The sequence below is a fragment of the Nicotiana tabacum genome, chromosome 8 (genome assembly GCF_000715075.1).
Source record: "Nicotiana tabacum cultivar K326 chromosome 8, ASM71507v2, whole genome shotgun sequence".
NCBI classification, from domain to species: Eukaryota; Viridiplantae; Streptophyta; class Magnoliopsida; order Solanales; family Solanaceae; genus Nicotiana; species Nicotiana tabacum.
The window spans coordinates 190,779,840-190,851,928 of NC_134087.1; the positions used below are offsets into that span (position 1 = coordinate 190,779,840).

The following is a 72,089-nucleotide window of genomic DNA, read 5'->3' on the forward strand; positions in this document are numbered from 1 at the left end:
ATTCTTTACTTAACGGTTTTGGAAAATTCATTTGGTTGTGTATTGGGGCAACATGACCTCACTGGCAGAAAAGAACAGGCCATCTATTACCTTAGCAAGAAGTTCACAGCTTATGAGGTTAAGTATACTCATCTGGAAAAGACATGTTGCGCCCTAACATGGGTAGCTCAAAAATTGAAACACTATTTGTCATCCTACACTACTTACCTCATTTCTCGGTTGGATCCATTGAAATACATTTTTCAAAAGCCTATGCCAACAGGAAGACTGGCAAAGTGGCAGATATTACTCACAGAATTCGACATCATCTATGTGACTCGAACTGCAATAAAGGCTCAAGCACTGGCCGATCATTTAGCCGAAAACCCGGTCGATGAGGAATATGAGCCGTTGAAAACTTATTTTCCTAATGAAGAAACAATGCATATCGACGAGGTGAAGCAAATTGAAAAACCTGGCTGGAAACTTTTCTTTGATGGAGCCGCTAACATGAAAGGAGTCGGGATAGGAGCTGTAATCATTTCTGAAACAGGGCATCACTATCCTGTTACGGCTCAATTACGATTTTATTGCACCAATAATATGGCTGAATATGAAGCTTGTATTTTGGGGTTAAGGCTAGCCGCAGACATGGGTATCCGAGAAATCTTAGTCATGGGAGATTCGGATCTTTTGGTACATCAAATTCAAGGAGAATGGGAAACCCGAGACTTGAAGCTCATACCATACCGACAATGTCTGCATGATCTTTGTCAGCGGTTTCAATCAGTGGAATTCCAACATATTCCAAGAATCCATAATGAGGTTGCCGATGCATTGGCTACCTTGGCATCAATGTTGCACCATCCGGACAAAGCTTATGTAGATCCAATACATATTCAAGTCCACGATCAGCACGCTTATTGCAATATGGTTGAAGAAGAATTTGATGGTGAACCATGGTTCCACGACATCAAGGAGTATATCAGGATGGGGATATATCCCGCACCAGCCACAGGATATCAAAAGAGGACCATTAGGCGATTAGCAAATGGATTCTTCTTAAGCGGAGGAGTTTTGTATAAAAGAACACCAGATCTTGGATTGTTAAGATGCATAGATGCCACATAAGCTACAGCTGTCATGTCTGAAGTACATTCAGGAGTTTGCGGACCCCACATGAGTGGATATGTGTTGGCAAAGAAAATCCTCCGAGCTGGTTACTATTGGCTTACCATGGAGCGAGATTGTATCAGTTTTGTTCGCAAGTGTCATCAATGCCAAATACACGGTGATTTGATTCATTCTCCACCCTCTGAGTTGCACACAATGTCGGCACCATGGCCTTTCGTTGCCTGGGGCATGGATGTAATTGGACCAATTGAGCCGGCAGCATCCAATGGGCACAGGTTCATTCTGGTAGCTATTGATTATTTTACCAAATGGGTTGAGGCCAAGACATTCAAATCAGTGACCAAGAAAGCTGTGGTCGATTTTGTCCACTCAAATATCATATGTTGATTCGGAATCCCGAAGGTGATCATCACAGATAACGGTGCTAATCTTAACAGCAACCTAATGAAGGAAGTATGTCAACAGTTTAAGATTACACATCGCAACTCTACCCCATATCGGCCCAAGGCGAATGGAGCAGTAGAAGCAGCCAACAAAAACATAAAGAAGATACTTCGGAAAATGGTAGAAGATTCAAAACAATGGCATGAAAAATTACCATTTGCATTATTGGGATACCGCACTACTGTTCGCACTTCAGTAGGAGCCACTCCTTATTTGTTGGTATATGGCACTGAAGCAGTAATTCCTGCAGAAGTTGAGATTCCTTCCCTTCGGATCATCGCCGAAGCAAAGATTGATGATGATGAATGGGTCAAAACCCGTCTAGAACAGTTAAACTTGATTGATGAAAAACGATTGACTGCAGTATGCCATGGTCAATTATATCAAAGAAGAATAGAAAGAGCATACAACAAAAAGGTACGTCCCCGGAAGTTTGAAGTAGGTCAGCATGTGCTGAAACGTATTCTTCCACATCAGGTTGAAGCAAAAGGCAAATTTGCCCCGAATTGGCAAGGACCATTCATTGTGACTAGAATATTATCGAATGGTGCACTATGCTTAACAGACATTGAAGGCAAATGCATAGACATGGCGATCAATTCTGACGCGGTAAAGAGATATTATGCATAAAATTCTTGAATGTTTGTATTTAGCATTATTTCGAAGATTGGAATGACAAAGGCAATTTATTCTGCTATCCAAACACTATACCCTTTGTTTCCCCCCTTTGAGCCATACTTGTTTCTTTCTTACCCTCTCTTGGAATCAATGAAAAACAAATATGTAAAAAAAAAAATCAAAACACTATTATTGTAGTGAACTACGTTTGACCTGATTCCTCAAAGAAGGATACGTAGGCGCCTCACGGCTCGGTCATAGGGTGCACAATATACATAATGTGCACAAAAAGAAACATCAAGCGACCCCAATCAAGGAACTGGGGCAAGAATTGTATTGGAAATAAGAAAAAGATTCCAAGAGTTGTAATTTTAAACACATACCAAAACTGTTTAGCTTTTAATACATTTTCCATTTCTAACCCCATACCAGAAAGACCTTTCGACCAATCTTAGAAAAATGCTGAGTCAAGCAAATGAAGATGGTTCATAATACTCTGGTACAAACAAGAAAAGAAAGTAAAAATGAGAGAGTCTTATAGGTGAAAACCCACACGGGCACCATAAGGCGACGGAAGTTGAGAGAAAAGTAAAAGGAGAGAGTCTTATTGGTGAAAACCTTCATAGGCACCCTAAGGCGAAAAGGAAGTGAGAAATGATCAAATGAGGAAAGTTTATCGGTGAAAACTCTTTGAGACGTTGCAAGTCCAACAGGTCTGTGAAATGAAAAATGAAGTTGGGTTATGGAAATTTTGGCAAAAACAAAAATGAGACAATTGAAAGGAGATTGATTAAAAGACTGGGTTGATTAATCCGAAATGCATACCATGATCATTGGTGCCAGTAACTCCAATCAGATAAGTTTTTATTCTTTCTCCAACAGTCATCCAAAATTGGATTTTTCTTTTCATTCTATAATTGTCGAAATCAACGTGTTTCGTCACTAATAATCTTACTTTTCTAAAAGCTTTGAGATAAGTTTTATTCCAAACAAATAAGAAGGAATGTCAAGGTATACTACCAAGATTCAAGGTTACAAAATACGACCACGAAAGGTGGGAGATAAAAGATATGGGTATAAGAAAGGTGAAATCGAAAGTGGATCAGCAAAGTCAGAAGGGACATATGATTACAGTTAAAAGGGTTTGAAGGGAAACATACGGAGGGGAATCCTATAGTCAAGGATCAATTACAAGAACAAAACAGTCTTTTCAACCATTCCAAGGCAATAAAGAGAGATGAGGAGAAGCCTCACCATCGGCAAGAATGCCCCAGTTAACCACCCTGCTTTAAACTAACAAAGTTTTCTTTCATTTAAAACAGGGGCAAATACAATATTTGTGTCAGGAAATACCTGGTAGAGAATTGAAGAAGTCAGGCGTCCACCTGGATAATGAGGATGAGAAAAGAAGAAGTCAGGCGTCCACCTGGAGAATAAGGATAAGAAGAATTGAAGAAGTCAGGCGTCCACCTGGAGAATGAGGATGAAGAAATTGAAGAAGTCAGGCGTCCACCTGGAGAATGAGGATGAGAATTAAAGTAGTCAGGCGTCCACATGGAGAATGAGGATGAGAATTAAAGTAGTCAGGCGTCCACCTGGAGAATGAGGATGAAGAAATTGAAGAAGTCAGGCGTCCACCTAGAGAATGAGGATGAGAATTAAAGTAGTCAGGCGTCCACCTGGAGAATGAGGATGAGAATTAAAGTAGTCAGGCGTCCACCTGGAGAATGAGGATGAAGAATTAAAGAAGTCAGGCGTCCACCTGGAGAATGAGGATGAAGAATTGAAGAAGTCAGGCGTCCACCTGGAGAATGAGGATGAGAAAAGAAGAAGTTAGGCGTCCACCTGGAGAATGAGGATGAGAAAAGAAGAAGTCAGGCATCCACCTGGAGAATGAGGATGAAGAATCGAAGAAGTCAGGCGTCCACCTGGAGCATGAAGAATCGAAGAAGTCAGGCGTCCACCTGGAGAATGAGGATGAAGAAGTTAAAAAGAAGTCAGGCGTCTACCTGGAGAATGAGGATGAAGAAAAAAGGAAGTCAGGCGTCCACCTAGGGAACGAGGGAATACAATTGAAGTGTTGAAATCAAAAGCCCGCTCATATGATAAAGAAGCACACTTAGAACCCATAAAGCAGAGGAGTCCAACAAAATCCCCAGCAAGAAACAACAAGAGTTCCAAAAGGAATACGGAATAAGCCAAATGCCCAAGAGTCACCAAGATATCAAGACAACAAGAAACGCAAGGGCATGATCTAGATAAGATTTTTATAATTCATGTACCATAGTCTAGTTTAGTTTTTTGTATTACCTTTGAAGTAAGGTGTAATAAGGAGGTCAGCAAGCAGTAAAAACAGCACAAAGCAGCAGTAACATCACAGTCCCACGGTAGTCCCAGCTACCCAAAATTCCCGAACTACATTGACCTGATTCCTTTATAGCCAAGGATATGTAGGAAACCTTTGAAGCAGAGGTTCGGTCAAATATTTCTAAAAATGCTTCCCACGGAGTATTCGAACGGGCAAAAATCGCTCGTATCCGCTCACTTTATCTTTGCACGAAAACTCTTCGAGTTTCCGCACAAAGAGGGGCAGCTATGAGCACGTGATTTTTGCCTTACAAAAAACTACTCCAAAATAAATCAAAAAAATAAAATAAATTTCTTTTACTGTGTAATTTTTGAATTTGCGTGGTGTTAAATATTTGTGTTATGTTCATAAATGCTTACTTCGTCATAATGAAATGAAAATTAAAATAAAATACATGTTGCATGCATATAGGATTTAATTATGCATTTGAAAGATAATTTAAATAAAATCACAAAAAATATGCATTCGTTCTATTTTAAATGTGTCAATGTTTTATCTACGTGTTAATGGTTATTAAAAGATAATTAGTATTATTGTAATGATAATTTTGTTTTTATAATTTTTGATTAGGATTTTATTAATTAATAATAAAATAAAAATATAAGTTAGAATATGAAAATCGGACCTGGATTTAAATCCAGGCCCAAACGAAATGAATCCCACAGCCCAATCCAACATCCCCCTGTCCGGTCCAATTCGAACAAGACTAAACGACGTCGCATGAGGTACTTCAAATCTGAGCCGTTGATTCATTGCAATCAAACGGTCCAGTTCAGCCCTTGCATAAATAAAACGACGACGTTTAGGGCAACTAGATCTGAACCGTTCATCCATTTTGATCCCACGGTCTTAAAAAACTCACTCAAACCCGATCCATTTCAACCCCGGGTTGACCCTTTCCCCAACTTAAATCAAACGATGTCGTTTTGATAAGTGGATTGATCCTGGCCCTTCATCTTACTTGATCGGACGGACAATATCAATCCACTCCACCCCTATATAAGTCCCAAGCCCTACCCCGGCCTCAAACTAAGCACCCCCCCCCCCCTCCTACACTGTTCATCATCGTCCCCCAAACCCCCACTCCTAACCCTAGCCGCCCTTGGATCCCACCGCCTGAAACCCGGCAGCATCAACGCCGCCGGTCACCAAAATAACACCCTAGAACCCCCTGAACCTCCTCTATCCGAATATGTTAGCCGTTTGGCTCGAATCTTCCTGAAGGTTCTCGAATCTTCATTTGAAGATTCGAGCCAAACTTAGATCTAAACCAACCAGCCCCAAATTAACACCATGGCTTCCCCTAACTACCCTCGTTGTGGATTTGGTGTTGGTTTGGTTCGAATCGCCTCAGAACTCTTCGAATCTTCTTTTGAAGGTTCGAATCAAATCTGAACTCACTCAGATTCTTTCCAAACTAACACCAAACGACCCCTAGGCCTCCCTCACCCTTGTGTCATCTTTGGTTCCCTTCGAATCTGCCTAGAAGTGTTCAAATTTAGGATCCAAGAATCAGAAAACCCTAAAAATACCAAACTTTTGGATTCCGTTCAGGTTGAATAAAGATTGAGGTTTAATCGACCTTAGTCGAAGTATTTTCAGTGGAAAATACTTCGACTAAGGTCTGTTTGATTTCAAACAAAATCCAAATCCAAGTTGAGTTGAGTTCAGTTGAATTTAAAGGTTCAGAGGTAATTTCTGTTTCTTATGTGCATTCTATGTGTATTCTATGTTCGTTTCATTAGTTTGTTTGATTTTCTATATAATTTTCTAGTCAATTTTGTTATACTGTCCCCTACCCGTCTACTTGATTCCAAATGTGAATTATTTCTGTTGGTTATGATTGTTTACAATGTGTGTAATCGACTCGTTTAAGTTCGTCGATTAGTTATATTACGAATTTTCATTTCTGAAAATGCTGACTGAAACAGTCTGCTTCTATTGTTTTAGACTGATTATGGACAAATGTTGTAAATAGTCAACTGATTAATACTCGTCAATTAAATCATGTTTGTTTGTGAATCAGTGAATTCAAATGTATGCTGTATATGTTGTTTGCTGAACAGGGCATTGTCAGTATATTGACAATGCTCCTGTGTATGTTTGATCTTAGTTCAATTTGAAGATCAGTTTGAATTATTATGTTGAGCTCAGTGTAATATTGTTGTAATGTCAAGTTTGAATTCAAGTTTACAAATGTTGATTGGATATAATTGTGTTAGGGGGTTACATTCTTAGTCAGGATTCAGTCCAAACTTTAGGATTGGTTTGTAGCTGTTGTAAATCAGATTAATAATCAGGATTATACAGATTTTAAAATCTGTATTGTTAAGATGCTGAATTTAAGGCAGTAATACCAGTAGAAAACAGTAAATCTGGACATTTCTGGGATAAAACAATGAGGATAATATGTTAATAGCAATGTGCTGAAAGTGAAAAGTTAGTGGCTATTATTTAAAGTGATAATGGGAAACAAAGAGTAATGGGGCTGCTGAAAATCAGGATAAGGGCACTTAGATTTAAAGTATTCAAAAGTAGTTTTAATGGAACTTTTCTGATTTTTTAAAAAAAAAAAGAGAAAGGGTCCAGGCAGCACAAAAAGAAATGGGGCATACCTGTATAAATACAGGGACAGATTTAAAAGGAAGGGGAGGAGTTTTCAGAAAAAAGAGATTTTAAGAGATTTTGGAAGAAGAAAATCTGATTTAGGAGAAGAGGAGAAAAATCTGATTGAGAGTTTTCAGTTAGAAAGAGAAGAGAGTTTAGAGAGACTTCATAACAGATTTTGAAAGAGAATTTAAGAAAAATACACCTAGAATGAGATAAAAGAGAAAAACCCAGCAGAAAAATCAGATTCTTCTTGGAATCTGAAGAGGAAGAGGAAAAAGAAAAACAGAAACAGATATAGAAACAGAAAAGAAAATCAGAAACATACTTTTCTTTGGATCTGTCCGGGTCTATTTGTTTGATATTACTTGGATTAAATCTGAAAGTTTTTCCCAAAAATCCTGTTACTCTGCATCTGGGCTCCTCGGATCCTATTCTTGTTCAGACTTGTTGTGTTATCGGTACATTCTACTGATTTTGTTATTGCTGCTACTGTTGAAATTTACTCCTTCTACCTTCATTTTCAGGTACATGTCTTTTAAATTTTCAGTTGGAAAGAGATTCAACATGACTCATCAATGAAGCTTGAATTGAAATTCTGTTTCCATTTGTCCAAGTTCATCAGTTTAAATTTCATTTTTTGTTTCATGTTAGTTAATTAGTAGTGAATTCAATTTGATAGCTATGAGCTAATTGTCTTACTTTGAAAGTTCGTATAAAGCTTTGTAATAATGTTAGCCCTTCATCTCATTAGTTTAATCATATTTGAACTGTCAAGGTAGGAAACATGACATAAAGATTGGCCATTAACTAGGCCTTGTGGTGTTGTTAGAATAGAGTGAAAATATCAAAACCATATTGCTAGTTTATTCTTATACTTGATTTAGTTATGGATGGAATGATATAAGTTGTACGTTCTTATGTGGTATGATAACAGGTATTTATAGAACCATTAGTGGATGGTGAGTTGAGTTGTTATAGCTCATTATGATGTTAAAATGCTATGAATGTTTCAAGACATACAAATACGTTGCATGTAAGGCAATGTTGTCAATCAATTTGTATAATAATTCTTTTCTTATCAACTTGATGCCTATTCACCCTCATAAATAAATTAACCAAACAATTAGGCCAATTAGATCAAAAGCAAGTATATGAGAATAAAATGAGGTGTACAAGCATAAATTACAATACTTATATCGATGGTAAGTAGAAATAGAATTTGCACTAAATAAGAAATAAATATAAATTGTTCAAAAATACTTTTTCCCTTCATAAATCATTTTGTGAGTTTCATATGTCCCTCATTCTTTGGTATATGTATATATGTTGTATTTGTGAAGAATAGTATTAATCATGTTCTTATTCTTTATTTTGAATTTGAATAGTCTTGGATGAACATAAATTATACGCGGAAATTCTAAATCGACGGGCAACATTTAATAAATTGTGGATTCTTTTTCAAGAATTAAAAGGTATCTTAAATGGAGATTTCTCGTGATATAATAAACATTTTGTGGAAATTCCATAATACCATTACAGTAGTTTGCGCAATTAGGGATGCGTTCGCGTACCCTGATTATATATAAAAGCAAATTCGGATTATGCGTACGCGCAATTTCGAGCGAATATTTTAAAGTATTTCTCCGCGGATGTCAAAAAATAATTTCATATAACCCAAGATGTGTAGTTCATTGTCCAAATAAAAGGATGATGATGTGCGGGATTTCATTTTTAATTTTCGAATATATATTTTTTTTATATATATAACATGGACAATTTTATTGTGTACACGTACGCGTGGCACAATCCCTGGTACTTATAAAAAATATATAATACGAATATACGTACGCGTAATTCGTCCATATAATTGTAAACAATAAGTAAAAAGCGGTAGTAAAAATCATGCAATAAAAACGTATTTAATAAAAATCAAGATAATTAAGCCAATAATAAAAATAGTTAAGCGACCGTGCTAGAACCACGGAATTCGGAAATGCCTAACACCTTCTTCCGGATTAACAGAATTCCTTACTCAGGATTTCTGGTTCGCAGAATAATAAACAGAGTCATATTCTCCTCGATTCAGGGATTAAAATTGGTGACTTGGGCGCCTTAAAATTCCCAGGTGGCGACTCTGAAATAATTAAATAAATCCCGTTTCGACTGTCCTTTAATTGGAGAAAACTCCCCACGCGCCCCGCGGGCGCGGTAAAAAGGAGGTGCGACAGGCGTCAACTTGCAGACTATTTTCAAATCCCAGGTTTTTAATTTGTTGCTTTAGCTGGCCTATTTCTGCCCTATAACTCTCTTCTTTAGCAGGTAGAAGGAACTGCTTTGGCTGCGTGGATCCAGGGTCGCCCCAACAGAAGATTATACGACACCGCCACATCTATCACTTGAAATTCCATGGTGAACTCGACCAGACCAATTGTCAATTCCAGTATGATATCATCCACTGTGTCAGTACCACCCCCATCAAAACCTCGGACGCAAACGATGTTCTTGCGAATCCTATCATCATCAACTTTCAGTTTGTTCAGAGTGGCCAAAGGACAGATATTGGCACTAGGCCCATTATCAATTAGTACTCGAGTGACCACCGAGTCTTCGCATTTCGCAGTCAAATAGAGTGCTTTGTTGTGTTCTGTACCCTCTACTGGCAACTCATCGTCAGAAAATGTCACTCGGTTTACCTCGAATATTTTGTGCACTATTTTCTCCAAATGGTTCACTGAGAGCTTGTCCGGAACATGGGCTTCGTTCAGAATCTTCATTAATGCCCGACAATGATCGCTTGAATGGATCAACAAGGATAGCAGCGAAATCTGGGTCGGGGTCTTCCTCAACTGCTCTACAATGGAGTAGTCATGTGCCTTCATCTTCTTCAAAAACTCCTCTGCTTCTTCCTCCGTCACTGGCTTCTTTATTGTTATAGGATTGGCCCTTCTCAATTCTGCGGGAGCAAAACACCTTCCCGAATGAGTTAACCCCTGGGTCTCGCATACTTCTTCCACAACCTCCTTCCCCTTATGCATCACTGTCACTTGACTATAGCTCCAGGGCACAGCTTTCTCACTTGTTATCGACAACTGCATTACTGGCATGATAACAACTGGTTCTACGCGGGCCCCCTTCACAACCAACACTGGTGTGTCTGGTACTCCCTGCAGCACTACCTTGACCGGCTCTGGCTTCTTCGCAACAACAGACGAACCTTTCCCCATTACTACAACTGGCTTGTCATCTACCCTTCCCAACTGTACCATTGCCTTTCCACTGGTCGGCTTTTCGTTTGGACTGGCACGAATCATCATTACCATTTGTGAGGGTTTCTTGGGCTCCCTTCCTTCGTGCACTAGTTCGATCATGTGGGCCTCATAGTGCACCGGCAACGGGTTCTCATTGATGTTGGGTGTCTCTAGTGTCTGAACCTCGATCCTATTTGTTTCAATAAGATCTTGTACGGCAGTCTTCAACTTCCAGCACTTCTTATTATCATGCCCAGGAGCCCCCGAACAATATTCACAGCTTATCGAGTGGTCCAGATTTTTGGGGAGGGGATTTGGCAATTTGGGCTCAACAAGACTCAATAGGCCTAATTGCCTCAATTTGTGGAACAGAGTAGTATAGGTTTCTCCCCAGCGGAGTCGCCAGAGCTGTCACACCTCCTTTTTCAGCTACACCCCGCAAAGGGGCATAAAAGGGAGTTTTTCCCATTAAAGGACAATCGAAACGGGATTTATTATTTAATTCAGAGTCACCACTTAGGAGATTTATGGTGTCCCAAGTCACCGGTCGAATCCCGAATCGAGAAAAAGATTGACTCTGTATTATAGTCCGCGAACAAGAAATCCAAGTAAGGAATTTTATTAACCCGGGAGAAGGTGTTAGGCATTCTCGAGTTCCGTGGTTCTAGCACGGTCGCTCAACTGTCATATTCGGCTTATTTATCTGATTTTAATACATGTTGAACCTATGTGCAAATTTTAACTGTGTACCGCTTCTATTATTATTATTTTTACCGAGAATTGCAACATCATGAAAATACATCTCGAACCACGTCACATCAATGCACCCGTAGTTATTGACACATTTCAACTCTGTTGAGATTTGGATTTGGGTCACATAAATGTGCACCTGAGTTTAAGAAGATAACATTATTAAATACGCGCTTAAAGCGACTAGCGTGTCATTATTTTGGGTAGGGCCATGAAATTTTGCTAAACGGCCCATCCCGACGTCTAAGTAATTTTACCAACACATATAGAGGGCCCCGCAGCTTGTGTATTTTTGTTTGTCAAGGCTCGTCTCATTCATTATTTATTAAAAGGAATTTGCAACGTCGTGGAAATGCATCTCGAACCACGTCACAATCAATGTACCCGTGATTAGCGACACATTTCGACTTCGTTGAGATTTAGATTTGGGTCACATAAATGTGCACCCGAGTTTAAGAAAGTAAATTATTAAAAGTACGTGACTAACGCGTTATTACTTTGGGGAGGGCCATGAAATTCACTAAACGACCCATCCCGAATTCTAGATGTTCTATTCTTTAGCCAATTATTGAGAGCCTCGCTATTTACACGTTTTATCCGGCGAGGCTCGTCTCAGGTTTTATTTCAAGGTCTATGCTAAAATGAATACGATTGTCTATATATATTTTCTCTAAAAAATTATTGAAGAAGAAAATCCTAATTTTATTATTAATTCTACTACCACTTCTACATTTGGGGTTGTTCAAATCACTATTAGAAACATGATTTTTGCCAAAGACGCGAGGCGGCTGATTAAATCAATTGATTCAAGTTAGCCTTACTAGATCAATATTCAAAAACACCCAATATTTTGAAGCTATGATATTGAAATGTTATCAGCAAACAAATGCCAAAAGGATGTCTTTGGATTAATGCCTATGTCCTAAATGACAACCAGTTTCTACTTATCACTACACGCGAATGATGTAAATCTCACATTTTTTTTGTCTCATGCTTCAAACTATTCTGAATTTTTTTCAACATTTAAACCACATGGATAAATCCTATTACATCAAGATTGGTGATTAGCACCAATATGCAGGCTAATTAACATAAACATACACGTCCAACTTCAGCCCACTTTATACAATCATATACAAATCAAATCTAAACTATACTAAACCATTGCATCTACATTACTTGGGCATCAACATATAACAGTCCAACTATACAAAGCAGCAAAAATTTACATAGCAGTAGTGTACAAAATATTCTAACTATAATCAGTAAATAAAGAAAAAGCTGAATCAAACTTCAAACTTCTATTTTTATATGTATTCATGCTTCCACATATTTCAGCTTATAATAGCCAGTGTTATAGTCGTGTACCTGGTATTGGAAACAAAAGAAGAGGAAGATGAGAAACAACAGATGCAGTAGTACGAGCAACACAGCAATAGCAGTTCCACAACAGCAGTTGGGAATTCCAAACAGCTACCGACACAGCCCAGAAAGTTTGTAAAAGACCAAATAGCAACAACCAATAACACCACAAACAAATTCAACCAAACGTATATTAAACGAGAAACTGGACCAGTACACCACTGAACCACTTAAGCAATCAAAGGGAATCGGATTCAATGTTCAGAGTTCGAGTTCCTCCTACAGATGCAATGAAACGGGATCTTTCTTTTTTTGTTTTCTCTTTTTAAACTCTCTAGCCATCCATCCTCTTTTCAGTCCTAATCCCCCTCCCTTATATAGCCATCCAGACCTTCCCTCTCTCTCAAACTTAACTGCCCGACCCCCTTCCCCACTAAATATCTGCCTTTTTTCCACTTAAAACCCACTAAGGAAAGCTTTTCCTTATTTTCAGCCCTCATTCCCTCTTGTTCCCCATTACCTTATTAATTTAAGGACATTTAATACCCCACTAACAAGTCACTAATACTAAAATATTACCCTAACTATTCCATTCCCAAATCACCCCTGAAACCCCTTAATATTACTGCCCCTAATACAATCTATTCATCTGTATTAAAACCTTTTAACTCTAAAATCTGTTCAAGCTAACAATGATTTAAAACTAAATCTGACTAACAGTTATAACCAATCCTCCTAACAACTAAATGACTAAGGTTGAGTTCCAATTGAAACCAATGAACTGAATTTAAATCACAACACAGAACTCAATAGAATCATTAAAACTGAAACTGAAAATTGAATCAAAATGAACATGAACGCAGGATCATTGTCTGCCTATTGACAATGCCCTGAAGATAAGTGTCCACAGATCAAGCACACACAACAACCATTTGACGAACTTATTGGTTTACAAACAAGAACGAATTAATCGACGAAAACTAATTAACCGATTGCCTACAACAATTGACATCAATCAATCAGAAATAGATAATCAGGCAATTCAAGCAGCATTGACAAGAACAGGGATTTGCAATAAAACTTAACTAATCGACGAACTTATTCGAATCGATTGCACAGCCTATAATTATACACAACAACAAACAGAAACAAATTCGACCAAATAAAAAGGTTCGAGGGAGAAGAACAGAACAATCGACAAAAATTGAAAAATTAATATAACAATACTAAACAAATAAACAGACATTTAAAACATCAAAATAGAATAAAAGAAAAAAGGAAAAATACCTTGAATGGAACAGAGAACAGACGGACTTGAATCGAATCGAACTTGAATTTTTTGAGGTCAAACGGACCTTAATCGAGTGTTCTCAACTGATAACACTTCGACTAAGGTCAGTTAAACACCCAAATCCCCTTAAACCTCGGACAGAAACCAGTTTTGGTTTTCTAGGGTTCTTACGTTTCGATTTGGGGTTCGAGTGTTTCTAGCCAGATTCGAACCAAACCAACGGTGGTTTGGTCATGAGGTAGGTCAAGGGGTGCTAGGGTGTGAGTTCAGGGCGGATTGGGGTAGGTCCAAGTTTTGCTCGAATCTTCAAATGAAGATTCAAGAAGTTTGAGGATGATTCGAAGCAAACGGGTACTGGATTTGGATTAGGGGTGGTTAGGAGGTTCAGGGGTATTATTTTGGTGGTCGGCGGCGGCGTTGCCGCCGGGTTTCAAGCGAAGGAATGCCATGGCGGCTAGGGTTTGGGGAAGAGGCTTCGTCTCTGAGAGACGATGATGAACAGGGGTTTGGACTGGGGGGCTGGGTATGAGATTTCATTTATATAGTGGGGGTGTGGTTTGATCTTGGCCGTTCGATCAAGAAAGATTGAGGGTCCAGATCAGTTCACTTAACTCAAACGGTGTCGTTTGGTCTTATTAAGAGATCGGGTTGATTCGGGGCCATGGGTCGGGTATGGGGTTACGGGTGAGGGCAGAGTGATCTGGACCGTTGATCAAGTGAGATCAACGGCCCTAATCAGGGCTTCCCCAAAACGATGTCGTTTGGGTGTCTCCGAGATGGACTGGATTGGACTGGTAATGGGCTGGATCAGGTGTGGGTTTGGACGAGTTTGGTTTGGGCTTGGCTGCTTTTGGCCCAAGTTTGGTTCTTCTCTTTTATTGATTCTCTCTTTATTTCCTTCTTATTTCTTTTATTCTTTTCATTCATTTTGATTTCTAAATTATTTTCTAAAATCATAAACCAAGTTAACTTACGAAAAATACTAATTATCTCTTAATAACACTTATCATATACAATTAAATGCCAATTAACAATAAAATCACACAATTCAACATTAAATGCTAAAAATGCAAAGTATATTATTTTTTTATGATTTTCATTTTCCTAAAACAAATCAATGGTTAATTAATCCTAAATTGTAAATGTCAATGCAACACATATATTTTTGTATTTTTCAGTAGTAAAAATAGAATAAAACATACACAGACAAATACAAATAAATCACAAGCAACACACAACTATTTTATTTTGAATTTTTGTGGGAGTAGTTCTTGTAGGGAAAAAATCATGTGCTCACAATAACCATGGATCATCAGATATAGAAGTTAAACAAATACGACCATCTATCTTTTCAAAACCATCAAGGATATAAAAATTTCCATACCTTTTTCCAGGAAGGACTATTTTACATGATTCGTCTTCAATAGCACAACCTGTTTTCTTAAAATTTACCTCATATCTTGAGTCGCATAGTTGACTTATGCTCAGGAGGTTGTAGTTGAGTCCATCAAAGAGATAAACTTCAGTGATGTCACAGTTGTTATTGAAGGGAACTGTTCCAGTACCAATTATTTTACCTTTTGAGTCATCCCCAAACTTAACACTTCCTCCATCAATTTTTGTAATTTTTTGAACAGGTTTTTGTCACCTGTCATATGACTGGAACACGCACTATCTAGATACCATTTTCCTTTGCGGCTTATTCTATGGTGTTCCTGCAAACAAATGATTACTTTCTTTTAGGTACCCAATCTTGCTTGGGTCCTAGAGAGTTAGTATTACTAGATTCAGAATTGTTTTTTGGTTTCCAAACCTATCCTGAAACATTTGCTTTACAAAAAATGACAAAAAAAATATTTATGCCCACTTTTGTTATAGTAGTGACACGTAACTTCTGACCCACCTTTAGGTCTTTCATTAGTGTTAGTACTAGTGGACTTAGTTTTGGCTGGTCCTTTTTCAGTTGACTTGTAAGTCGTCTGGTTTGATCTGACAGAACTGTGACTGGTGGATTTGCGCATGCCATTGAGTTGCATTTGCAATTCCTCAAACTCTTCTTGAAGTACTTCTTTTTCGATTTCACATACTTCATGTTTGAGTTTCCAGTCTTTAACCTCTTTAGTTAGTCTCTTAATCTCATTCATCATTTTTTGAGACTCTTTCAAAGTTAAATCAAGAATATCCTGCAATTCATTGCACCTTTCATAGTTATAAGATCTTACCTCACTTGTTTCACCTCGTGCCATGAAACAGTTTTCATTTTCTTCATCTGAAGTGTCCTCATCTGTCTAGCATCCTAAGGATTTGTTCATTTTGTTTTCCAAAATCATCATGAAGCAAAGATTTGCTATCTCTTCGTGGTCTAAATTGTCTTTATCACTCCAGCTTCCAAAGGATTTGTTCTTGTTAAAGCCTCTAGAGATCTTCCTTTTTAGTTCTGGGCACTCAGCTTGAATGTGCCCAAATCTTCCACACTCATAGCACTTACCATCATTCTTGTCATGTTCGTTGTATTGCCTGGATCGTCTTGGTGGAATTCTTCCTTTCTTTGTATTTCTAAATCTTCTCATTAATCCATCCATGTTTCTTGATAGCATAGCAATCTCTTCTTGTAGGGCTTTAGGATCATCATCAATTTCGTTTTCAGCTATTTTAGTTGAAGTCTTGAATGCAACTATTTTCTTTTTTCTTCTTGACTAGTCTTCTTGAGATGCGTCTTTTCAAAAGCTATGAGTTCTCCTCGTAGTTCATCATAAGATAATTTGTTTAGATACTGAGATTCCAGTGTGACTACTTTGGTCTGCCAAGTGGTTGGCAGGCTTCTGAGAATTTTTCTACCTTGATCACCACTGATATAAGGCTTGCCAAATGCCTTTAGATCGCTAATTATTTTGCTAAACCTGGCAAACATCTCTTCAATAGATTCTCTTTCTTTCATTGAGAAGAGTTCGTAATTATGAACCAATATATTAATATGTGTTTCCTTTACTTTGTTGGTTCCTTCATATGTGACCTCAAGCTTGTCCCACATTTCTTTGGCTGTGTCACAGCTTAAAATTTTCTCATATTCTTCACCACTTATAGCATTATGAAGCAGATTTCTTGCTTTATTGTTAACTTGTACCACTTTCATTTGCTCTTTTGTATATGAATCTATATCTTCAGGATCAGCAAGTGGTGGAGTAGCAGCTGGTAAGGGATAGTTCCCATTTTTGATGACTCTCCAAACTTTGACGTAATAGGCCTTGGCAAAGATCTTCATCCGCACAAATGTTGTCCATTGAAGTATGGTGGTCTAACTTATGAAGTTCCTTCCTGAAAAAGAGCTCCTATGATAACTTGATTTGCCATGATCTTTTCTCACAAGCTGTTAAGCAAAACTAGAATGTGAGCCTTACTCTGATACCAATTGAAAGTACAAGAGGGGGTGAATTGTATATTTTTAAACTTAATCTCTTATTAGTCGACTAGTTTATCGATTAGTCGACTAGATGTAATGACCTAACAGTTATAATAACAGAAAGTAAAACACAGAAAGTAAGTACAGGGATTAAAGACACCGAAATTTTATACTGGTTCGGATTAAATGTGAATCCTAGTCCAGTCCTCTTGGATTGCAAGGGAGTTCTCTTTAGTAAATGCGTTTCTCTGAGTACAATAGAAATGACTTGATAACTCAGTTCCTACAACACTCGTCTCTTTTGATACAATGACTCACCAGTGTTGTACTCTCCTTTTTCTCTAACTTGTTACACAGTAGATCTTAGAGAACTACAATGTTTGTTTGCAGTAGAACAAAGGGAGGGTTTTTTGTTTGACAATGTATGTTTATCTAAGGCTTGAAGCTGGGTATAAATACTTTGGTGAAGATCGTTTGTTGAAGAGGCTTGACAACCCAAGAGATTTGATCCTTGGAAAGAGATTGATTCTTTCCAAGAATAAGATTGCTTGTCGTTGCTCTTCCCTGATAGCTTTCCTTTAACAGTTGTTTATGATGAAGGTTTACTCCTTGAATGTTGGTCCTTCCGAAATTAGCCGCGCAGCAACTCTTCACAGAATCTTCGATCTTCCGGATTTGAATGTGATGGCCTTGATTAACGCCTTAAGTTTAGGCTTGCTTGATTCTTTCGATCGCAACTGTCTGTAATCTTTGCTGATTGATTTTCTGATTAATTTCTTTCCTTAGGCATTCAGATTTGCTGATTGATTCGTAATCTTTGCTGATTGATTTCTTTTCATAAGCATCAAGATTTACTTCAGCGATCTTGTAGTAGCTCCTTGATTGCTTGTTCTTCTGTAATTGATTTCCTGTACAGATATATTATTTGCATCATTAAAACTAGATCTAATATGAAGTTTGCTAGGTACAAGCAGAGGTCTGAAGTTTGCACCGCTACAGGTGAACTTTAGACTCCAGGTCTGAAGTTTACACTTCAATAAGCCAACTCCAGCCAACTAAACAAAATATTCCTCAAAAAGGGGATATCATAACAAATTATTTGGAGTTTCAAAAATTAACATGCAATGTGAGATTTATTGGATAAAGTGGTGAAACTGAACATGAATACATATCTGATACATGACTACACACAACAAGAAGTCAAATTGATATCCTTAAAATCAAGCCAAAACAAAAAAGAAGAGCTACCAGTCAACTCCATATAAACCAACCTAAAATAAGATTTCAACAAAACCAAATTATTAAATAATACCCCTGAATTGTTAAAATGATGAATAATTTAAAGGAAAAGGGAAGGAAATAACCCCAGTTGCATAAAGTGTAGCTCAACCTCTACAATGTACAACTAAATTACTTATGATAACCGAATCTAAATCTGATGAAAAACAAAGTAAAAAATGACATACAACGAGGAGAAAAAAAGAATAAAAAGAAAAACTTCGGACATTTTTCTATAAACTTAGTCATTTGAGTATGCATGTTACACATTTATGATATAAACTTCATACACTAGGATATGAACTTCAGACATTTTGCTATGAACTTCAATCATTTGGGTATAAACTTTAGTCGTTTGGGTATAAATTTCAGACTTTTTGGTATAAAACTTCAGACATTTTGCTATAAACTTCAGTATTTGGGTATATACATCAGATATTTGGCTATGAACTTCAGATATTTGGCTATGAACTTCAGATAAATGGGTATATACTTCAGGTATTAGAGTATAAACTTCAGAAATTCGAGTCTGAAGTTAGACCCTGCTATTGCCGAACTTCAGGTCCCGAAGCATGAAGTTTTTCAATAGTTGAAAACAACAACCTCTCGAGCCCATATAGTGTGCGGGCATAAGAGAAACGTACCATTACCAATGGAATCGTGTATTACAACCAAAAACTTGAGTAAGCTAGACAGAAGATACGTACATGAAAGCCTAGTTCCAATAGTCAAATTCATGAAATATGAAAATAGCATTAAATAAAAGGAAGTATCACCGATTAAATTGGTGATACTTACTCTATAGAAAGAGAAAGAAAAAAGGGGAGAGAAAATAATGAACGTGGAAATTGAAGGATTTTGAAACTATCGTATAATCTCTCAAGAGTGTAGGGCAATGACACGGAAAAATAACAACAATAATACTATAATAATATTTGTGAGCGGAAATACACAAATTGACTTGAGTCGTGCTGGGCACTGTCCTAAGAAACTATTTCAGCAATGTGAAATGTTTCCCGGGATTAAACAAGTTTATATAATATACAGGAATATAATATACTAGCAAGTTGCTAGAAGAAACTAATAAAGTATCTATTGAAAATAGAAAAAGGTGGAGACATAAGAAGAACATCGGAATGAAAGAAAGAGAGCAAGTAGTGATTTGAAGCTAATGATTAGCTTTTCTTGATATTTCATCAGTAGAGATTGAAAGCCTATTTATAAGCTCAATAATGGCAATTGCTTGAGACAAGTGTTATGTCTCCTCTGCCACTTGATACTTGGCTTATACCACTTACCCAAAACCAAGAGAAAGGATGCCACATATATTGAAATAGACCAAAGACACTTGTGGAATTTCCCACATGCATAGTAGCCACTTAGAAATAGGTATGACATTTGTAATTTAGAAGGACACTTGGCTATTTAAATTTTTTAGAAAATACTGCCACAGAGAGTAGTAATTGGTGGTAAAATGGCTCAAATTCTTGAGGATGTTGACTATGTGACTGAAAGGATGGTGAAGCGGAATGAGCAGCGCAGATGACAATATTATTCTCTGTTGTCGGAAGTAGCGACATAGGATGATTGTTTATTAGATATGAGGAACAAAGGTAGGTGTTAGGGACGAAGGTAAGGGTAACGGAGGAGCGCTGCGCCAGATTAGAGCGACGGAGGTGGTGGAAGATTAGCAATAGAGATTGTGGAAATTCGTGATGGAGGAGCGTGCGGCTGCCCATGAGACCAGATCTTGATGGAGGGTAAAGTAGTACTTTTGAACTTACTTTAAGACAAAAATGGGTGCAGGTGCAAAATAATTTGAAAACTGGGTATGGCTTAAAGACCACTGCACAAAGTGGCTCTCACGTATAATTTTTACGAAAAAGTTTGAGCTAAACTACGGAACAAGGAAATTTAAAGAAAATAAAAGTTTAAAGTGAGAAAAAGTACTTTTCCACTATATTGGAGTATTAATTAAATGGGAGACTCCTAGAAAAAGAAAATAGAGAAGGTGAAAAGAAAAGAAAAACAAATATAAAAAAGAGGAGTAGGAGTGTAGGACATCTGAAGAGTGAAAGGAGGAGCAACCAAAAAATAACTCTTATTTTGGAAAGAAGTTTCTTGCACTACAATGATGAACCACAATTTTCATGACTTTGCTAAGTGTTTTTCTAATGTTTTCCCCCCCCCCCCCCCTTTCTTTCCCAAGATTGAAACAGTTTATAAATTTCAAAATAAAAAGTTGGATAGGTTTTTAAGTTTTGATATTAAGCAAACAAGAAATTACGATTATTAGGTGAATTTAGTATTTGCTACATCATGTGATAAACTATGTCAACTTATGAATAAACATAAATCAAATTAAAAATTAAAATGACCAAACCGCAAGCTAATATTTGAAAAAGTAAATTAAGTTTGGCAATGAGTGAACAACTTTTGAACTTATGCAAATGCAAGTATTTTTCTTTTTCAAAAAAGAAAACTGGAAACATAACAAAGTGGGCGTTAACTTGAGTTCCCTGATTATCATAATCAAAATAAAGATTAAATTTGTTAATTATATCTAAATTTGGAAAGAGAGAGTCAACTCATCCAAATTTGGAAAGACATAGAGTCGAGGCATTTGAGACTGGGCCCGTACGGCAGCACGGGCTAACCATCTCTCGTCTAATATAGGAGAAAGAACTATAATATATTTTCGGGATTTTTACCTAATTACACTATATTAGAAACTTAATTACGAGCCCATTTGAAATGGCTTAAAAAAGTAGCTTTTCAACATAAATAGCTTTTAAGCCAAAAAGCAATAAGTTGGGGTTGTCCAGCTTATTGCTTTTGGCTTGTTTTAAGTAGTTTTTTAGTTATTTTAAGCACTTTTTGACTTTGCCAAACACTGAAAAAAGCTAAAAAGAACTTAAAAGCTATTTTGACTAGCTTAAAAGCCAATCCAAACACCATCTACTTATCTTTTCTATGTTTTGTAGTTTTTAATAAGTATCCAAATTTTTCTTACAAATTTTGTAGATTGCTCCTTAAAAGGCTCTCACCCCCATTATTAGTGCCTTCAATTAAGGGATTCAATTACATCATTTCCTTCTTTTTTTTCCCTCTCCTCTCCTCTCTCCTTCCTTTTTTACATCAAAATCCCTTAATTTACGCCAGAATCTCCATCTTATCTCTTCCCACCATTGCCGACGGTTTTATATTATTAAAAATCGTCAATTGTATTGTTCTTTTGCTAGGAGATTGGACAACACTGAAAATGAAAAAATATTCAGGAATTGTATGATAATTGTATCGTAATTGTATTTGAATTATATCAGATACATCAATGCCTAATACATAATTGTATCATATTTGTATCACAATTGTGTCTAACTTGTATATGGTACATTAATACCCAAAATAATACCTGATACAATACTAATAAATTAATATATAATTATCATATATTTGTGATATAAATCGTGAAATTCTTCACAAACTCACAACTGCTCGTAACAATATACAATAAATATACAATTATCATACATTTATAATACAATCCCTTCAACAATTATGATACATATACAATTATAATACAATCGTGATTCATTTCCGAAAAATTGTGATACAATTATGATCTTTATCTTCTTCAAGTTTCAGTCACAACTTTACACTAAAAATCTAATATAATCGCACTATAATTGTATTAGTATTGTATCAAGTATTATTTTGGGTATTGATGTATCATATACAAGTGACATACAATAAAGATTTTAGAAAATAAGAAAACAACATTCAAAATAAGAGAGAAATCGGATATCAAAAGCTTTGGAAGAGGAAAAAAAATCTGCAATTTTGGGATTATACCAGTGGATGATTGAAAGAGAGAAATCGAATATTAAAAGTTTTGGAAGAGGAGTGAGTAAGCGAGATTTTTGGGTTAGAAAGATTCTGGGTATCGGTGGGAGAATTCTTATTGTGGGTAAGTACAAATATGGCTAATTGTTAAAGAAAGAGAGAAGAATCTTAAACGTAGGAGGACTATGTGTAACTGATACGCTATATTTAAGGTATGTTTCATTTCCTTCTTTTTATGATTTTGTATAAAACTAGTAAATATAGGTATATAAAATAATTATTATAGAACCTAAATAAAGACAGTAAATAGATTTCTATTATAGTATAGCTAGGTAAAAATCCCTATATTTTCAAAGAAACAGATGGCTTGTATTACACTTGGCCGAAATTAATTTTTAGTGCACGAAAAGACTCTTTCAAGAAAGTTTTCAAATAAGTTGTTTAACTAGTAGTACTTCATAAAATATCATGTGGAACAAAAAATAAAGTGTGAAAATACTAAATGACTAAAAATTAAAGTTTCAACACTTGACATGGTCCCCATTTGTTTATTAACTATATCTTTCGTAGTTCAATAATCATGTACAGTATTTGTGTGCTTATAGGTGTGTTTGGTATGAAAAATATCTTTTTCGGAAAACATGTTCTAGAAGAAACATTTTTTCCCTATCCGATACTCTTTAAACTTTAGAAACTATTTCTAATGGACTAATAGGAAAAAAAATAAGCGAAGTCATCCTTCCACTTTTTAATAAGACAAGAAAAATAATATTTGGCCGTCAGAAAATGATAATCTACGATAATGAGCAATTTGTATTCGATCAATCAAATTTAATCCAAATCCTTTTTTTTTTTTTCAATTTGAGTACATAATAATTCACACAATCTACGATGAATGATCGGTCCCTAAGGAATCTCCGAAAGAGCTGTCGTCTGATGGGTACATGAAAGTAACGAAGTTGATAAGTGGGGAGAAATTTAAAAATAGCCAGATTTACAATTGGTAATTAAAAAACAGCCACAATTTCAAAAGTTATCAAAATTTAGCCACTTTTCATATAAAGATAAATCTGAACGAAAATACTGTTCAAAATCCGAAAAATACTCCAGCATAACATACTGATATTCCAGTATAATATACTGAAACTCCAGTATATCCAACATAACTATACTGGAACTCCAGTATATTATACTAGAATTCCAGCATAATATACTGGAGCTCCAGTATAATATACCGGTCCAGCATAATATGCTGGAAGTTCATACACATGTGCTCCAGTCTCCAGTATATTATGGGGGGAAGTGCACGGTTAGCCACTAATAACATATGTATTTAATTTTAAGCCACTGTTTAACATGTCTTTAGTCTTTAGCCACTGCTTTAATAAACTTCACCTGCTCGGACGAAAACATCCTTCTGCTCATAAAAGTTCAGGACCAAGTGTCCTTAACTTTTGAACTTGCAACTTTAAGTTCAGGACTTCAGGACTACATGTCCTTAACTTTTGAACTTGCAACTCGAAGTTCAGGACTTCAGGACTACATGTCCTTAACTTTTGAACTTGGAACTCGAAGTTCAGGGCCACCTGTCCTTAAGTTCTGTGCTTGTAACTCTAAGTTAAGGACTACTTATCCTTAACTTTTGAACTTGTAAGTCTAAGTTTAGGACCTATTGTCCTTAACTTTTGAGCTTGTTAGTCTAAGTTTAGGACCAAGTGTCCTTAACTTTTGAACTTGTAATTTTAAGTTCAGGACCAAGTATCCTTAACTTTTGAACTTGGAATCGAAGTTCAGGACCAAGTGTCCTTAACTTTTAAACTGGTAACTGTAAATTTAGGATCCATAACGTAGCAGAAAACCAAACTTTCTATAGCATAAGTTTTAAGTCCATCAACGAATAATAAACATTTCATAAGAGAAATAATAAGTTTTTGCAAGAGATAACAAAATTGTGTATTTCAAGTAAAATATACATATGTAGCAAAATTTGTAGAGAAGTTTGCATGACCAGTTTGAGTACATTTTTTTGCCCAGACATGGAGTACACCTTAGGCAGGGGTGGCTCAACAAGATTGGAGTTCTAAAGCAAAAATTTAATTTGAGGCCTTTGTTGAAACAAAACCTTCGTATATATTTTTATTTGAAATCTATTTTTTCTAGCTTTTTGAGATGTAAAGTTATTAATAATTTCTTTTACAAACCATTTAATCACTCTTAGGATATTGTTGATCTTAGGAAATAAAACTAGATTCAAAATGTTGATAACTTGATATCGAAATAATTATTTGATTTTTTAATATACTTGTTGTAATGCTTGAAACCTGCAGAGGAGAAAAATTAAGAATGTGTAATAAAGCGTATTCAATAGTATTCTGCAGCTCTTATTTTTATTGGAAAAAAATAATCTTTTTTTACGAAACAATATAGCTTGTCGAAAACTTGAACTTTTGCAGAAACCAAGAAAGAAAATATAAGAGTGTAGTACACATTATCTGATGAGAAATATAAAAAATGAGATTTGGACAATTAGAGATACTAAAATAGAGACTCTAAAAGTTTATTACACGTTTTCTAGTGAGAAATATAAAAAAGAGAAAGATAATGTAGGTATTTCACTAATGATGTCGATTTTAAAATGTAAATAACATAATTTTATATTTCGGGTAAGGGTTTTAGGGAAAGTAATTCTCTTTCTTCAATTTTTGCTCAAACAATTATATCAATAACAAACTAAAAGTTGTCTTTACTTTTTATAAAAGATTTTACTTTTCTATTTTTAATACTCAATATTTTTTAAAAATATTAATTTATAAATTTATTATTGATAAAAGTTGGGCTCCACCTCCAAGGATTGTGGTGGGATGGATACGATTTAACCTACTTTAATAAGATATTTCAGGTTTGAGCCCTATGGACGATATCATGTTAGAGTGCTTTTCAATACAAATTTAAATTAGTCGGGGCTTCAATACAAATACCGAAAAAAGAATTTTGGGGCCCAAAATTTTTGGGACCCAAAGCAATTGCTTTAACTGCTTGACCCACTAGCCGCCTCTGACCTTAGGGACTGTACTTTCCTGAATTTCTATCATATACTATGCGCTTTACATTTGGGTGGAAAGCTGTAATGGTTTGAGTGTTTGACAGATTTTTGTGAGATTCGTTGCTGGTGAATACTGCATAGTGTAATATGCATTACATTTTGTCTGGAGAAAGGGTGCCGCTGTTCACAGTTCTTCTCCCTAACATGAAAGAGATAGAAGAAAGGGTAACAAAGTCTTTTCATATTAATTTTAATAGACTAATGGCTATTATTGCTAAACATTGAAAATGGTGGATAAAAAATAAATACCACTTTAAAAAGTGGCTACCCCACACAATTTTTACTATATTATGTTGGAACTTTCTAGCCCGTGCTATTTTGTCTGATAAGTGCGACGAGCACGGTCCAAACCCAATCATGTCCATTGTGAGTAGAAACGAGCAGGAGTAGCCCATGCTAAGAAGATCAGTTCGTTTCCTCGGCCCAATAGGCCCACATGATTTGCAAAACCATTTTGAGATCGAGTGCATGAAAACCTTCAAATGCTATTATCAGCTTTATTTTCAGACTATAGATATCCTCAATTTAGTTCATTTCTTTTCCAGACAATGAAAGGTAAGGTACTTTAGAAACTCAATCACCCAAAAATCTTACAGTAGCATTTTACTTCTCAATAAACAAACTTTGAGCTGAAGTAATACTCAATTTTTAGAGTTAGCTTTACTTTCCTTGAATACGTTTCTGCCATTTCATGGAGCTGAAAATAAGCATAGATTCAAAGATTCCCAGATAGTGTAACACAAATTAATGAGGAAAAAAAAGAGGATCTGATCTTGCACTATCAATTACTTTCATTTTCGTTTCGGGGTGATAAGACCAACCCTGCTCTCATAACCGGTTTTGAAGTGAAAAGCAAGAAAGTTTCTGATATTGTGAAAACTATACGAAATTCTAATTATGTTTAACACATGCACAAATTCAGGTTGCAGAGTTTGTATAATTGTTGGCACAGACTCAGAGCTCAGACAAATTAATCATAAGCCTTACTTGGTTATGCCATAATAATGTTTCACTCTCTGTATGTAATCATGATTATACACACACTGAAAAAATCTTGAACAAGTTCCAGTCAAGTCTGAGATTTTCTTAAATCATGAACTCAAGTTATTAGGCCTGCTGCTAATCAAAGAAAAGTATGACCATGTCTCGTAGTCCTCTAAATTATTTGCTTATATAAAGTATATATATATATATATAACAGACTAAACACGTACAATAACAATTCTGAAAACTAAGACTTATCTTCTGCAGCTAAATTTAGTCACAAGCAAAGAAATTAAACTTCTCTGATCTGAAAGCAAAGTAGCCTTCAAGAAATACAGAGGCAGTGTAAAACTTTCTTGTGCTCCAAACTTTCTTTAGGTCACCAATTTGCCATTGAAAAAAATCACAACTAAGTGGTTCCATCAGATACAAATTTCGCGGTGAGCGGAACTCCTTATGCCAATTGCAAAAAGAACCAATGGTGGCTGCAATGCTGAATGAGAGCACTACTTGTGCATGTAAATAAGTTCATCTTCTTTGCATTCTCTTATTTCCATTTCCATCACTTTACCAGATGTAGAAGGCAATACATCACAACAATGTCTTCTTGGTGCTAGCAACTGCATGAATCATTGAACAAAATGTTAAAATAATTTAAACATATAAGAGTCCTAATTATAGGAAAGGGGCCGAGCTTGTAACAGCCCAGCCCGATAGTGATATTGTCCTCTCTGGGCCTAGACCCTCACGGGTTTAAAACGCATCACTAGGGTCTAAGGCTTGTTAACTTATATACCCAGCATCCCTCTTGTGTTTTGCCGACGTGGGACTCTGTCTATAGTCTGGGGTGTTACATACACCCCCTCTTATGGACTCATCGTCCTCGCTGAGGTTTGCCCCACCGCATGAGATTTGCCTAGACTCAGCACTGAGGTTTGTCTCGCCTAACCGGGATTTACCTAAACTTAGTTGAACTTCGACCCACCATCGGCAAGGCTGACACAAATGTGGCTCTGATACCATATGTAACAGCCCAGCCCGCTAGTGATATTGTCCGTAGGCCCTCACGGGTTTAAAACGTGTCACTAGGGTCCAAGGCTTCTTAACTTATATATCCAACATCCCTCTTGTGTTTTGCCGATGTGGGACTCTGTCTATAGTCTGGGGTGTTACAGAGCTACATGATACGAAGGGGTTCAATTGAATCTACTTTGTCAAAAAAATTATTATACTCAAATAAGTTAAAAGCAAAAAAGAATTATGAGTGTGTGTATATATATGAATTGTTGAATACACTTGACGTAAAGGAAGCTTATAGTTTAGTGATAAAGCAGGCTCAAGAATTGCTCTAGATTGCAAATTTGAATTACATGTGCAATATTCTTGTATTTTTTTAATTTGCTTGTTAGAATTTCTGGCTCCACCATTGATTATAGGTTAAGAATATATCGGCCTGAATTGAATTCAAAAGCTAGAGAAAAAATATACCTGATTTGTGTCAAGATCCAACTTGTGCGAAAACACTCTGATTTCTTCTATTTCTCTAGGTGAATTCTTGCTGAATGTGCAATTATCAGATGTTTTCTTCTTGTAAATGGTCTTGATTTCATCCATGCCAGAAGAAACTTTGTTCAAGAAAAAAATAATCTGCTTTTTACATTGATCAGACTCAAATTTCCTTGTATTATATTCATAAAGTGTACCATATGCATTCTTTTTCCAGGGCAAGTAACTCTCTTGTACACGCTGAGCGTCTGTCAAAAACACATTATGTGCAAAAACTTGTACAGCATATCCCCAAGACACTGACACTGTCCAAGAAAATCGACGATCATAACATACTGCTTGCTGCAAAAGTCGTTGTGGATCGAAACTTGCAGCCTGGTACAAATGCTCCAGAGACTTCATTCTTGTCATATTAGGGAATATCGGTTCAATTATCTCCATATGATGCAGAGATACCAAAGGTCTAATGGAATGTGCAGCCAATAATCCAAATACATTTCCATGAAAATCCATCTAGTCATTCAATTTCACACAAACAGAACAAGAAAATTGGTGTTAAATTCACCTTCCATCTACCAAAATTCAAAATTTGCAATGTAGTAAAGTAAAAAAATACTCTCCACTATACCAAACATCTTAATTTTACCTCCATTGTGGTTTTGAGTCATTCATATTCATGTTGTTAACAAATCGTCTTCTATTAGCCCTTTGCCTTAACTAAGCTCCTATCCGAAATATAATAGGAGAGTAATTTTTAAAACATAGCCAAAAGTAAAGTGGTAAATTTAGACGCGTTTCTTGAAGTATTTTGATGCCTAAAATTCATCGAATACGGCATTGTGGCTTCACCAAAATCACGGGCAAATACGACACGATTAGTTAACAGCAAGATATGAATTGTTCTATAATGTAACGGGGAAATTAAGATATTTCTTGTAGTAAAAAAGTAAATTTGACTTTTTTTCAATTACAAAAAGGCAGCCCGGGTGCATTAAGCTCCCGCTGTACACAATGTTCGGGGAAAGGCCGGACCACAAGGGTCTATTTATATGTAGCCTTATGCAGCATTTTTGCAAGAGGTTGTTTCCACGGCGCGAACCCGTGACCTGCCGAAAAAATGGCAGCAAATTTACCAGTTACCCCGGTCTATTTTTCCAATTTACAAAAGAGCATCTAGGTGCCCTAAACTCCCACTATGTGCATTATCTGGAAAAGGGCCTGACCACAATGGTCTATTTGTATGCATACTTACCCTGCATTTCTGAAAGATACTGTTTCCACGGCTCGAATCCGTGACCTTCTTGTCACATGGCAACAACTTTATCGGTTACGCCAAGGCTACGCGGTCTATTTTTCTAATTTACAATGGCAAAAAAAGGAGAAGATATACCTGATGGAAACCGGGCTCATGTGTTAAAGTAACACCAAGCTCCGTCAAACAAGCATGAATTCTACCATCACTTCCATAAAGGTGTGGATATCTCTCTATACATGAATCAAATACTTTAGCCAAAACATTACCCAGTGGATAACTTATAGCAAAACCAGCACCACCAAAAGCCATTTCAAAGGAAAAAAACTTGTTCTGTATAAAACTTTCAGAATTTGACCCAATATAATACCAAAGCCCATGGTCATATTTAGAAAGTGTTTTCACCAAATTTTCAGGGAAAAAAATTGTGTCATCGTCTCCAAATACAAACCACCTAACATTTGAATGATTAAGTGCTACTGTTTCTGAAACTACACGTGCCACTCTAATAGCTGAAGGATTCCCACCTTTATTTGTATATGGGAATCTTGAAATATCCTCAGAAATATAAATTGGAGGGAGCAAAAGAGAATCATTTGTACTACTATTAGGCATTTTTTCAAGAAACACACAACCCCTCATTTCATTTGGTTTGTACCATAGCTTAACAAGTTCTTTTCTCTTAGACCATGATTTCTCATTAGACGCAATACCAAAAACAACATGGTGAAGTGTTGTTGGAGATGATAAATCATATTTTTGTGATGAAATTGAGGTATGAACAAAGTTGGTTTTAGGGGCAAGAATGATAGGATATAGAAAATAGATTATAGAAACAAAAGAGGACACTAAAATAAGATTTTTGATGCTATGGCAAGATGCGATTTTGCTTGGTAGTTGAATTTTTTTCATTTTTTTGAAGATGAACGAAGGGGTTTTAGAACGGATTAACTGTTATTAGAATGGAATATGAATAAAGTTAGTAGGTTTTGAAGATGGAGTACCTTTTTAGACACCGCAATCTACGCCCAAGGCAAAGTAGGAATATAGAATTTTATGCCTCGAAAACTTAATTGCATCTCCACATGTTAATAGATTACTAAGTACAAGGAATAAAGAAAAGACTTTGACCACAAAAAGAGATTGGAGAGATGAGAATGCTAGTTTACTTTTAAAATAAACTAGTATTAGTACCCAATGCACGGATACATTTCATGTCAAATTATGATTTGAATTATGTATAAATAACTTTAAAATATAAATATTCCAGATAAATTTTTTAGATAATCATTAGATATTAATTAAGAAGTAAGACATGAAACAATTTTGCAAATCTCTTAGTTGATAACATGTTTTCTTTTTCTATATTTATATAATCCAACCGGTTAATTTTAGTATTTGAATTTCGTAACGTTATCAATATTTTTAAAAAAAACACTAAATATGTCATGTGGTGATTTGTCTCGTTTGAACATATTAGATCATATTATTTTAATAAAATTCTTAGTATCATTTTATTTTTTATCTCACGCTCCAATAAGTCTTATTCTTTTAAAATTTACACATTTTTTTTGTTCTTTGCTTATAATTATTATATTATTTATTATTTAATATTATTATACTTTCATATGATTTTTTTCGGGTTACTAATTGACTTACTATCTTACTTATTATCCTTTTAATAATTATAGATAAATATTATTTTTTTATTCTTGAAATTTAATATATTTTACGCTTTTATCCTCTTACTCGATAATATTTTACTATTTAAATCTACAGTATTATTTTTGAATATTATTCAATTATTTACTTTGTTTTATTTTAAAATAATTTAAAGTACAAATATCCTCACACTATCTCTATTTTTTTCTTTATACAGTCTATTCCCTACTAAGAAATTTTTAATTAATTTTTTATATTAATATTTTACCTGTAATCAAAATAATATCATATTTTACTTTAAATTATAACTTTGATTAGTCTAAAATATTAATATACAAGTTCTTTGATTATTATATTCCAAATCTATTGAGTTTTTCTTATATTTATTTTTTGTATTACATGCAATAAATTTTCTTTCCTTTTAGTTTCAAGATACAAAATTTGATTTTTTGTTTTCGTTAAAAAATTACTTCTATTAGATATTTATTTTATATTTTTTAAAATTTAATTCTATATCTAGCAAGAATTTAATTTTTGGTGGTCTTATCCATAGTTTGAGCATTCTCATCATAATGTTAAGAACTTTCTAACATTAAGTAAAATAGTCTTTCATTTCTAATATTAAATTTTTAATTATTTTTTTTACTTTTGCTATTATGTTATCAAATATATGGTATTATCACAGTTTCATATGACTTTTTTTTTTGGTAATTATCATATTTTATTACCAAAGCAAGAAATTACAGTTCAAATCAACAAACACTAAGTGTGGACATCTTCCCAGGCTCAGTTTCATCAAAAACTTCTATCCTTCCTACTGACTATCAGTTTACAATTTTTTATATTGTCAGTACTTCATCTTTCCTTATGGATAGAAATTCAACTCTTCAAGCCTTCTTCTTAGTTTTGGCAACGTATAGCTCCTTCCACATATCATTTGTATAGTTTGCTTAATCAGTAACCCCGCTTGCTTTTGCTTATGTTGAAAAATTTTGTGGTTTCTCTCCTGCCACACGTGATAGACACAACTTGCTAGTGCTATTCTGTAGATTTCAGAATTTGTTGATCTGCTTTTTGCATTGCTGCATGTCCATTCTATTTCTTGACTCCATTCCATCGTTTGCCTTGTAATACCCATCCACTGCAATACCTTACTCCAAATTGCTGCTGTAAATGAACATTTGAAGAACATGTGTTCCAAGCTTTCCTCTTCTACTTTACACATAGGACATAGTAGCTCATTTGTTACTCCCCATCTTGCTAGTCTATCTCTGGTATTCATCTTGCCCAGTATTGCCATGTACAATATAAAAGTCCACTTTGGCATTCCTCCATTATTACATATCAGCTTCCTCCAATGCACCTTCTGGTGATCCTTCCTTAACATCTTGTATATATTGCTGATGGTTATGTGCTTCTTCTCGAGTGTTTCTTCCAAGTTGATCCCAGCCTCTATCATATACTGCTTAGCCTTCAGAATCTTCCTCACTAGCCATGAAGCTTGATTAGCTTCAATATATTTTATAGCTCTGCCTTTCCCAGTTTCATATGGCTTTTAATTAAGTTGCCACTTTATTTAATATAATTATCCATTACTATCCTTTAATATAATATAGATAAATCTAGAATTTTTTTAATCTTAAAATAAGTATCTATTTTATTTTAAAAACATTGCTTGAATTCTTGAGTTATTTAAATTTATCAATAGTATTTTTAAGTATTTTATTTCACTTTATTTTATTTTATAAACTAATTCTTGGCATAAATATTGTCACACTATTTCTAATTTATTCTTAATATTTTTCTTTATATATTTTAAGAAGAATTGTTTTTATCTTCAAAAAGGTTATATCCTTCTAATTTTTAATTGGACTGCATTTTTAAAAGTTATCTTATGCTTTCAATAACTGCACTTAATTTAGATCTTAATCTAAAAATTAATTTCTGTTATGAAACAAAGACTATAAAGTAAAGACAAGTATAGAGAGAAACTGATATATTATTCGAACTCAAACTGATCTACATAATGAACTGAAATCTCTTCTATTTATAGAAGAAAGGAAACTGCTCTGTAAGCTGCTACTACAAGCTGCTGTGTAAGCTGCTGCTGTACCAGATATGGATAATCTTCTACTGAGAGCAATATTTATCCATAACGGAGTACTGAATGGATAAGCTTATTATACCCGGTATGGATAATCTTCTACCGGGGGTAATATTTATCCATAACTAGGTACTGAAAAGATAAGCTTATTATACCCGATATGGATAAACTTCTACTGGGGGTAATGTTTATCCATAACCGGGTACCGAAGTGATAAGCTTCTTCAGGAAGCTTATTTCCAATATAGTACTAAATAGATAAATATATTTACGGTGGAGTCCCATATGGATAAGCTTCTTCAGGAAGTTTATTTACAACGGAGTACTAAATGAACATCCATAATATAATATATTTATAACACTCCCCCTTGGATGTTCATTAAAAGATAATGTGTCTCATTAAAACCTCACTAGGAAAACCCACGTGGGAAAAAAATTCTAGTGAAGGAAAAAGAGATATTTAGTAATACACATTGTTAGGTGCCTCATTAAAAACCTTATAAGGAAAACCCCATGAGAAAAAAACCTTAGTAAGGAAAAAAGAGTGCATCGCGTATTTTACTCCCCCTGATGAAAACCTTGTTTCAAATATTTGAGTCTCTGCATTCCAATCTTGTATACCATCTTCTCAAAAGTTGAAGTTGGCAAAGATTTAGTGAATAAATCTGCTGGATTATCACTTGAACGGATATGTTGCACATCAATGTCACCACTTTTCTGAAGATCGTGTGTGTAGAATAATTTTGGTGAAATGTGTTTCGTTCTATCTCCTTTTATAAATCCTCCCTTTAATAGCGCTATGCATGAAACATTGTCTCCGTATAATATTGTGGGTCTTTTATCACATTCCACCCCACATGTTTCTCGAATGAATCACTGATCTCAATCATATGCATTCCCTGCTTGCTGGTTTGAAATCGAACTTTATGGGTATCGGATAAATAACCCGCATTACCAATATGATCTGCACCACTTTTGTTAGCATTAGCAAGATAAATAAGTGCACCATCTACACCGAGATAGAGTATTTCAGGACCAAGGAGTTCCTCGTCCTCTTCTGGAGGTCGGAACAAATCCTTATTTACTTCAAGTGATCGAACAACCATTGGTGTACTCAATGGGTGCGCTTTGTCCATGTAAAAGCGTTTTAAGACCCTTTCTGTATAGGCAGATTGATAGATAAAGATCTCGTCTGCTAAATGTTCAATTTGCAGACCAAGACAAAGTTTTGTCTTTCCAAGATCTTTCATCTCAAATTCTTTCTTAAGATATTCAATTGCCTTTTGGAGCTCTTCTGGAGTTCCAACAAGATTTATGTCATCAACATAAACAGCAAGTATAACAAATTCTGATGCCATTTTCTTTATAAAAATACATGGACAAATAACATCATTTATGTAACCTTCTTTCAGTAAATATTCACTAAGGCGATTATACTACATGCGCCCAGATTGCTTTAAACCGTACAAAGATCTTTATAATTTGATCGAGTACATTTCTCAAGACTTTGAATTATATGCTTCGGGCATTTTCAATCCTTCAAGGATCTTCATATAGATTTAGCCAAATAAGTCATATAGGTTAGGACTTGTATCTAAATGGTACGACATCTTCAAGTGTCTGGACTGCTAGTCCGATCCTCACAATCGTTTAAAATATTGTGCACTATATTGTATCAAATGTATCGTCGACGATCATTTTGTGTCAGTTCTGAAGCGACATAACTTGTGGAGATCTCATCACTTTCTTTATTTTCAGGTACCTAAACTTTTTCGGGAGTTTCATGAAATGTTATGTCGTGGGCTCTTCTAGAGCTTATTTCCTCCTCATTATGATCATTTCGATCATTAGCTCCTACTATTTTTCAAGGATTGTTACCTTTGGAACCGATTGGTCTACCACGCTTCATGCGTACAGTAAACTCTATCCTTCAGGGACTTTAATTTTAATAGGAGCATTTGCAGCTGAAATATGATATTTAATTTTGGATCAGCAAATGCTTCTGGCATTCGACTTGAATTATCTTCTAAGTGAGGATCATGATAATTCGATTCATATAACATATTTTTCAACTGTTTATTCCATCCTTCAAATGTTAGAAAAACTAACATATATCCTCAATCATCTTTGGGAAACATATCTTTGTGTATTATGGTAGAGAAATTAATCACATACCACACAACAAAAGATAGTAAAAATATTTGGTTTCTGATCCTAAACCAATTGTGAAGGGAGGACTTATCATATATTGTTGATCTGATGCATACAAGTGCTGCTATATGCAATTTAGAAAATCTTAGACCAACACATGAAGCTTTGTTCTCATAAGCAATGGTTTAGACATTAATAGGAGGTATTCAATGCTAAACCAGCTTGGATATAAACCAGCATTATCAAGATGAACTGTCTTGATTTCATAATCTGAAAATTATGCTCTTAATCGAGAAAAGCAATTCCAAATGCCAAACTGCAGGTTGACAATAATTACACATGTAACCATCTCATATATGCACCTATAAGTGGTTCACATGATAGGTGAACAGGTCCATATTCACCTTTTATATATTTCAGAATCAAGGGTCTTAGTCCCAACTTTAGCTGGTATAATCATTCATTATGAGAACAAGCAACACATGAGAATTCCTGAAGAATCTTCTAGTTCTTTAGTATATGCTTATCTGAATTTTCAAATAGCTCATTTAAAAATGGCAAATGAAAATTTCAAGTTTATCATGTCATGTGCTATCTCTTAGTAAACTTTTGGTTTACTATGGCATAAACTTTTGCTTTAGTAAACTTCTGGTTTACTGTGATACATGATATAGTACAAATTAAAGAATAAGGTAGGTAACTTCTCACATACATATTATTTTACCCCCTATGATTGTGGAAACATGAAGATTATCAATCTTCCAATCATTTGTAGTCTCAATATGATAGCCATTTGTATTAGTAAACTTCAGGTTTACTACAACATATGTTTTGACCATAATCATATAATATGAATGACATATTTGTATATAAGCTCTTCGAGAGTCTTAATTTATTATCCACAATCTAATATTTATCTGGCACTACTGGTGTCATGTATTCTTTAGGCAAACATTTAGCTCTTCAGGAGTTATTGATACATTTTGTACTATCAAATATTGCTCAGACACTGCTGGTGTCATGAGAGAAAATCACAATCAAATAAACAATGTAAAACAATTGTTTAAGCACACGAAAACTCTTCTTCATAATATTTTTCCACTTCAGGAGGCAATTTCAACTGTGTTACTTCTTCAGGAGCAAATTTAAAATACGAAATATTGAGTATATATTCTCTCAATTATATTAACTCTTCTGGAGGTGAATTGTAATGTATTCACATCAAGAGCACATTCATATTTACCCGATTTATTAGTATTGTCACATTCACTTCAGGGAATGGATTAATGTTATCAAAAGTTCTCATCCTTCAGGAAATCGAACATAATTATCTGAATGCGCATTAATCACATCAAATTGTGATGCCTCAACCTCTTTTAAAATATTTACTACTTCAGGAGCAAATCGAGGCGTGCATTTAATATAGAGAATATTTATGTAGCTTATCTTCAATTGTAACTATAGAAAGCCTAAATTATCACTTCTGGTGTTCATAGACATATACCACTTCTGGTGGTTAACAAAATATAATTACAATGAGATGTATGAAATATAACTACTTCTGTTAGTTGTATATTTCTTGCAAACTCTGCTAGAGTTTAAGTTGATCTAATAATATTATCCATATTCTTTAAAATGACATAAATAAAATATATTATAGTAAACATCATTATCAAATCATAATTTTTCTTTATGTACAACAATTACATAACCATACTATCTATTACAAATAACAAAAATTAAAATATTTACATTTCTACAGATTCACCACCGATTACATGACTTGTTTCTCCTTCTGGGAGTGCAAAGTAATCAGCTACATCCAAATGCATGAAGTCTAAATTATCTTCAGAAATAAAATTTGCTTCAACATTTTTCTCTGTCTTCTTCAGGGAGGCTTGATAAAGCTCAACCAGGTGCTTTGGTGTACGACAAGTACGTGACTAGTGCCCTTTTCCTCCACATCTATAGCATGCATTTTCTACATTTGGCGCTTGCACCGCTTCATGCTTTTGTTCCTTCCTTTTCCACTGCTGGTGGTGAGAAGGCTTCTTTGGTGCATTATTATTACCATGATTGGGGTTTCTTCCCCGACCACGGTCATGACCACGACTGGGGCCACGACCTCTTCCACGTTTAGCTTGGTGGAAGTTCGTCTCATTCACTTCAGGGAATGGACAAGAACCAATAAGTCGGCTTTCATGATTTTTCATTAATAGCCCATTATGTTGCTCTGCTATAAGAAGATGTGAGATAAGTTCAGAATACTTTTTAAATCCCATCTCTCGATATTGCTGCTGCAGGAGCATATTCGAGGCATGAAAAGTGGTGAAAGTTTTCTCCAACATATCATGATCAGTAATATTATCACCACATAATTTTAATTGGGAAATAATTCTGAACATAACAGAATTATACTCACTGATAGATTTAAAATCTTGTAGCATTAGATGAGTCCAATCATAACGTGCATGTGGAAGAACGACCATCTTCAGGTGGTCATATCTATCTTTCAAATTATTCCACAGTATGACTGGATCTTTAATAGTGAGATATTCCATTTTCAGGCCCTCATCAAGGTGATGGCGTAGGAATATCATTGCTTTGGCACGATCTTGGTTTGATGCCTGATTTTTATCCTTGATGGTGTCTGCCAGACCCATTGCATCAAGATGAATTTCAGCATCAAGCACCCAAGACATGTAGCTTTTGCTCGATCTAGGGCTACAAATTCAAGTTTAGAAAGATTTGACAATATTTAGGAAAAGAAAGTTCTTACCTCAGATACTTTCAAAATATTTGCTCGAGATGGTAGAGCTTCGTGCTGATAACGTGTTATGAAACAAAGACTATAAAGTAAAGACAAGTATAGAGAGAAACTGATATATTATTCGAACTCAAACTGATCTACATAATGAACTGAAATCTCTTCTATTTATAGAAGAAAGGAAGCTGCTCTGTAAGCTGCTACTACAAGCTGCTGTGTAAGCTGCTGCTGTACCAGATATGGATAATCTTCTACTGAGAGCAATATTTATCCATAACGGAGTACTGAATGGATAAGCTTATTATACCCGGTATGGATAATCTTCTACCGGGGGTAATGTTTATCCATAACTGGGTACTGAAAAGATAAGCTTATTATACCCGATATGGATAAACTTCTACTGGGGGTAATGTTTATCCATAACCGGGTACCGAAGTGATAAGCTTCTTCAGGAAGCTTATTTCCAATATAGTACTAAATAGATAAATATATTTACGGTGGAGTCCCATATGGATAAGCTTCTTCAGGAAGTTTATTTACAACAGAGTACTAAATGAACATCCATAATATAATATATTTATAACAATTTCTTATTTGTTGGAACACATTATATCTAATGATAATATTTTCGCTATCATTTTATTTCTTTATGTACTATTTTTAAAAATAATAAAATTATGAAATGAAAGAAAACAGATCAAGTGGTTAGTGAATAATTATATTTGAAAAGCTATCAAAATTTATTTACTATAAGAATGTGTGTCAATTTTAATTGATTTCTACCGCAAATTAAATTTGAGCAAATCTAAGTTGTTTTAATCCTTATTAAATTAAAAAATCTATTTAGATTATGTCTTAAAAATGCTAAGTGACATTTTCTCAATACGCCACTTGGCTTAATATCATGACTCACTACCATCCTTTTAATATAATATATTTAATTTTTTTCTTATCTTATAAATAATTGTATACTTTATGTAAGATCTTATTTTACCGGCTGATTTTTTTTTAATTTTTGAAGTCAATAAATCTTTAATACCTTAAGTAAATTTTAATTTTATTTCATATTTTAACTTACTCCAAAGTATAAATAGTCATAGGTTATCTCAATTTACGTCTTTCTATACTTTTTATTTTTTTCTATTATAGTTTTTAAATTAATTTTTTACCTCCATATTTCTAACTAATTTAGAAGAAAATCTATGAGTAGATCAATATATAGATATAAATACAGATATACACACACACACACACACACACACACACACACACACACACACACACACACACACACACACACACACACACACATATATATATATATATATATATATATATATATATATATATATATATATATATATATATATATATATATTGAGAGAGAGAGAGAGAGAGATTAGATTTGTCTAAAATATATTTAGATTATGTATAAGATTTATTAAACTATTTTCCTTAATTATGTTTTTATTTATAAATTCTAATAATTAATGTTGTCCTAAAATTGCCAAGTGGCTTTATTTTAGCTTACCACTTGGCTTAACCACAATGCATACTACTCTCTTTTTAATATAATACTAGTTTTAGTACCCGCGCGATGCGTGATATAAACCATATCAAATTATGATTTGGATTATTTGAATTATGTGCAAATAATCTTAAAATTAAACCTTCTATATGAAATTATAAATAATTATTAGATATTAATTAAGAAGCAGTACATGAAACCATTTCTCAAATCTCATAGTGGATAACTTGTTTTCTTTTTTATACTGTAATAACCCAACCCCTTGATGTTGACACTTGTATTTTGTTTTACGGTCAATGTTAAAGAATACTCAACATATAACATTCTGATATGACTTGTTTGAGCATATTAAATAATATTATTTTGGAAAAATTCTTACTACCACTTTATTTTTCATCTCAAATTCAAATAAGTCTTATCCTTCTACATTTTTAGACATAATTTTTCTCTTTTTTTGTTCTTTACTTATAGTTATTGCATTATTTATTATTTAATATTGTTATAATGTAATGTTAATATTTATTAGCTTATAAATAAACTTAATGTCTTACTTATTACCCTATTAATAAATGTAATTTTTTTATATAAAATTTAATGTATTTATACTATCATCCTCTTACTCAGAACTCTTTCATCATTCAAATAAATCAATAATATTTTTTTACTATTATTTAATAATTAATTTATATATTTTTAAATAAATTTACAATATAAGTATCATTGCACTATCTCTATTTTCCTCTTTATACATTCTCTTCCCTACTAAGAAATTTTAATTAGCTTTTACACAAATATTTGACCCAAACTCAAAATAATGTCAGGTCTTATTTTAAAATATTACTTTGAATTAGTCTAAAAATTAATACATAAGTTCCTTTATAATGTTTCAAATCTATTGAATTTTCTTATAATTATTGTTGTATTACGTGCAATTAAATTTTCTTTCTCTTTTAGTTTTAAGATACAAATTTAGCTTTTAATTTTTATTAATAAAATTACCTACACGAGACATTTATTTAATATGTTTAAATATTTAATTTGGTATCAAAATTTTATTTTTCTTTATCTAGCAAGACTTCAATTTTGTGGTCATTTTCATATTTTAAGTGTTCTTATCATAACTTTAAAAACTTTTTAATCCCAAGTTTAAATAGTTTTTTCTTTTTATTTTTAATATATTTTTTAAATTTTAATTATTTTTCTTATTTCTGCTATAATGTTATATAATATGTAATATTATCACATTTTCATGTAATTGTTTTATTAACTTTGCACTTTATTTAATTTTCTTATCCACTGCTATTTTTAATATAATATAGATAGATATGTAATTTTTTATATTAAATTAAATATTCATTTTTATTTTTAAACGATTGTTTGAAATTTGTAACTTATTTAAATTTTTTAATAATATTTTTGAGTTTGTATACTTGCATTGTTTTATTTTTTTAATGTAATTCTTAGTATAAATATCCACACATGATCTCTAATTTATTTATATTATTTATTATTTAATTTTTTTTATCTATAGACTTTAGTTATGTGGCCTTATCCACATGCATTCTATTTCTTATTATACTTCAGTAAAATTTTCTTATTTCAAATTTAAATAAGTTTTATCCTTTTTCTTTTGTATGATAAAATTTTTGATTTTTTTCTCTATTTGTTTCTCAATTTTTCTATTATATTATTCAATACTTGATATTATTATATTGTCATGTGGCTCAATTTCTTATCATATTTCTTTTATAAACAAAATCTTATCTCAAATGTTTACAACAATGATTCTGCTATCATTTATTTTTACATAATATTTCTAAAATAAAAAAATATGAAATGGAAGAAAAGGGATCATGTGGTTAGTAATTCTAAAATAGAAATTCTTATTTTTAGAAAGTTTTGGAATCTATTTACAATGAAAATAGAAGTCAATATTAGTTGATTTATACCTTTAAGTTAAATTTGATCAAATTTGTTTTGCCTTAATTCTTATTAGATTTTGTAAATATTTTTATATTTTGTCCGAGTGGTTAAGATTTGTTCTTCTTAAGTTAAATTTATTTAATTATATAAGAAATATATATTTACGTATAAAATATCCATTTGACCGATTTGTCAATGTTAATATAACTTTATTATTCTTGTTATTAAAATATATTTTATTGATTATTTAATTTTTTGCATTGCATATAATTTGTATATTTTATGTAAGATCTTATTTTGTTGCTTGAATTTTTTTTAAATTTTTAAAGTGAATAAATCTTTAATAGCTTAAGTAAATTTTAGTTTTATTTTATATTTTAACTTACTCCAAAGAATAAATAATCCTATGTTATCTCAATTTACATCTTTCTGTATTTTTTAATTTTTTTCTACTATAGTTTTTAAATTAACTTTTTACCTCCATATTTCTAGCTAATATAGAAGAAAATCTATGAGTAGATCATTATATGATCTAAATATAGTAGATATGGATATAAATATACATATAAATATAAATACAAATAATAGATTAAATTTGTCTAAGATCTATCTAGATTATGTATAAGATTCATTCAACTACTTCCATTAATTATGTTTCCATTTATACTTTGTAATTATAGATATTGACTTAAAATTGTCAAATGACTTCATTTTAGCTTGTCACTTAGCTTAACCACAATATATACTACTCTTCTTTTAATGTAATATAGACTCCAAAGTATAAATAGTCCTATGTTATCTCAATTTACATCTTTCTATATTTTTTATTTTTTTCTACTATAGATTTTAAATTAACTTTTTACCTCCATATTTCTAGCTAATATAGAAGAAAATCTATGAGTAGATCATTATATGATCTAAATATAGTAGATATGGATATACATATACATATAAATACAAATACAAATAATAGATTAAATTTGTCTAAGATCTATCTAGATTATGTATAAGATTCATTCAACTACTTCCATTAATTATGTTTCCATTTATACTTTGTAATTATAGAAATTGACTTAAAATTGTCAAGTGACTTCATTTTAGCTTGTCACTTGGCTTAACCACAATGTATACTACTCTCCTTTTAATATAATATAGACTTCAAAGTATAAATAGTCCTATGTTATCTCAATTTACATCTTTCTATATTTTTTATTTTTTTCTAGTATAGTTTTTAAATTAACTTTTTACCTCCATATTTCTAGCTAATATAGAAGAAAATCTATGAGTAGATCATTATATGATCTAAATATAGTATATATGGATATAAATATACATATAAATATAAATACAAATAATAGATTAAATTTGTCTAAGATCTATCTAGATTATGTATAAGATTCATTCAACTACTTCCATTAATTATGTTTTCATTTATACTTTTATTAAAAATATAGCTCAAAGTAACAATATAAAACAAGAAGATAAGTAGAATAAGAGAAGAAGAGATAACTTTCTTATTTCATCAAGTGTTCAAGTGTGTTCCATCTCACATTTCATGCCTCTATTTATACTATTACATATGAAGGTTACAAAATGATTGTCTTAAGCATGACATTAACAATTGAGATCATGGGGGAAGATCATGCGGAGGGGTTATGGAGGTGTAGGAGTTACAATCATAATGGTAATGAGTAGTGAGAGGTAATTTACATCATGGGTGAAATTAGTGGGAGTAGTGGACATCCACATTTACTAAATATTTTATAACACTCCCCCGTGGATATCCAAAAAAATAGATAATCTGCCTCGTTAAAATCTTACTAAGAAAAAATCCTGTGGGAAAAAATCTTAGTGAAGGAAAAAGAGTACATATATCTGTAATACGCTTTATTTGCTGCCTCGTTAAAAACCTTACCAGTAAAACTCAGTGGGACAAAACCTAGGCTAAGGGAAAAAGAGTACAGCGCGTATCTTACTCCCCCTCATGAAAATATCACTTTATTTCTTGAAGACGTCGCATTTCAATCTTCTGTCTCAACTTCTCAAATGTTGAGGTTGGTAAAGCCTTAGTGAATATATCAGCCAAATTTTCACATGAACGAATCTGTTGAACATTAATTTCACCATTTTGTTGAAGATCATGCGTGAAAAAGAACTTTGGTGAAATATGCTTTGTTCTGTCTCCTTTGATGTATCCTCCTTTCAGTTGAGCAATACAAGCAACATTGTCTTCATATAGTGTTGTTGGATTATCCTTTTTCATAAGAAAACCACACATTTCCTGAATATGCTGAGTCATTGATCTCAACCAAACACATTTCCAACTAGTTTCATGAATGGCTATTATCTCAGCATGATTTGAATATGTGGCAGCTATTGTTTGTTTCATTGAACGTCATGATATAGCAGTACCTCCATATGTAAACAAATAGCCTATTTGAGATCGGGCTTTATGTGGATCAGACAAATAATCTGCATCGGCGTAGCCAATCATTTCTGACTTGAATTCATTAGAATAAACCAATCCCATATCTATGGTTCCCCGAAGATATCTAAATATATGCTTAACACCATTCCAATGTCTTCTTGTTGGGGAGGAGTTGAATCTTGCTAATAAGCTCACTGCAAAAGCAATATCTGGTCGAGTATTGTTGGCAAGATACATCAGTGCCCCAATTGCACTAAGATATGGAGTTTCATCACCAACGAGCTCTTTATCATTTTTTTGAGGCCGAAATGAATCTTTATTTATATCAAGCAATCTCACAACCATTGGGGTACTCAATGGATGTGCATTATCCATGTAAAATCGCTTTAAAACCTTTTCAGTATATGTTGATTGATGGACAAAAATTCCATTTGGTACATGCTCAATTTGTAGGCCAAGACAAAATTTTGTCTTACCAAAATCTTTCATTTCAAACTCTTTCTTCAAACACTCTATAGCCTTTGGAAGCTCTTTAGAAGTTCCAATGATATTCAAGTCATCAACATATACAGCTATGGTGACAAATTCAGATCCAGACCTCTTAATAAAGACACAAGGGCAAATATGGTCATTTTTATACTCTTCCTTTAGAAAATACTCGCTAAGGTGATTGTACCACATCCTCCCTGATTGCTTCAATCCGTATAAGGATTTCTGAAGCTTTATTGAACAAGTTTCTCTTGAACTTTTATGTGCTTCAGGAACTTTAAATCCTTCAGAGATTTTTTTAAAAATTTCATTATCCAGTGAGCCATATAAGTAGGCTGTGACAACATCCATCAACCGCATATCAAGCTTTTCATGGACTGCCAGATTTATTAGATACCTGAAGGTAATTGCATCTACCACAGGAGAATATGTCTCCATATAATCAATGTCAGACCTTTGCGAAAACCCTGGTGCCACAAGTTGTGCTTTATGTCTTACGACTTCACCTTTCTCATTTCTTTTTCGCACAAAAACTCATTTGTACCCCACTGGCTTGACACCTTCAGGCGTTCGGACTATTGGTCCGAAAACTTCACGTTTTTTGAGTGAAGCCAATTCCGCTTGAATTGCGTTTTTCCATTTTGGCCAATCATTTCTCTGTCTACATTCATCGACAGATTTTGGCTCAAGATCCTCATCTTGTTGCATTATTTCAACTGCAACATTATATGCAAAATTGTTGTTAACAACAACGTTATTTCGATTCCACCTTTTTCCTGTAGAGACATAACTTATTAAGATCTCTTCATTTTCATCATTTTCAGGTACTAGAACCTCCTGTGAGGTCTTATCAATTGCTATATCTTTATGTTCCTCTTGAGCAATTGCCTCCATGTTATGATCAACTTGATCATTTGCTCTTTTCCTTTTTTCGGGGATTCTTATCCTTGGAACCAATTGGTCTACCGCGTTTAAGGCGTGGCCTAGACTCATTTGCATCATCATACTGTCCAGATGGGACATTAACTCGAATTGGAGCATTTACAGCTGGAATATGCGATTTAGTAACCCGTGGAAGGTTAGTAAATGCATCTGGCAATTGATTTGCAACATTTTGCATATAAATGATCTTTTGAACTTCTTGTTCACATTGATTTGTACGAGGATCCAAATGAGATAGATATAATACGTTCCAATCTATCTCTTTTTCTAGCTATTTATTTTCTCCCCCTAATATTGGAAAAACTTATTCATCGAAATGACAATCAGCAAATCTGGCTGTAAACAAATCTCCTGTCATAGGCTCTAAATATTTAATAATAGAAGGAGATTCATAACCAACATATACTCCCAACCTTCTTTGGGGACCCATCTTTGTGCGTTGTGATGGAGCAATTGAAACATATACCGCACATCCAAAAATTCTTAGATGGGAAATATTTGGCTCCTGACCAAAAGCCAATTGTAATGGGGAGACTTTATGATAGCTGGTTGGCCTTATGCGCACAAGTACTGCTGCATGCAAAATAGCATGTCCCCACACTGAAAGGGGGAGTTTTGTCCTCATTAGCAATGGTCTAGCTATTAGTTGAAGTCGTTTAATCAATGATTCTGCTAGACCATTTTGAGTATGAACATGAGCAACCGATACTCAACTTTTATTCCAGTAGCCATACAATAATCTGTAAAGGCCTGAGATGTAAATTCACCAGCATTATCAAGACGAATTGTCTTAATTGCATAATCTGAAAATTGTGCTCTTAACTTTACTATTTGGGCCAACAATCTCGCAAATGCCATATTACGTGTTAACAATAAGCACACATGTGACCATCTTGTAGATGCATCTATCAAGACCATAAAATACTTGAATGATCCACGTGGACGGTGTATAGGCCCACATATATTACCCTGTATACGTTCCAGAAATGCAGGGGATTCAATCCCAACTTTAGCTGCTGATGGTTTAATAACCAATTTTCCTTGAGAACAAGCAACACAAGAGAATTTCTTAAATTGAAGAATCTTCTTATTCTTCAATGTGTGCCCATTTGAATTCTCTATTATTTTGTGCATCATGTTAGAACTGGGATGACCTAACCGGTCATGCCAAATGATAAAATCATTAGAAGTAGTAAACCTTTTGTTTACTATGGCATGTGATTCAACCACACCAATATTTGTGTGGTACAACCCAGAAGAAAATGCGGGTAATTTTTCGTGCACACATTTTCCCCCCGCTTTTATCGTAGTAATATAAAGGTATTCAACCTTTCCTTCGTTAGAGGTCTCAACATGGTAGCCATTTTGGCGAATAGCTTTGAAACTCAACAAGTTTCTTTGAGACTTACTACAATACAATGCATTATTAATAATTAATATCGTTCCTCCAGGTAGTAATAAGACCGCTCTTCCAGAGCCCTCAATTAACTTTGTACTACCAGATATTGTATTAACATAAGCCTTTTTCTTAACCAAATAAGAGAAATTTCTCTCTCTTTTAATATTGTGTGAGTTGTAGCACTATCCAAAAGGCATAAATCTTCATTACTCATCTTTGATCCAATTGAAGACCGGGGAATTTTATATTCTGAACAACGAAAAGAGCTTAACTTCGTGCTGATAACGTATTAAAAATGTAGCTCAAAGTAACAATATAAAACAAGAAGATAAGTAGAATAAGAGAAGAAGAGATAACTTTCTTATTTCATCAAGTGTTCAAGTGTGTTCCATCTCACATTTCATGCCTCTTTATACTATTACATATGAGGGTTACAAAATGATTGTCTTAAGCATGACATTAACAATTGAGATCGTGGGAAGATCATGGGGAGGGGTTATGAAGGTATGAGAGTTACAATCATAATGGTGATGGGTAGTGGGAGGTAATTTACATCATGGGTGAAATTAGTGGGAGTAGTGGACATCCACATTTACTAAATATTTTATAACAACTTTGTAATTATAGATATTGACTTAAAATTGCCAAGTGACTTCATTTTAGCTTGCCACTTGGCTTAACCATAATGCATACTACCCTCCTTTTAATATAACTAGTATTAGAACCCGCGCGATGCGCGGATCGTATTAAAAAATACTAATTATTTCAAATTGTGATATCTGTTATTTTGAGCATATTAGATTACATTACTTTGAAAAATAAAAATACACACACATCTTACCCTTGGTACCTTTTTTTATTACTTTATTTTTTAATTTTCTAAGTTAATCAGTAATATTTTTGTGTATTATGTACTTACTTCATTTTTTTATTAATTCAAAGTATAAATGTCCTCATATTATCTCTATCTTCCTATTGATACATTTTTCAAAACTATTGTGATATTTTTAATTGGTTTTTAGCATCTAATTTTTTTACCCTTAATATCATATTTAGTACTAATTTGTGATATTGGGTTTGTCTAAAGTAAAATCAAATTTGTTATTTTATTATAACATATATTGATAATTTTTAATAATTTTTATTTTTGTATTATGTATCATAACCAATTATCCATAGTTTGAGCATTCTCATCATAGTTTTAAGAATTTTCTAATCTCAAATTCAAATAGTCTTTCCCTTTCATTTCTAGTAGTAAATTTTTAATAATGTAAAGTAATTTTGCTATTTTCTTTATCTAATATATAGTCTTATTACGTTTTATGTGACTTGTCATTAACTTGTAACTTTATATAATATCATTATCAACTACTATTCTTTAATAAAATATAGATAAATATATAACTTTTTTAATCAAAAAATAAATACTTATTTAGTTTTAAAAATATTGCTTGAAAATTTTAAATTATTTAAATTTTAATAATATTTTAAGTATTATACATTTACTTTATTTTATTTTCTAAACGTATGATTTATAAATATCCTTACATTATCTCGAATTTATTTTTATTATTCAATATTTTTAGTTTTTGATTTTATCTATTAGACTTGAGTTACGTGGACTTATCCATATTATGACTTTTCTTATCACAATATAAAAAACTTTCTCATCTCAAATTTAAATTAGTTTAACCCTTTTTCTCTATGATAAAAAATCTGAATTTTATTTTTTTCTCTATTTATTATTTATTTTTGATATTATATTATTCAATTCCTAATATTATTACACTGTCATGCGAATTTTTATTAGCTTATTTGAATTTAATATCTATTTCTACCACACTCATTCTAATATAATATAGATAACAATTAAATAACTTTCTCATCTTAAATTTAAATAATCTTTATCATTCTATTTTCTAAATTGGACCGTATTTTCAAAAGTTTATGTTATGCTTTCAAACTTAAACTAATTGCACTCAATTCAAATATTGATCATACAAAAATATTTTTTTAATTGTTTGAACACATTATATCTAAATGTTGTAGTAATATTTACGTATAAAATATTTATTTGCCCGATTTATCGATATTAATATGACTTTATTATTCTTGTTATTAAAATAGTTTTTGCTGATTATTTAATTTTTTTCTTACCTTATAAATAATTTGTATACTTTATGTAAGATCTTGTTTTGCTGCTTGAATTTATTTAATTTTAAACTCAATAAATCTTTAGCATCTTAAGTAAATTTCAGTTTTATTTTATATTTTAACTTACTCCAAAATATAAATAGTCATAGGTTATCTCAATTTACGTATTTTTATTTTTTATTATAGTTTTTAATTAATTTTTTACCTCCATATTTCTAGCTAACAAAGAAGAAAATCTATGACTGGATCAATATATAGATATAAATATAGATATAGATATAGATACAAATATACATATAAATTTTAATATAGATATAGATATATAAATTAGATTTGTCTAAGATCTATTTAGATTATGTATAAGATTCATTAAACTACTTCCATTAGTTATGTTTCCATTTATAATTCAAATTTTTAATGTTGTCTTAAAATTGCCAAGTGACTTTTTTTTAGCCTGCCACTTGGCTTAACCTCATGCTTCACTACTCTTCTTTTAATATAATATAGATAAATAGATATATACCACTTTCCTTTTCTTTTACATTTTTTAATCGAAGCTTTGGAATCAACCACTGGCTTGTACTGGTGTAAGCTATTTACATTACACTTTCTTCGATTACGGCCCTTTTTCAAAGCTTGTATGAAACACGGAATATTATAGGCAATGAATTACCCTTCTTCTTTTTTCTTCTTCTATTAGAGATATGCAGGTGGTGGTATGAGACGATAATCTAATGTCGAAAGCTGACTGAAAAGTCAAAAGAATTTTGACCACCAATAAGTGGGGTGGTTGAGTGATAAATATTATTTTATTTTTTAATTAATAATGTTAAATTTGAGTTCTGAGTATAAAAGTATTTTTTTTCAAGAAGTATTTACTTTGCCGTAAATTTGCACATACTCGAATTTCAATATAAATATCACACACGAAAAATATATTTTGATCGAATACTATTCAATGATGATGACATTAGATAACAATACGTGGAAGGGGGTTTCGGATGTCCAAAAGTTAGGTGAGAGGTGAGAGGTGAGAGGTGAGAGGTGAGAGATGGTGGGTGGCCCTCCCTTTGGACGGCTAGAAGTTCCCGGTTAGCAGCTGCAAATAGGACATGCATAAATACACAGCAATAATAGAAAAGTTAATGACAATTTGGTTACACGTATACAAAAATAATCATGGTATGAAGTATTAAACCTAGTACATAGTATTTTATACAACGTTGGTAGATCCAGGATTTTCGAATGATGGGTTCACCATTTTTTTTTTAAAAAAAATTAAACCAAAAGGTTGGTAGGGGATATGAAGTATTAAACCTAGTACATAGTATTTGTATAATATTGCAAGTACCTAAGAATAATAATATATAATGTTTGTTTTCCGGTATTAAACTCGGGGAGTATAATTTATGTGGCGTTTAATACCGAAACCAAACATTTTATGACTACCACGAATACAAGTTATATGCGAATATATCTATGTAGTATTTTGTATGGAATAAAAGATGGAATAAATAATACGTGTATTAGCAATGAATAACATCATATGAAGACAATAATACTCTTACAATAGGTTAGGGATGAGCATAATATCGGTCAAATAAAAAAAAACGACCGAACCATAAATTTCAGTTGTTTGGTTTCAGTTTAATCGATTGCTGTACGATTTCCAAATTATTAAACTTGGATGTTCGGTGCGATTGATGATTTTGGTGCCTCGGTTAACCGAAAAACCGAACTATTCTATATGGATCATAGTATTTACTGATATGGGCCAGAACATATGGACTATGGAGGACTTTTGAAAGCCCAATTTGGAGTTTGGACCCAGTGGCCTTATTATCAATTATCATTAACAAATAAAATAACAAGTAAATAGTAATTGACTTTATTTAGTCGTTAATATTATCGAAGACCAACATCCCTAATTTCATCACATTAGATTTTTCACTTCACTTCCGACTTCTGAGTTCTGACTGGCGACTGCCGCTGCTCATCCGAGTCCGACTGCCGCCGCTCTTATTCTCTTCCAAGTTCCGACTGCCGCTGATCCGCCGGCCTTCACTGTTACTCCGCTGGCCATTGCTTAGTCTGCTCTTCGCCAATCCCCTGTTTCTTCTTCTTCAGGTAATTTATTTTTCCAGTGTTCATATAGAAATTACAAGATCTGAGAGTTCTACTTCATTGTATTATTGGTGTTAGAGATTTGAATTTAGTTCCTTAATATCATGTTCTTGAGTATGTATTATGTATACTCAAGATTTGAATTGTATTATTCTGCATATTCTCTCTGTTCACCTGTCTCTACAAATTTAGTAAAGGGTAATATTCTAGTCTAACTATTAATAAGAGGGAATAAGGTCAACATGCCTGCTTGGTAGTTGAAGGGTATTTTGGTAAATTCATTTAAAATGTATCAATGTGATTGGCCAAAAAGTTTACCATATAAATTTTTGAGTGACTTGACGAAATTGCCCCTTGCTTATCTCATCATACGTCACCATAGTTTCAAAAGCTTTTACGGAGATGTGGGTCCCATCTGAGTTTTGTTTTACAAGTATATATTAGCTATTTGTATTGTACAACTCATTGAATAAATGGGGCCCATTTAAAGTTCTAAATTCTAATGCTGCCTTAATTACTACTGGGTGTAGTCTTACACTATTATATATACGTAAATATTAGTACTACTGTATAATTTAGTGTGAGTGCACTCGATGTGAATTAAAAGTTGAAAACTACATACAAATATTTAGAATTCTAATGATCTTTTATACGTATATTAAAGCATAATTTAGGTTGTCATCTTTTAAGCCGAATACTTTTATTTAGAGAAAATAATATAGAAACATACAAAGAGAGTACTTGAATAAGAAAAAAATAATAGAATATTTAGCATTATGTATGAGTTTAACATAAATATCTTAAAGTTAGATTTATTATTAGTAGATTTTACTTATTTAGATTTTACTTCCTTCATACAAATATTTAATATGAAGGAAGTACCCGAGTCAGAGAAAAGTTGGGGATATCGGCTCCGCATATTGGACTCGGACTCCTAGGTCGCTGCCTAAACAGGCTGATCTCTCTACTGAATACGAACAGAAGGGAAACTCTTCGATCTCAACTGACAAACCTGCCGGTCTAGAATAGCTACCGGCTCCTCCTCATAGGACAAGTCCTTGTCCAACTGGACAATGCTGAAATCTAACACGTGGGATGAATCGCGGTGATACTTCTGAAGCATGGACACATGAAACACTAGATGCACGACTGATAAGCTCGGCGGCAACGCAAGTCTGTAAGCCACCTCTCCCACTCGATCAAGAATCTCAAAAGGACCACTGAACCTAGGGCTAAGCTTGCCCCTCTTCCCAAATCTCATCACACCTTTCATAGACGACACCCGAAGTAACACTCGTTCGCCGACCATGAATTCCACCTAACGAACCTTACGGTCGGCATAACTCTTTTGCCTGGACTGAGTTGTACGAAGCCTATCCTGAAGGATCCTAACCTTGTCCAAGGCATCCTGTAGTAGATCCGTACCCAACAACTGAGCCTCTCCCGGCTCAAACCATCAAACCGGCGACCGACACCGCCTACCATATAAAGCCTCATAAGGAGCCATCTGGATGCTCAACTGGTAGCTGTTGTTGTAGGCAAACTCCGCTAAAGGCAAGAACTGATCCCACGAGCCTCCAAAGTCAATGACACAAGCTCAGAGTATATCCTTCAAAATCTGAATAGTACGCTCGGACTGCCCATCCGTCTGAGGATGAAATGCTGTGCTCAACTCGACCCGTGTGCCCAACTCACGCTGAATTGCTCTCCAGAAATGTGAGGTAAACTGCGTACCTCGATTCGAAATGATAGACACGGGCACACCATGAAGACGAACAATCTCCCGGATATAGATCTCAGCTAACCTCTCGGAAGAATAGGAGACTGCCACAGAAATGAAATAGTATGACTTGGTCAGCCTATCAACAATAACCCACACTGCATCGAACTTCCTCGTACTTTACCTGCTGACAATTCAAACACCGAGCCACATATGCAACAATATCCTTCTTCATCCTCCTCCACCAATAATGCTGCCGCAAATCTTGATACATCTTAGCGGCGCCCGGGTGAATAGAGTATCGGGAGCTATGGGCCTCCTCTAAAATCAACTCTCGAAGCCCATCCACATTAAGCACACAGACTCGACCCTGCAACCTCAAAGCTCCATCCTCTCCAACGGTGACCTACTTGGCACCTCCGTGCCGCATCGTGTCCCTAAGGATACACAAATGAGGATCATCATACTGCCGATCTCGGATACACTCAAATAATGAAGAACGAGCGACTGTGCAAGCTAACACATGGCTGGGCTCAGAAACATTCAATCTCACGAACTGATTAGCCAAGCCTGAACATTCAAAGCCATCGGTCTCTCACCGACCGGAATATACGCTAAACTGCCCATACTGGCTGGCTTTTTACTCAAAGCATCGGCCACCACATTGGCCTTTCCCGGATGTTATAAGATGGTGATATCATAGTCTTTCAATAGCTCCAATCACTTTCTCTGCCTCAAATTAAGCTCCTTCTGCTTGAACAAATACTGCAGACTTTTGTGATCCGTGAACAATGTCACACCTCCTTTTTTCATTACACCCCGGAAGGGTATGAATAAAGGGAGTTTTTTCAATTAAAGGACAATCGAAACAGGATTTATTATAAAGATTCAGAGTCGCCACTTGGGAGATTTATGGTATCCCAAGTCACCGGTTGAATCCCGAATCGAGGAAAATATGACTCTGTTTAACATTCCGCAAACCAAAAATCCGGGTAAGGAATTCTGTTAACCCGGGAGAAGGTGTTAGGCATTCTCGAGTTTCGTGGTTCTACCACGGTCGCTCAACTGTTATAATCGGCTTAATTATCTGATTTTAATACATGTTTTAGCCTATGGTTCAATATTAACTTTTTAACCGCTTTATTTAATTAATTAAAGGAAGATTGCAACGTCATTTAAAATATGTTTCAAACCACGTCACATAAATGCACCCGCAGTCCGCATCACATTTTATCTAACGTTGAGATTTTGGATTTGGGTCACATAAATGCGCACCCGAGTTTAGGAAGGTAAATTATTAAAATAACACTTGTCATTTTTGAAACCGTAATCATGTCACGCGAACGTGTACATAATCACGATAATAAATCAAAACGCTACTAGCAAATAACATAACAAAAATAAAAAAAAAATTAAATAACAAGAGAATCTGATTAATGATCATCTTTTCTTAAGAATTACCCCAAAACCCCTGGCCCTTCCGCCACAGAGAATCAGTGGTGAACGCCACGCAAACAAACAAAATAGAAATAAACAATCCATTAAATATGTATTCAAACTATTCAATGAACTAAATGCTTAGGTTATTAGACAAGTCATATAATACTAAACCAGAGGAAGATGATGAAAATGAATTCTTATCACTTCATTTTTTCTTAACCTTCTTCCATAAGTGCGTGAAATTCTTAAAGTTACTCCACTAACACTTAAATTTAACGTAGAAAGATTATATGTCTAATGAGGAGTTCAGAACAATAAACACTTAAAGTAAAAAAGAAAACTTTGATTCACGAGTATTAATCTAGTGACAACAAGCTTAACGCCTCAATCATACTTAACTTTCGAAGCCGAGTTAGAACCAGTAAAGAAAATCCCAAATGAGGCCATCAAATTAAAACACCAAAACCTATGTTTCAGTAGACCATTTTTTAGAATCTAACTCACAAACTTAGCCTACAGACAATAGAATTCAGAGGGATCTAAACTTGGACCAAGATAAATAGATTTAAAGAACATGTATATATCCAAACACGTGAAGGAAAAGAAAATCTGCTTGAATTTTTTTTTTTGGACGAAAATGGAACACGAAGTACAAATGAAAAGGAACTACGTTTGTTGCGTCGCTTTCGGAAACACGAACTTTTACTGTCAAAGGTTTGATACTTGAGTCTTGAATCAAATTATTATTTAAAGCAAGAAATATATAAACAACTAAAATTTCCTAAATTGTATTATTTCTGGCAAAAATAAACGTTTTCAAACTCTTTTACTAACAGAATTGCACGACCCAAGTTGTCAATTCTCAATTCAATTCCCATTCGTCAACTATTCACTACCACAAATCAGAGAACGTACATAACAGTCGACATCAATAACATAATGAGCAAAACTAATACACGCTATCTTAGAAGAACAAATGAAGCATTTGCCAAGCAATATAACAAATCGGGCAAAATAAAACTTGAAGTGCAGACCTTAAGTAGCTGCAAATTTCTTCAAGATTTGACTAAATACAGGTCCTCCAACGATTGAAACTCGGCAACTCAAACGAAACCTTCGATCCAGATCTCAGAATCTCGCTGCAACCGTGACAAAATCCAACCACAACAGCGACTACTTGTGTGTGTCAATGGTATCCTTTTGGGTGTAGAAAAAGATAGGCGCTGATGGGGAAGGGGGTGGGTCATTTTTTAGTGTTCAGCCGCTTTCAGATCAGATTTTTTGACCTTCAGCGTTATTCCCCTCTTAGATTTTTAGGTGTCTTCTTTTTATATTGTAGAGTTTAAGTCTAGATAGTCGTAGGATTTTTAGGTTAAGGGGCATGAGCCTAGGAATTCTGGGCTTGGGAATTCTGGGCTAGGTCCAAAATTAAGCCTAAAAATGGGTTGCTAGAGCCCAAACTTTATTCTTTCCCTGCGAACGAGATTAAAAATACGGCCCCATTTATTAATCATTCATACTATTCAAATAATTATTAAAATAAAACTAACCATTAAAACAAATCTATTTTTGGTATTTTCAAATATCATATTAAAATAAAAATACGATACTATTGTTGTATATATTTTTCTTAAGATTTTTTTTAGATTAAAAATGACTACAAAACATTAATGAACCAATTTTTGTGATTTGTTTGTTTTCTTGTAAAAAAATTAAAGTAAAAGAGTCAAAATTACTTAAAATATCTATATTATGCCTAAATTAAATATTTTACGCTAATATAAAAAAAAATCTTGGGGAGAGTCAAAAATCACATGTCTACAGCTGCCCCTCTTTGACTGGAAACGTGTAGAGTTTTCAGACAAAGACTGACTAGACATGTTTTTTGACCCGATCCTTATTTGGAGAAACTAAAACTAAGAGAGATGAGAATGTGACCGAGCCCTAGTATCGGGGCTGCCTACATATCCTTGGCTATAAAGGAATCAGGCCACATGTAGTTCAGAAATGAGTGAGATGACGGAGTATGCCGAGGTGGAGATCCGGTCGAGGTGCCGTTCCGTCGAGATTCCGGTCTGCAGTCCTGCTATTACATTAAAATCAAAACATGAAAAAGACTAGCTAAGCCTATCAAATACGAGTTACAAGATTCCTATCTATAAGTCTTCTAAAGCTTGATCTTGAGTCTTGAATGGTTCTTCATGCAGACTTTAGATTTGAACCTTGGCGCTTGTTAGCTGCAGGTGCTAGCTCGTTCTTCTATAGCTTTTGGGTCAGGATCGGACATGTAGTGCTTGTGACTTCCACCACGTCTTAAGCAGTTTACATCTTTCATCAACTTCTGCATTTGGATTCACTTCTTGCCTTTCTCTTTTTTCGTGACTAACTTCTGTTGATCACCTCGGACTGTTGACTCGCATTCTTGCCGCGAGATTCTTTGGTTGCTGACTTGAATTGCAATCTGAGATGCTTTTCCTTTTCTTCAGGTGGACGCCTGACTGTTGAACTCGAACTGTCTTCTCTTGTTACTTGACACTGTTTTCCTTTGCACCTTGAACCATTTTCCCCTGAAACTTGAACTGTCTTCCTTCGAAACAGCTTTCCCTTGAAACTCGAGTTGTCTTCCTTCGACACTGCTTTCCCTAGAAACTTGAGTTGTTTCCCCTTGTTCTCCAGGTGAGCGCCTGATTACAACAAAATAGACAAAACAAAGAAATTTTCTGTCCCAGTTTGCACTAGGAAGATTTGTGGGTTGTTAGCAAAATTGTAAACCACTTGTACTATTGATACAATGATGAAATTAAACTAAAGAATAGACTAGGAAAACTATAAACTAAGCTTGACTAAAGTAAAAACTGACCCTATTCTCCAGGCGGGGCTCCCTGACTGCTAACTTGAAATGTATTCCCTGCTCTCCAGGCGGGCTCCTGACTGCTGACGTGAAATGTATTCCCTGCTCTTCAGGCGGGCTCCTGACTGCTACAAAATAGACAAAACAAAGAAGGCGGACTCCTGACTGCTAACTTGAAATGTATTCCTTGCTCTCCAGGCGGGCTCCTGACTTCTAACTTGAAATGTATTCCCTGCTCTCCAGGCGGGCTCCTGACTTCAAGATAGACAAAACAAAGAATTTGAAAGCTAAAATTTAAATTGTACTCCCTTGTTCTCCAGGCGGGCTCCTGACTGCTACGCTTGAAAGTATTCCCTGCTCTCCAGGCGGGCTCCTGACTTCAACTTGAAATGTATTCCCTGCTCTCCAGGCGGGCTCCTGACTTCAAGATAGACAAAACAAAGAATGTGAAGGCCAAAATTTAAATTGTACTCCCTTGTTCTCCAGGCGGGCTCCTGACTGCTGCGCTTGAAAGTATTCCCTGCTCTCCAGGCGGGCTCCTGACTTCAACTTGAAATGTATTCCCTGCTCTCCAGGCGGGCTCCTGACTTCAACATAGACAAAACAAAGAATTTGAAAGCGAAAATTTAAATTGTACTCCCTTGTTCTTCAGGCGGGCTCCTGGCTGCTGCGCTTGAACCTGCTCTCCAGGCGGGCTCCTGACTTCAACTTGAAATGTATTCCCTGCTCTCCAGGCGGGCTTCTGACTTCAAGATAGACAAAACAAAGAATTTGAAGGCCAAAATTTAAATTGTATTCCCTTGTTCTCCAGGCGGGCTCCTGACTTCAACAAAACAGACAAAAACAAAGAAAATTTTCTGCCCCAGTTTGGTGGCTGGGGACAGATGTGATTGTAAAACTAAATCATATTACCAAGTATTACTAAGGATTTGAAAGCTAGGTCCCATTATTCAAGGGGGTCCTGACAACTCTTAACTAAACGACAATTTAAAATCTAAGTTATATCTTCTACAGGTGTGACTTCTGCTAAATCTTGCTATCTAAGAGGATCTTTAAACTACTCCTCATTATCCAGGAGGGTCCTGAAAATCAAAAGTCAAATTTTATCTTAAGAGTGATAACTTTTATAGTTGAATTATACCACCGTACAATAGAACTTACGCTAAATGTTGTTATCTAATCAAGATCTTAAAGCTAAGTCCCATTATTCAGGAGGGTCTTGAAAACTCCTAATTGAATCCTATCTCGAACATGCAAACTTCTAAGCCAACTTATATTCCTTTGGGATACATTTGTGCTAGATTATGCTATTTCTGAACTTTAAACTAGGTCCCATTTTTCAGGAGGGTCCTGAAAATCAAAAATCAAACCTGTTTGGTGACTGCCTTTCTCCACGGAGGGTTTCTCCGAAACAACCGAAATTTCCTGCCCCTGTTTTAATCAAAGAAAAATTTTGTCAGTTTAAAATGTGGTGGTTGGTTTGTGGCCTTGACTTTGAGGGCGATTGCTCCTTCACTTCCCATGATAACTGATTTTCACTTGAGGACCATACTTGCTTATGGACTAACCACTTTCTCTGTCATCCTTATCACAGAAAATACCCCTTCTCCGTTCAGACCCAATTCCCTCTATCTGTTGCATTGCTCATGAACTGACATTTATCAACCTTTGTGTTTTACCGAAAATACCTTTGATCCGTCCACCCAATACCCTCCATCTGTTGCATCGTGCTCTTGTGTTGACGTGTACTACACCTTTGTGTTTCTCATGAATTCCAAAGCATGTTAATTTCCATCCACTTAGTGCGCATGCTGTTCTTTCCTGACTTAAATCACTGGCCCTGGCCTTGAAGTCTATTGTTCCCTCGCTTGTCACGATAACTTTGATTTTGGCTTGGAATACCTTGCTTGTTACTGGTTAAACACTTTCTTTGTTGATCCCATCACAGAGAATACCTTTGACCCGTTCACCCAACATCCTCTATCTGTTGCACTGTTCACGAATTGAAATATACCAAACCTTTGTATTTCTGATGGACCCCAAAGCATGTTGATTGTTACCAACTCAGTGCGCTTGTTGTTCTTTCTTGACTTATGATACTGATGTACTGGCCAGATCCCGTTTTGTGCAATTGGAAAGCTGGTGGCAAATTTTGAAGTTATTTTTCACTTATTTTGACCAAACCGACTCAAGAGGAAGAAGTAAGCAAGACAAAAGGAACAGAGTAAAGGACAAAGAAAAGAGATGATTTCTAACAAGAAGACTACAAAGTAGAAACCTATCAGATGTGGATACCAACTCTAATGACCATGACATGCACATGTTGATTAAGTGGCCTAATCTGTCAAACAAGTCTGATGTTCAACTCTTGTTATCCCCCTGAACCGTGAAACTGGACTTCAATGCTCCGATTATCCAATCTGATTCACAATCCTTATTCGACTTGTGGTGCCCGAAGGGTTTTCACCATCAAGCCTCTCTCATTTTGTTCTTTCTCTCAACTTGCCGTCGCCTTACGGTGCCCGCGAGGGTTTTCACCAATAAAACTCTCTCATTTTTTATTTCTCTCGGCTCCCGTCGCCTTACGGTGCCCGTGAGGGTTTTCACCAATAAGACTCTCTCGTTTTATTTCCTACTTGAACCAGAGTGTTGCCCCTGACATGAATTACCTTTACTTGCTCGACTTGGTATTTCTCAAAGACTGATCAGAAGGTCTTTCTTTGGACCGTAATGTGGGCTTTTGGACAGGGTTAGAAGGAAAGGGTATAAAAGACTCAAACAATTCAAATGGGTTAAAGTTACAACTTTCAGAATCAGGTTTCTCACAACAAATACAACTTCTGCCCCAGTTTCTTGCGTGGGGGACTTTTGGATTTTTGTTTTGATGAGGCCGAACCGTGAGGCTGCCTACGTATCCTTAAAAGGAATCATGCCGAATGTAGTTCATGACATAGAAATTACTTTGTTGTTGTATTTTTTCTTTTCTCTTTCTTTTCTCTTTTTTTCTCTTTTGCTTTTCTCTTTTTCTTTTTACTGTTTTTCTTCTTCTTTTCTCTTTTTTTTTTCTTTTTCTCTTTTTTTTTTCTCTTTCCTTTTCTTTCTCTTTTTCTTTCCTCCTTTTCTTATCTTTCATGCTTGTGTTTCTGATATTCGCTACTAATTCTGAAAGAGGGGTATGAAAGAAAATAAATAAGGCTCAAAAGGGGTGATGAAGGATAAAGTGTTTAGATAGCAGAACAAAATGCCTTCGTCATTCCAACCTTCAAAACATGCCAAGTACAAACAACACATTAAACAAACCAAGGAAAACATTCGTAACATTTTTTGATTGCGCCAGACTTGATGACCATATTCACACATTCGCCTTTTACACCTGTTACATATAAAACACCATTGGACAACACTCTCACTCTCACTACCACGAACGCCCCCCTACAAATTTGGGGCAAACTTGCTTTTATCTTCAAATTGATGCGGCAGGATGCATTTCAATAGGAGTTCTTTATGTTCTGTCTGCCCCAGTTTCGCACAATTCGGGCTTGAAGTGATCTCAAAATGCCTTCAATTATTTCCCTCCAATGTCCACTGACTTTTAAAACCAAGCTGAGAATTACGCGTGCATGTCATGTCATTAGAGTCAACCAGGAAAAGAACTATAAAAAGAAAAGAGAACTAAATGAAAATGACTAGAAATTATAGAAAACAAAAAATTGCATTAGACAGGTGGTGAAAGGGTTTGGATAACAAAACAAACAAACTAAACTGGGGTTACAAACCTAGACAACACTAGATGAGCTACTATGACTAAACAAACTAGGCAAAATAAATGGACAGGAGGGTTTGAGTCACAAGACAATATCTGGATTACAACCCTGAAATAACCCGGACAACAGAAATGACAACAAAATAAACCACCAAAACTCCTCCCTGGCTACCCAAGACAGGAGCGTCTTTCCAATTGCCAAATTCGACATCTTAGCCACTGAATTCCGCATCAACATTACTAGGACCTTCACAAACTTCCATCACATTGTTCTTAACAAATTGCTTTTGGGTTCCTTTTGCCGGCTCGTTCTTAAGATCAACCTCTGATAGCACTGAAAACTTTGCAGCGCGTGGGCCTTCGAGGATCTCAGAAGAATTTTCATATTCCTTTTCAAAACAAATCATACTTACCATATGCGTCTCAGGCGATGGACTTTGGCTAGTGTCTGCTGCATCTGGATTTTGCACGACAATGTCACCTGCATCTGGATTTTGCACGACAATGTCACCTGCATCAATAAGCTTCTGAATTGCTTTCTTCAGATTCCAACACTTCTCTATGTCATGCCCCGGGGCATCTGAGCAATATGCGCACCTTTGAGAAAAATCAAACTTCTTTGGAAGAAGATTTGGCACTTTTATCTGGATCGGCTTCAACATGTCCAATTGCTTCAATTTTTGGAACAAACTGGCGTGTGACACTCCCAATGAGGTGAAAGCCTTTTCTTTTTTCAGCAACCTCTCATTCTTAAATGCTTGATTGGGCCGGAAACCTGATCAAGGGGGGTTTTCGATAGACTCGTGGGGGTGGATAGGCATTTTGTGGAGCTGGGTACTGAGAGAGTGATGTACGATTTTGGGAGTTCCGTGGAGAGAAGAGGCATAGGGGAGGATCACCTGGTGCATCAGGATATCCATGGGGATGATGTCGAGGCTGGAAGTGTTGATCGGGAAAACCCATTAGATCATCTTTTTTGTTTCTCTTTCTTCCACCCAAGCTTACTGGGATGTTTTGAATGTCTTTCGAACAACTCATGATTTTGCTTGACTTGATTCCCTCTTCTACTAGCTCCCCCATTTTTAACACATCTTTGAAAGGCCTTCCCAAGGCCGGGATCAAATGACTGAAGTAGGTGGGCCCCTGGGCTTGTAGGAAAAGCTCAACCATTTCTTCTTCACCAATCGGGGTATTGACTCGAGCAGCTTGCTCCCTCCACCTGAGCCCAAACTCCCTAAAGCTTTCCTTCGGCTTCTTTTCCATTTTAGATAGGGAGGAGTGGTCTGGGGTAACACCCGATCTGTATTGAAAGTATCGAACAAAATCTTGAGCCATGTCACCCAATGTAGGCCACTTGCCAACATCTTGACGATTATGTCACACCTCCTTTTTTCGCCCCCGCGGGGGGCGAAGAGAGTTTTTTCAATTAAAGGACAATCGAAACGGGATTTGTTACTCTTTTCTTCTTTTATTTTTCTAAAACTAAATTCTAAAAGTCCTTAAATTATTATTAAGAACTAAAGTAAGTTATAAAAGCACAAATTAACTCCCAATAACAATTAACGCACAATTAAGTAATAATTAAGCATAAAATTGTATATTTGGACATTAAATGCTAAAAATGCAAAAGATGCCTATTTTTGTAATTTTCATTTTTTGTAAAACAAACTTGATTACTAACAATTGTAGAATTAAATCCTACATGCAAAATGCGACATATTTTTGTATTTTTATTAATTTAACAAATAAACATGCACAGACAAATACCAATAATTATCCAAAAATATCACAAAATTGCACACCAAGGAAAATCATTTTATTTTTGAATTTTTTGGGAGTAATTCTCATATAGGGCAAAAATCACGTGCTTACAGATTATGCCATCCCAAAGCTGCCCCAGTCAGGCTCTCACTGAAGTACGCCATCAACAAATCATCTTTCTCGCCAACACTTCTCATTTTACTGCAATAATCCCTCAAATGGGCTACCGGATCCCCACACCCATTATACAAGTTAAACTTTGGCACTTTAAACCCTGCAGGCAGACGAACGTCGGGAGACATGCTACCCTGGTCTCCCATTCCTTGCTTGTTCTTTAAGGACTGTTCTATGCCTTTCAGCCTCCTGGGTATCCCATCTCGCCCCTTTCTTCTTGTGAACTTTTCATTTTCAACATGAGGCTCATCCCACGGGCCCTGCTTGTATGAGTTAGGAACCTTGTGGGCAACCTCTGAGGGGTAATATTGGGCATCGTGAGCTTTGAGTGGATATTTATTGTTGGGGATAGTGGATAAGACAGGAGGGCAATTTTTGGGAAAGGTAATTGGAAGATGAGTGACGGAGCTACTAGGGTGATTGGGAAAGCCATGATAAGCGGGTGGATCTGAAGAGTATGTGGGATCATCTGACACTGTGACCGGTGTTTGGGTAAGGGTAACATTTAGGAAGCTAGGTGGTAGCGGGGGTGGCACCTTCCCAGTCATCCAAGCCTGATACATGTCAGCCACGTGTTGTTTTAACATCTTTACCTCTTCAACCAACCCATTGTCCTGTTCAACCAACTGCTTTCGAGCGCCAGTATCAACCAACTCAGTTCTGTTGTTGTCTGCCATTGCCTTTTGACCTTATGTTGTAGAGAAGAGCTACCACTTTAAAACCACAAACCAACCACTCTTCTGATATGAATATAACAAAATGAAGCCATCACGTTAGCGTTAGGGCATTTAACATAAGATAATCTCACTTTATGTGCAATGCACCTAGCCACAGTTATCGGTTCTAAAATGACTTCGAGGGTACAAAGATCAGTTGACATCATCCCAATTTGTTCATTTCAACCTCTCTTTTCTTTGCTTTTCTAGCACTTGCTGGCTTGCCCATTTTCCTTTATTTCTCTTTTTTTAATCATCCTCCTTTCTTTCTCTCATATCTCACATCTCACGATTTCTGTATTCAACCTTTTTTTTCCTTTTTTCTTTTTTTTTCTTTTAATAATAAAAAAAATGATTCGATTGAACCCTATGTAGGTTGCCTACGTATCATGACGCCGCATGAATCAGATCTTTGCGTAGTTCGGGAAGATCGGGAATAAAGTAAACAAACTAACGTTTCCATTTTTTGGTTCTTTTTTTGAAGGAAATCTAAGGAATAAACCACAGAAAGACATTTTGAATCCTCATTTGATATCCTGACGCAAGATCTCGAAGCAAGCAATGAAAAAGATAAAACAGAATATTTTTGTATTTCAATTTTGATTGCCTAAAGGAAAAATTCCAATGACAAACAAAAGATAAAGTATTATTTTTTTTATGTACAATATCCTAAAGTTCTAATGAAAATAAAAGATTTTTTTTTCATTTTTCACTAATTTTCCGAAGAAACACCTCAAAAGAAAATCTTTTTGGATTTAGGAATTAACACTTTAAAGAAAGCTTTTAAAGAAGTACTAAAAGAATTTTTTTTCATTTCTAGAATTAGTATTCTAAAGAAAATTTATAACGAAATATAAAATGCAGCATCTCTTTTTTTTGGACTTTTACTTGTAACACATTTCCAACTGCAAAATAAGAAATACAGTAACAAAAGACTATACAAACTTAACTAGACAATACAAACTCTAACATCACCTAAAAGACTAAGTACTACTATACAGGACTAGAAAAATAAAACAAAAACAATTGACTCAAAAACATAAAATGGCTCCTCGAGCAGCTCCTGAATGTAGTGATCCTGGGGTATCTGTCATGTTCAAACTTCGGTAAATAAATCCACACCTGTATGAGAAAACTTTAAATCAACACTATGTGAGACAATAACACTTCCTACTGGACACATGCAAGACATGATTGAGGCTATTTTTGCAAACTGACTTATTTGGCCAAAAGGTGGCTAGAAGTGCAAAATTTGGCTATGACCCCGCAAAGCCAAGAACCTAAGATTTACTAGGAAGACCGAACCCTATGTGGGTTGCCTACGTATCCCGCCCCGAAAGACGAGAATCAGGTTTGCGTAGTTCGGGCAGATTGTATACGGGCGAGAACAATAAAAAAAACAACTGACATATAGAAAACACATTTTTTCTTTTTCTTTTCGAAAAATGATGAAACACGTAAAATCTCTTTGGATTTTCTTTTCTCTTTTTTCGATTTTTTTTTTTATTTTTGAAAAATGATAAAAAGTGCAAAATCTTTTTCAATTTTCAAGCTCTTTTTTTTTTTTAACAAAAATGTATCAGAAAACATAATTGGGCCTTACTCTCTTTATCCTCACACTTCACCCTTTTTTTTTTCATTCGCTCTCAATTATCATTGGTCCGCCAAATGACCCTTTTACCCTTGAATAAATGCAACATGTAGCACGTAAGATGCATCAGGATGGTCTTTTATTTTTTGGGATGTACCTGTCCTAGACGGACCCAACCCCTGTGTTGAGTCCCCAAAGTCAAATGCACATGATACAAACAAACGTGCCTACTAGGGATCCGACATGAGGACTTGTTGTACTAGGTTCAAAACCTGGGTTTATTATTCTAGACCTGGCTTACCCGAGCGGACAACTCGAGCGGGGGGGGGGCAGTGTACTGGGAATACAGAAGCTTCACCGGCTTTGCAACTTGTCCGAACCTCGTTCTAAATTTGGGATGACTCTAACAGAAAAGAAGTCACACAAAGTGCACACTTCTTCATGATTTAGAAGACTCAGAGAGGAGGGATTTTGCAATAATTTATATACAGTTCACGGAATATCAAAGCGGTAAAAGCAATCAATTAGCACATTAGGCCCAAGTCATGTAACAAAATCAGATATGAATAAAGCCAACTTTAACAATTATTCTAAGCTCGAATTCTTGAACCCTGAACCAGAGATTCTGGGTTCTGTCCCCAGCAGAGTCGCCAGAGCTGTCACACCTCCTTTTTTCATTACACTCCGGAAGGGTATGAATAAAGGGAGTTTTTCCAATTAAAGGACAATCGAAACAAGATTTATTATAAAGATTCCGAGTCGCCACTTGGGAGATTTATGGTGTCCCAAGTCACCGGTTGAATTCCGAATCGAGGAAAATATGACTCTGTTTAACAGTCCGCGAACCAGAAATCTGGGTAAGGAATTCTGTTAACCCGGGAGAAGGTGTTAGGCATTCCCGAGATCCGTGGTTCTAGCACGGTCGCTCAACTGTTATAATCGGCTTAATTATCTGATTTTAATACATGTTTTAGCCTATGGTTCAATTTTAACTTTTTAACCACTTTATTTAATTAATTAAAGGAAGATTGCAATGTCATTTAAAATATGTTTCAAACCACGTCACATAAATGCACCCGCAGTCCGCAACACATTTTATCTAACGTTGAAATTTTGGATTTGGGTCACATAAATGCGCACCCGAGTTTAGGAAGGAAAGGCTAAATAGCTAAATATCCCTGCTCATGAAAGTGAAGATTTTGATGTCCACACGGCCGAATAAATTATTAAAATAACACTTGTTATTTTTGAAACCGTAATCATGTCACGCGAACATGTACATAATCACGATAATAAATCAAAACGCTACTAGCAAATAACATAACAAAAATAAAAAAAATTAAATAACAAGAGAATCTGATTAATGATCATCTTTTCTTAAGAATTACCCCAAAACCCATGGCCCTTCCGCCACATAGAATCAATGGTGAACGCCACGCAAACAAACAAAATAGAAATAAACAATCCATTAAATATGTATTCAAACTATTCAATGAACTAAATGCTTAGGTTATTAGACAAGTCACATAATACTAAACCAGAGGAAGATGATGAAAATGAATTCTTATCACTTCAATTTTTCTTAAACTTCTTCCATTAGTGTGTGAAATTCTTAAAGTTACTCCACTAACACTTAAATTTAACGTAGAAAGATTACATGTCTAATGAGGAGTTCAGAATAATAAACACTTAAGGTAAAAAAGAAAACTTTGATTCACGAGTATTAATCTAGTGACAACAAGCTTAACGCCTCAATCATACTTAACTTTCGAAGCCGAGTGAGAACCAGTAAAGAAAATCCCAAATGAGGCCATCAAATTAAAACACCAAAACCTATGCTTCAGTAGACCATTTTTTAGAATCTAACTCACAAACTTAGCCTACAGGCAATAGAATTCAGAGGGATCTAAACTTGGACCAAGATAAATAGATTTAAAGAACATGTATATATCCAAACACGTGAAGGAAAAGAAAATCTGCTTGATTTTTTTTTTGACGAAAATGGAACACGAAGTACAAATGAAAAGGAACTACGTTTGTTGCGTCGCTTTCGGAAACACAAACTTTTACTGTCAAAGGTTTGATACTTGAGTCTTGAATCAAATTATTATTTAAAGCAAGAAATATATAAACAACTAAAATTTCCTCAATTGTATTATTTCTGGCAAAAATAAACGTTTTCAAACTCTTTTACAAACAGAATTGCACGACCCAAGTTGCCAATTCTCAATTCAATTCCCAATCGTCAACTATTCACTACCACAAATCAGAGAACGTACATAACAATCGACATCAATAACATAATGAGCAAAACTAATACACGCTATCTTAGAAGAACAAATGAAGCATTTACCAAGCAATATAACAAATCGGACAAAATAAAACTTGAAGTGCAGACCTTAAGTAGCTGCAAATTTCTTCAAGATTTGACTAAATATAGGTCCTCCAACGAATTGAAACTCGGCAACTCAAACGGAACCTTCGATCCAGATCTTAGAATCTCGCCGCAACCGTGACAAAATCCAACCACAACAGCGGCTACTTGTGCGTGTCGATGGTATCCTTTTGGGTGTAGAAGAAGATAGGCGCTGATGGGGAAGGGGGTGGGTCATTTTTTAGTGTTCAGCCGCTTTCAGATCAGATTTTTTGGCCTTCAGCGTTATTCCCCTCTTAGATTTTTAGGTGTCTTTCTTTTTATATTGTAGAGTCTAGGTCTAGATAGTTGTAGGGATTTTAGGTTAAGGGGTATGGGCCTAGAAATTCTAGGCTTGAGAATTATGTGCTAGGTCCAAAATTAGGCCTAAAAATGGGTTGCTAGAGCCCAAACTTTATTCTTTCCCTGCGAACGCGATTAAAAATACGGTCCCATTTATTAATCATTCCTACTATTCAAATAATTATTAAAATAAAACTAACCATTAAAACAAATCTATTTTTGGTATTTTCAAATATCATATTAAAATAAAAATACGATACTATTGTTGTATATATTTTTTTAAGATTTGTTTTTAGATTAAAAATGACTACAAAACATTAATGAACCTATTTTTGTAATTTTTTTGTTTTCTTGTAATAAAATTAAAGTAAAAGAGTCAAAATTACTTAAAATATCTATATTATGCCTAAATTAAATATTTTACGCTAATATAAAAAAATCTTGGGGAGGGTTAAAAATCACATGTCTACAAACACCTCACATGACACGCCATACAGATAATGCCTCCAAATCTTCAATGCGTGAACAATGGCTGCTAACTCCAAATCATGAAATGGATAATTCTTCTCATGAATCTTCAACTGTCGCGAAGCATAAGCAATGACTTTGCCATCCTGCATCAACACCGACCAAGTCCAATACGAGATGCATCACAATAAACTGTATATGGCCATGAACCTGTGAGCAAAATCAACACCGACGCCGTAGTCAAAGCTGTCTTGAGCTTCTGAAAGCTCGCCTGACACTCGTCCGACCACATGAACTGGGCACCCTTCTTGGTTAACCTGGTAATTGGGGCTGCAATAGATGAAAACCCTTCCACAAACTAACGGCAATAACCCGCCAAACGAAACTCCAGATCTCTGTAGCTGATGCGGGTCTAGGCCAGTTCTTGACTGCCTCTATCTTCTTCGGATCTACCTAAATATCCTCTGCTGATAAAACATGACCCAAGAATGCAACTGAACTCAACCAAAACTCACACTTCGAAAATTTAGCATACAACTGACTATCTCTCAAAGTCTGAAGAACCACTCTCAGATGCTGCTAATGCTCCTCCCGGCTGCGGGAATAAATAAAAATATCATCAATGAAGACTATCACGAACGAATCCAAGTAAGGCTTGAACACTCGGTTCATCAAATCCATAAAAGCTACTGGGGCATTTGTCAACCCAAATGACATCACCAAGAACTCATAATGCCCGTACCAAGTGCGGAAAGTTGTCTTAGGGACATAAGATGCCCTAATCCTCAACTGATGGTAGCTAGATCTCAAGTCAATCTTCGAAAATACCTTGGCACCCTGAAGCTGATCAAACAAATCATCAATCCTCGGCGCTGGATACTTATTCTTGTTTGTAACCTTGTTCAACTGCCAATAATCTATACACATTCTCATCGATCCGTGCTTTTTCTTAACAAACAACACCGGCGCACCCCAAGGCGAGACACTAGGTCTAATGAAGCCTTTATCAAGCAAGTTTTGCAGCTGCTCCTTGTCACACCTCCTTTTTCCGCACCCGCGAGGGCGCAAGGGAGTTTTTTCCAATTAAAGGACAATCGAAACGGGATTGGTTTATTTATTTCAGAGTCGCCACTTGAGAGATTTAGGGTGTCCCAAGTCACCAATTTTAATCCCGAATCGAGGAAAAGAATGACTCCATATTACAGTCTGCGTACCAGAAATCCGAATAAGGAATTCTGTTAACCCAGGAGAAGGTGTTAGGCATTCCTGAGTTCCGTGGTCCTAGCACGGTGCTCAACTGTCATATTCGGCTTGATTATCTGATTTTTATGCAAGTATGAACTTATGTGCAAATTTTAACTTTTAACCGCTTTATCAATTATTGTTATTATTTTACGAGAATTGCAACGTCGTGGAAACATACCTCGAACCACGTTACATCAATGCACCCATGGTTGTTTGACATATCTCGACTTGGTTGAGATTTGGATTTGGGTCACATAAATGTGCACCCGAATTACGGAAGATAAATTATTAAAGACGTGCCTAACGCAACTAGCGTATTGTTATTTTGGGGAAGGCCGTAAAATTCGCTAAACGGTCTGTCCTGAATTCTAAGTGTTTTAATATATATACATTTAGAGGGCCTCGCGACTTGTGCATTTTTTGTTTGTCGAGACTCGTCTCCTTCATTATTAAAAGGATTTACAACGTCAAGGAAATGCATCTCATACCACGTCACAATCAGTGTACCCGTGATTAGAGACACATTTCGATTTCGTTGAGACTTGGATTTGGGTCACATAAATGTGCACCCGAGCTTAAGGAGATAATATTATTACAGGCGCGCCTAAAGCAACTAGCGCATTATTATTTTGGGTAGGGCCGTGAAATTTGCTAAACGGCCCGTCCCGGAATCTAAGTATTTAATACGTATGTTTTTGGGAGGGCCCCGCAATCTGTGCGTTTTCAGTTGGCGAGGCTCGTCTCATTTCGAGGCTCGTCTCATTTTTATTATTATTATATTTTTTTTAGAAAGGGTAAACTTAAAGTTACTACATTTTTATTTTTATCTATTTAAAGAGTTAATTCAAAGTTATTAAAATATATTGCAAGCCATGCTGTACGTAACGCACTAGTGGTTCACGACAAGTTCTATTTAACTATGTTCCAAATTGGAGCCGGGTCACATGAGATGCACCCCCGGTTCCTTTGATCTAATTACATACAAACAACAATATTGCCACAAATCACTAATTTGACGCTATTTATAAACTATCATTCTTTTTCCTCTTAATCTAGTGTAATGAAATATAAGCTGATAATCTAACAATAAATGACAAACATCTGACAATTAGTGATAAACAAAAATATAAAATTAACAACAGAACATAACATTAACAATCAGTGATAAACTAACATGACGAGATAAACTTTAAAATGCGGCAAATATATTACTACTACTCAAATTTACCGAGACAAGACATGGAAGCGAAGAACACACCGAGGCAACAAAAATAACATGAATACTCACGTTTAACAGCAACGTCGAGTTTCAACATCTCGAACTCGCCAAAAATGGACAGCAACAACCTCGACGTACCGGACCTCGACGAACCACGACGACCTCAACGGAAACGAAAACTCGAACCCAAGATTATCAACGACCTCGACGCTCACCTTCTCTCTCTACGACCTTGACGGGCAGTGGGTTGTTTGGGCGATGGAGGGAGCTGGTAACGAGCCCGTTTGATGGTAGTGTTTTCGCTTTGTTTTGTTTGTCGAAATGGAGACGTTGGCTTGGTGGGGGTGACGACGGGAGTTCAGACAGGAGGATGGTCGACTGGTGGTGGGTTGTTGACGATGGGGGGTTGCGATGCGAAAGCATGCAGAAACAGCTGCTCGGAAATGCAGCGAAGCTGAAAATGGTGGAGCAGCTCCGGTCGGGGTTGTTCGGTGGTGTTTATGCGTTAGGGGGGGTGGTTTGCGACTGGTTTCTGTTTGGTTATGGTGGTTTCGCGGTGGTGGGGAAGTTCGGAGGTGGTAACGACGATGGTGAATGTTCGGAGGAGCTGGGCGTCGTTTGTGGTAGGGCTCAGTAGGGTTTTTGTTTAGGGTTTTCGTCAGGAAGAGGAGGGAGACGATGAACAGTGGATGCCGGGTTTAATGGAGGATCGCCGGACTGGTTTGACGGCGCTAAGAGGAGGAGGAATGGTCGTGTTTTCCGGCGTTCGTTTGGACAGTAGGGTATTTCCCGTTCTTCTCCTCTTGGAGAAGATGATGAATAGTCCCTCCTTCCAAAATTTTCAAAAAAATTCCCCCCTTTCCAAAATGTTTGTCCGTGTATTTGATATGGTTTTGCCCAGGGAAATGAGCCCCACGCGTGGTGGGGTTCGAGGGTTGTGTCCCCCACGCGTGGTGGGGTTCCCCGTGTATGAGATTCCGTCCGTGTTCCCCACGTGTGGTGGACTCGGATTATTATGGGCTAGGTCCGAAAATTAGGCCTAAAACCGGGTAGTTTGAACCCGAATATTATTCTTCTGCCCGGACCCGAGAAATAGGAACACGACGTTGCTCAACTGATTATGTAAGCAAAATAGCTACTAAAATAAGACTAATTATTTAAAACAAAACTATATTATTATTTTCTTAATATTTTTCGAGATTAAAATAGCTACAAAATATTAATAAAACTATTTTTGTAATTTTCGTTTTTTAATAAAGACAAAATATAAAGTAACATTTTTTGTATTTTTCAAAATTAAAATGACTACGAAACATTAATAGAATTATATTTTTTTTGTAATTTTCGAATTTATATAAAGTACCAAAATAAAGTACAATTTTTGTATTTTTCAAGTTTATGAGAAATACATAAACTAAAATTTATATATGTATTTTTGTGATTTTTTCTTTTTGCAACGAAATGAAGTAAAATAGTTAAAATAGCTATTTTAGACCCAATTTCACATATTCACGCTAAAAATTTGAAAATTCTCGGGGAGGGTCAAAAATTCGGTGTCTACAGCTGCCCCTATTTGACTAAAAAC

The 72,089-nt window shown here is 35.0% G+C and overlaps 3 protein-coding genes across 3 annotated transcripts; all 3 read right to left on the bottom strand.

Annotated features, from left to right (window-relative positions):
- Positions 1-16,478: 16,478 nt before the first annotated feature.
- On the bottom strand, positions 16,479-17,066 carry LOC107791301 (uncharacterized). Its single transcript, XM_016613339.1, has one exon. It carries the CDS (start codon positions 17,064-17,066, stop codon positions 16,479-16,481), a length of 588 nt encoding a protein of 195 aa, XP_016468825.1.
- A 9,532-nt stretch (positions 17,067-26,598) lies between these two features.
- On the bottom strand, positions 26,599-30,232 carry LOC107791303 (uncharacterized). Its single transcript, XM_016613342.2, has 3 exons — positions 29,309-30,232; positions 27,901-28,431; positions 26,599-27,032 (listed from the first exon to the last, which is right to left on the bottom strand). Exons 1-3 carry the CDS (start codon positions 30,080-30,082, stop codon positions 26,919-26,921), a joined length of 1,419 nt encoding a protein of 472 aa, XP_016468828.2. The 5' UTR covers positions 30,083-30,232; the 3' UTR covers positions 26,599-26,918.
- A 1,465-nt stretch (positions 30,233-31,697) lies between these two features.
- Positions 31,698-32,291, bottom strand: LOC107791302 (uncharacterized). Its single transcript, XM_016613341.1, has one exon. The coding sequence runs from the start codon at positions 32,289-32,291 to the stop codon at positions 31,698-31,700; it is 594 nt and encodes a 197-aa protein (XP_016468827.1).
- Positions 32,292-72,089: the final 39,798 nt, after the last annotated feature.

Bases quoted from the DNA above. Each gene is read 5' to 3' on its own strand.
- LOC107791301 (XM_016613339.1), bottom strand. From the start codon at position 17,066: ATGAAGATCTTTGCCAAGGCCTATTACGTCAAAGTTTGGAGAGTCATC.
- LOC107791303 (XM_016613342.2), bottom strand. From the start codon at position 30,082: ATGAAAAAAATTCAACTACCAAGCAAAATCGCATCTTGCCATAGCATC. The intron at 28,432-29,308 runs GTATATCTTCTC...TTGAATGACTAG, and splicing joins ATGAGCCCGGTTTCCATCAG to ATGGATTTTCATGGAAATGT. The intron at 27,033-27,900 runs GTATATTTTTTC...TGATTCATGCAG, and splicing joins TGGATCTTGACACAAATCAG to TTGCTAGCACCAAGAAGACA.
- LOC107791302 (XM_016613341.1), bottom strand. From the start codon at position 32,291: ATGATAGAGGCTGGGATCAACTTGGAAGAAACACTCGAGAAGAAGCAC.